Genomic DNA, 53,296 nt, shown 5'->3' with positions numbered 1-53,296 from the left:
AGTTTATTTTACACCGACATGTGGACTATGGTGTCAAGGTAGAGTTAAAATGTATTATGTAGAGGCATATATAGAACTATATTTACAGTCATATTAATAAAGGTGGTTGTAGGCAAAGTGATGCAATAAATGTGTAATGGAAAATTACAATGATCTTTATTTAACCAGAAGAGGGCCTCACTGAGAATAATAATCTGTAATAGGAGTGTCCTGGTCAACATAGACAGCACATGGGACTGTAAGTTACAAAACATATTATGACTGACTTATAACAAATTTGATCAAATATGAAGACAGTAAAATACATTTATAAAATAAAAGCAATAAAGATACAAAAATAAAGAAAAACAGACACAATCTATTAAGATCCTACAAAAAAAAAACATACATTGATTATCACAATATATCCTAATATTATAGCCGATAGTTGAGAGACACTGAAAGCACTTCTACACAACACAAATTATTTAAACTAAATAAGTGGGGTATGTTCTCAGTCAAGACTTTCCTCTAAATTAAAATTTAAGTTTAGGGAAGTGAAAGGTTGTGTATGAACAGGAACAGATCTGTGAATTTGTTTTAAAGAGAGAGAGACAAGTGAAATGATCTGGTATCCCTCTCAACTGTATATTAAAGAACATGCTTGAAAAACAGTAATTAAAATAAAGATAAGCTGGACTTTATGGAAATAGGGGAGCAGGTGAGTGAGGCTTTTTTGAGAACATAAATATATGTATTCAGTATGATCTTGTCTATTTATACCTGCAGCTTATTTGTGTGTCATTTACAAAATGAATACTGTCTTTTAGAAATGTTTTTATTGACATAATTCTGTTCAACTCAGTTCTACAAGAAACCCTTGATGAGACATATTGGATTGTTTTTATTTTTAAGTAGAAATAAGTTATTGTCACAGAAAATAAAGAGGTTAGATCTTACCATACATTACCATTACCATGGACGACAACAGTAGGTTTCACATCTGAACATTTTTAAATCAAAAGTAAAACTAAAAATTAGCAGAAGCTAAATACCACATTAACGGTCCTTGAAAAAAGGCTGAACTAAACTGTTTAGTTCAGCCTTTTTTCAAGGACCGTTAATGATCCAGTGGCGGAAAGGAAGTAAGTACATGGACTGTAGTTAAAGTACAATTTTGAGGTACTTGACTTAATTTGAGTATTTCCATTTGATGCTACTTTATACTTCCACCCCATTACATTTCAGAGGGAAACACTGTACTTTCTACTCCACTACATTTATTTTTAGTTACTTTTCAGATGAAGATTTGACACAATGGATAATATAACAAGCTTTTAAAATACAACACATTGTTAAAGATGAAACCAGTGGTTTCCAACCTTTTTGGCTTTTGACATCTTACAAAAAGCAGTGTGTAGTCGGGGTCACATTTCAGATGTCTATGAGTTGTTAACAGCTCCACCAAATAGTGATTTTTCCCTCTAAACTTCTCACATAGTTTCGTTTCAATAAATGTTCAACTGATTTAATATTTCACCAAAAATCAGAGATTAGAGAAAAAGTCCAAAAACTGAAAACAGATTTGTGTATCAGAACTTCTCCCATCAATCATCTCACGACCCCTCAGATTTATCTGGTGAGCCTTTGGAGGGCCCTGACTCTTAGGTTGGGAACCACTGGCTAAACTAGCTGACTGTATATATAGTAGTTGAAACTAGCTCCACCTCCAGCAGCTACAACAGTAACATGCTGCTCCAACACTGATGCTTCACTATTAATAATCTAATGATGTCATATTTAATAATATATCAGTCAGAGAGATGAAATAAGTACTTTTACTGCAATACTTTTACTACATTTTGCTGCTAATACTTATGTACTTTTACTTAAGTAGGATTTTTCATGCAGGACTTTTACTTGTAATGGAGTATTTTTACATTACTGTATTGGTACTTTTACTTAAAGTCCCCCTCCACTCATAAATATGTTTTTCTTCTTCTTTATTGTTCTGTCAGTCAGATGTTTGAGCTTCACTGTACAGAATGATGTATGTGCAGTTTGTTTTCACACTCATCTGTGCTCATTGATAATCCAATTTTCAGGGCGGGCCTACAACAAGCATGTGACATCACGAATAGTTTGGAGCCAATCCTGGTCCAATATTCAACTTACACAAGTGTGATGAGCACAAAGTGCACAAACACTGAGAACAGACTTTACAGTGAAGCAGGAGACATCTTGTGTCCAACTGTGAAACTTCTGAAATGAAATATATTTAGATATTTATAGATTCTGGCATTTTTAATGAGGAATAAGGAGTAGATGTAACGAGATAATTGAACTTTTTTTGTGGTGAAAAAAAACGTATCAGATACAAATTATTATTCAAAGTAAAGTATTTTTATATACAACTTAAAACATGTCTGGAGGATATCTTTAAGTAAATCTGAGTACTTCTTCCACCACTGGCCTTATTTTCAGTGCAGTGGTTAGTTAGTTAGTTATATTTAGTTAGTTATATTATCAATTAGTTAATTATATGTTAGACATTGATTCGGGTGGTTTTCTCCAACTCCAATGTGACTCAGCGAATGAGGAGAGAAAACCGAAACCGACGGTCCATGTGTTGTTCTTCATTAGCAAGCCGCTTGTTGTTTATTTAGAGCTATCCCCTCTTCAGTCGAAACTACAGTAAATATTTTTATCGGTGTCCAACATAACGTGTTGCGGTAATATCGCTGTAATGTTTACTTTTGACTGACTTTGAGCTCCTGCGCACCGCCGGTCACTGATGAACCGCCTGAACACACAAGAGCCGTGTAGGCAGACGCTCACTTCTGCGCATGTGCGGTCAAATTTTTCGGGGATGGGTCTATCGATTGGAATCAAGATGGCGACTCTGGCAAAAGCGCCAATATATTTACTGAAGTAGATGTCCCAAATTAACCGCGGTAGCGGGTTTTCTCAAGCCCCTCGCGGGGTTCGTGAAACATGAAGACCGGGGGCATGTTTTGGAAGAGGGATTGACCGGGATTAAGACCGTAACAAAGTCAGCGAGATGTGTGAGAGCTATGCCCGCTCGCTGCTGCGTGTGTCGGTGGCGCAGATCTGCCAGGCTTTGGGCTGGGATGCGGTTCAGCTCACTGCGTGCGATCTGCTGTCCGATGTGCTGCATCGGTACATCCAGCAGCTAGCCAGGGTCTGCCATCGGTACTCTGAGCTCTGTAAGTGCTTCGTTTATTTCCCTGATTACTTTTTTAACACCACAAACCAGAAGTAGACGATCACGTTGTTGTTGACTGGGTCTGTAACTGGCGCCCCCTAGCAAAGGTTGATGTGTCAAAAAGTACAGTAGCTAGATAGCAAAACAGCGTCCATGTATTGTCATAAGTGTGGCTGATATTTTCCAGCTCTGGAAAACGCATGTGTTCACGTTGGTTAGCTATATTAGCTGTGACACGCTTCACTCTATCAGTCTGAAACCTGTTGAGCATTACTACTTCTTGTTAGCTTTAATGTCAACATCAGTCAGGAGACCTCCTTGTGTGTAACACATTGTCTGTTATGTTGTCAAACGATTGCCCCACGCTTTCATCAACACTAACAAAGAGTATAGTTAGGTGAGCATGCTGAGTTTTAATGTCTTGTTTTTATTCTACATTTCAGATGGAAGAACAGATCCAGTCCTGGACGATGTCAGCCAGGCCTTCAGGCTGCTGGGGGTGAGTCTGACTGAACTGGAGGACTATGTCCACAACCTGGAGCCTGTGGCCTTCGCCCATCAAACGCCGCTCTTTCCTGTTAGCAAAAACAATGTTCTGCAGTTTCCCCAGCCTGGAGCCCGAGATGCAGAGGAAAGGAAGGATTACATTCCAGATTACATGCCACCTCTGGTCTCCTTACAAGAAGGTCAGTTTTTTATAGTATTTATATGCACATCTGTTTGTCTGGTCTGTAGTTTCCGCAGATGGAGAGTTTATGTGTGGCGGTCAGCTCCTGGGGAGAGGGATCTGTCATGCGCAGGTGGAAAACCTGGACAGGACACTTCAGAGTTGACTGAATATCCAAGAATAAAGAATATATATTTATATATATATATATATATATATATATATATATACATATATATATATACACACACACACACACACACACACACACACTCACCTGCCACTTCATTAAGTACACCTGTGCAATCTAATGCAATCCAATACAACAGCTCTGCCATAAATTCTACATTTACAAAGCTTATACTTTTTCAGTTTTTGTTGACATTGTTAGAAAGGTGATAATTAGTGGGTGGTGGTGGTGTACTGGCGCGCATTATATTGAATGGTGTTCCTAATATTTTGTCCACTCCATTATCATACATGAGGGGGGCAAAATATTAGTATATATATTTAATTCTTATATCTGTATATTTATATTCTTTCTGCTTATATATATATGGTACACCTAGCAAACAAATGCAGTCTAATATAACAGTCCTGCAATAAATCATACCCTTATGAAGGATATAAAGTGCAGTTTTTGTTATTTTGTTGTTTCTAATATTTTGTCCACCTGATTTATGTAAATAAATGAAATATCAGTTATGCTAGTATCAAACAACTATTCAACAGCATCACAAACTACAGCCTCCAAAATATACATATAGTTGACTCAACAGCTCTCTCAAACAGTTTCAACAAAAACTGAACATTAAACTTTTATGAAGGCTGGATTTATTGCAGGGCATTCCTATTAACTAAGTGTACCTAAAAAACTGTGTATAAAACTGAATTTTTGGGTCAAATAATATATTTGGATGACTCACCAAAATAACTTGTGTACATGGTAAAACAGGTCTTGTGGTCGTGAGAATCGTGGGAGACGAACTGAAAACAGTGCTTAACTTATTTCTTTGTCTCCTTTCTTTTTTGTAGAAGAGGAGGAGGAAGAGGTCCCTCCTGACATGGGTACCTCAGCCGAAGCTATGCAGGTGGCACTGGAGGAGGACGAGGAGGAAATGGACGACGACGAGACAGTCAACGATGAGAACCACCCACTGAAGAGGTCCCTGGACAGTCCCGATGCAGCTATGGGCATGATGCCTACTTCGAAGAGACCGCGTTTGTACCCTGGCCTCAGCCCGGAATGGGGGGTTGAGCCCAGGGAGCCCCTTACCTCTCTCAACCCTCAGCGTGTTCCACCAGGGATGCTGCCTTCTCACGATAGCCTTGACCCCCTGTCACCTGAAACACCTTCTGGAACCCTGCCTTCCTTCAGACCTCAGATGGTAGTACCAAAACACTCTGATCAAAAGGCCCTTACCACTCCAGGAAGAAAGCCTAAGGTCTCCTCCCCTGGCAGACAACGGACTAAGTCCCCTAAAGGGGTCATTCCTGTTCCAGTGAGTGGCAGTCCCATCCATTCTCCAAAACCGTCTAAGGAAAGGAAGAAATCCCCTGGCAGGACGAAGAGTCCTAAAAGTCCCAAGAGCCCAAAGATAGGCTCGGTCAAACCATCTCAACCCCAGAGCAAGACAGAAGTTGCCCATGTACCCAAGATACCCATGCTTGCACTGAGTGAGAGGATGGGCAAAGAGAACATCCATATGCGTCAAAATATAGAGGACAGAGAGTCAGCTGAGGGCCCCTTCAAGAAACTCGAGCCTGATAATACAGCTATTGATGACTCCATTGATGCTGTGATCGCCAGAGCGTGTGCTGAGCGGGAGCCAGATCCTTTTGCTTTCTCCTCTGGCTCTGATTCCGACAGCAATGGATTTTCGAGCCCCAGGAGACTGACCATTATGGAGCCATCTACACCCAAAATCCTGATTGGGGCCAGCAACTCTGTAAAGGACACATCAACACCACTTCACCTACAGGCACACCCAGACCTAGGAAATTGGACTATGGATGATTCGATCAATGAGGTGATCCGAAAGGTCAACCGTCCGCCTCCCCCTCCAAGTCATGGAGAATTTGTTTCATCGGGATCGGCCTCACCACCGACTCCTGAACCTCTGCTCAAGGTTTTTGAGGAGAAGAACAAGTTTGTTTCACCAGTGGACGTTAAGAAAAAGCTGAAGAAGGAGCTCAAAACTAAAATGAAGAAGAAGGAAAAAGACAAGCCGAAAGACAAAGATCGGGACAAGGACAAGAGCAAGCTGAAAGAGAAAAATAAGGACAAGAACCGGGATAAGAACAAGGAGTTTTCCAAGGATGGCAAGTTGCCATGGAAGGAGTTTGGAGTGAAGGATGATGAGCACTTCAGTCCACGAGACTTCACTCTGCCGGAGGGCTCCGTTAAGATAAAAAACAGAGATGGAGATGGCCCTAAGAAGGAGAAGGAGAAACACAAAGACAAAAAGAAGGATAAAGAAAAAAGTAAGAAGGACAAAGATAAGCGAGACAAGGGCAAAGACAGGAGCAAGGACGACAGGCAGAAGCAATCTGCGCTAGCGCCCTTTGCTCTGAGTGAAATCCCACCACTGTTCAGCCCGTCTGCCTGCCTGCGTATACCCTCCATGCTTCCTCCTTTGGCCCCAATCCTCCAGGATAAGGAAATAAAGAGCAAAGAGAAGGACAAGAAGAAAGACAAGAAGGAGAAGAAGAAAAAGAAAGATAAGGAGAAGGATAAGGAGCGAGAGAAGGCCAAAGAAAAGGAGAGGGAAAAAGAAGAGAAGAAGAAAGAAAAGGAGAGGGAAAAAGAAAAACGGGAAAAGGAGAAGGAAAAAGAAAAGGAGAGAATTCGATTGGAGAAGGTAACTTTATCTTGTTCAGTATGTCATTATGTCTGTGTGTTAGTGTGAGTGTGTCACTGAAATGTCTTTTTTTTTTTTTTTTTTTCCCCAGGTGAAAGTAGACACTCCCGCACCTCTACCGTCTCCAGTCATCCCCAGACTGACACTCAGAGTCGGAGCTGGCCAGGACAAAATGTAAGCATTGAACGAGTATTTATAGTGACATCTCTTTGGTTATATTTCTTCCATCACCTCTTTGCGTGTTATGCAGGGTCCTCTTTTTCTTGCACAATTAAAAGCTGAAGTTTGTTTGCTTTAGCAGTGTTACTAAGACATTTTTTCTGTGGGCTGGATAACAAATCTCTAAACTGTGTCTGTAATGTCAAAAAAGTAAGAGAGTATCAAAAGCTGGCATCAAGTATATGATCAAATTCATAATGTGGTTTATTTATTATTTGATCAGATATTTCCTGATTTTTAAATACAAAATTTGCCAGTTTTACACTATTTTATTTAGTTCTTATACACCTGCTTGTATTTAGACTTAATTTAAAATGTGAGAACTTTGGCTTCATTTTTAAATGGAAAAATGGTTTTGTATTTAAATTGTATTGTTTTGGTATCAGTAGAGAAACTTGGGTATGATTTGTTCTTTACATTATATACTCTATACAGAGATAGAAAAGTATGTATAATAGTACTTACTATAAGTCATACTAGTTATGCTATTTGTGTCAACTTGTATTTGTCTCTGTCCTCAGTGTTATCAGCAAGGTGGTTCCAAATTCAGAGCCCAAAACGCCAGCACCTAAGACCCCTGCTGCCAAGTCTGGACCTGGGAATCGTTCTCGGACGCCCCCGCCACCCCCGATTCTAGCCCCAGTGGTGCCCATTATGCCCCCTGCTCCCGCCCCACTTCCACCGGCTCCTGCCCCGTCGTCATTGCTTTCCCCGGCTCCTATGCTCTCTCCCGCCGCTCCCCTCAAAATGCCTGTTCGCAGCGTAGTAACAGAGACTGTCAGTACCTACGTGGTGAGTGTTTACTCTAGACTTTTGTTGACTGAGGATTGGTGCGCATGACAACAGTATTTTTAGAGTGTTGTTCATGTTCGAGCAAAGCAAAAATGTATGCAATGCATTTTAACTTGAACAAGTTTTCTTCAGTCTGAGGATAAAATAAATGAACTACACCTAAATTAAAAGGATATTTGATATTCTGCATTTTTTTTATGCACTGGCTATTTCATCATTGAGCAGCATGTTGCTAATCCTTTTCATTATCTGAATCTAACCAAGATCCGAGATGAATGGGGAAACCAGATCTGGATCTGTCCTGGATGCAACAAACCTGATGATGGCAGTCCCATGATAGGATGTGATGACTGTGATGATTGGTATCATTGGTAAGAGATTTTATTTCTGTGTATTTACCTCTTTTCTGGCCTCAATTGTTCCATGTTTTGCATTTATAAGATGCGATACAGTAGTTTAGCATAGACGTGTAAGTAGTGCCAGTTGATCTGAGCTGATCTGTGTTTTTGTGTCTGTTCGTGTCACTTAGTGGTGTAACAATACACAAAATCACAGTTCGGTATGGTTTTGGCACCACAGAGAAAACAAACAAACAAAAAACTCGGATGATGACTTTTTCTAACTTTTTTTTTTTTAATGTAAAAATTACACAGCAATTCATTGGAAATAATTCTTATTCTCACAATTACACCACTGAAACATCGGTATATGCTCACTAACGGTGTCACACCTGCGCTTTTTAGTCTGGTTAAACCGAACTCTGGTTCGTTTTCCCCCTTGGTGCGATTCATTCAGGCAGGTGTGAACACAGTAATCGCAGCTGCAGACCAAAACAACCACACTGAGGCCCTTTAGAGGAGGTGGTCTCGGTTCGGTCTCAAACAAACTCTGGAGCGGTTCGTTTGTGGTGGAAACGTGATCCAACTTCAATCTGATCCAACTATTAGGTGTACTCTGCAAAACGGCTCCTGTAGTTAGGTGAGCTTTGCATAGTGAGATGCGGATGAGCGAATTTAACAGTTGCTAGCAACAAGCTGGAGAATGAATCGATGTCGGACCTGGACTAGTGCAATGTAGTACATCGTATTTGGCCAGTGGACCTTCTTCAGGACCTTCTTTCTGTGTTTACATTCTTGCTCCCGCTCCAGACACATCTGACCAATGAGTGAAATGAATGTTGTCACGTGGATTTTTCTTAGTTTAAGAAGAAACCGAACCAACAGGAAAATACACCAAGTTAACAGCTACTCCACTGATTCGGACCAGAGCAAACACACTACATTATGTGCATATTATATTCACAAAATATAAAGATGGAAAAAAGTTCATTAGGATGAGTTTCTCATATTTATTATGAACTTAAAGATCCCCTACAGACATGTTTTAAGATGTATATAAATATTCTACTTTGAATCATAATTTGTGTTACAGTTTTCCAAAAAAGAATTTCAATCATCTTGTCACAATCCTTAAAATGACATTTACTTCTTCTCCTTCATTAAACATTCAGAATCTCTGAATATGCAAATATTTCTCATTTCTAAAGTTTAACTGCTGGAAACAAGATGTCTCCTAATTCACTGAAAAGTCCATTTTCAGTGTTTGTGAAACTCAAGTTTCCACATCACACTTGTGTAAATTGAATACTGGACTAGGATTGGCTCTTAAGTAGCTGTGATGTCACAAATCATGCTCATAGATACACCTTAAAACTGATTTTCAGTGAGCACAGAAAAACTTTCCACCTTCAGCAGATGAAATGTGAAAACAGACTTCTAGTGTCGAACTCTCCACATGCATCATTCTGCACAGTGAAGCTCAAACATCTAACCGAAGGAGCAAGAAGAAAAACACATTGTTGAGTGAAGCGGGACTTTAAGGCCGTATTCAGACCAAACAGGCAGTATGGTGAAAACGCCAGTCCTCCCATTCATTTCTCATTCCTCGTAGAGGTTTTGGCCACAGCAGCCCTGCAGTGGCCTGTGGCGAGACAGTTAATCCAGAGTCAACTTTTGGAGAAATGCAACCCGACGTCGCACAGCAGTGGCCAATCACAGCCGGCGATCAGACTGATCAGAGCTTTAAAACGATGATGCAGTACAGAGATGTTACTAGGAAGAGGGGAGGACATGTCTCTTCATTTAATAACGTTAAAAGTAAATTTAGACTTTGCTGTCGGCTCCCCGACTCATTATAAAAAAGATGAGAGAAAAAGAGAGAGAGAGCAGCTGTGGTTGAGCTTCTAGAGAGTGAATGAAGAGAGGGAGCGGTGGTGGCGAGAAAGCTGGTGAATCAGATCAATAAAATGTTATTTTCTGATTGTTTCACAGCAGTGACACTCTAGAGCACAAACATGCCCGCACCTCCTCACACCTCCACTCAACTCTGCAGCAGTGCACCACAACGCCTGGTTTGGTCTGAATACATCCCGAATCAAGCATTAGCGTCAGCAGTACAGTTTAAGGTTTTTGACATGTGGTGTAGTATTATTTGCATAACATTATAGTCAGTATATGTAGTCTGTATATACACAAGTACTGCATGGAGCTCTCTGTGGCCAAGGAGGTCCATTCATTAGTTGTGAGAGTCCGTGCCAGAGCAGTGGATGGTTCCTGGACGACTGCAGCTTGGGTTTGTCTAAACAGTACAGAGCAGACACAACAAACTGACTGAAATGCACATGAATGAACATCATAGCAGGGCCCCAAGTGATGCAAATGGATAAACATGTTTTATTGTTCATGTATCCAGAGATATAACATCACCAAACTTAAAAGTTGACAGTTTTCATCAGTTCCACTTTTCTTCCAGCATCTCTTTAACTTACTAGGAAACTGTAATGTTTTCAAACAATACATCTAAGTGACATAGGAGGCTCTTCCCCTTTACGGCCCCTCATTTGCATTCGCCATGAGCCACACATCTAACCCGATTAGCATAGTTTAGCCAACAGATAACAACCGTACCACTTCCAAAGCTGTCCAGGTGAATCTCTCGCACTTTAGATTTTCTGTTTTATGTATTATGCTAATACATAAACTCGGTTCGACGGTATTAAGCTTAGTTGACAGAAATTATATCATTTGACAGGGTGTACTGAACCGAAGAAAGTCTCATACCAAACTGAGCCTCCTGTAGCAGTTTGGGATTAATACACATATTATTACACCCCTAGTGGAAATGTAAAAATAGCTGCATTCTCAGCATCTTTTCGCTAACATGAACTACTGTCTCTTTTCTCTTCTCCGCTCAGGCCTTGTGTTGGGATCCTTACAGCCCCTCCTGAGGACCAGCAGTGGTTTTGTGTTAAATGTTCCAGCAAGAAGAAGGACAAAAAACACAAGAAAAGGAAACACAAACTGCATTGAGACTATGCAAAAAGCACATATTTTGGACTTTTTTTGGACTTGAAGCCATCACTGAACCCTTGTGGCACTGCTGTAAAATTTAAAAAAAAGAAATTGTGGCTGATACCAACTTCTGATGATTTTTTTAATGATGTCAGCCATGATTGCATTGTGAGTTGGTCAGAAAAAAAGGCTTTAACCAGCACATATCCAGCCTTAGTTCTCATGTGGACTCTGTGGTTTCCCCCCCTTCTCACCTGTAAATGGTTTGCTTATTGTATTGGATGTCCAGTCAGAGGAGATCATGACAATTATGTTTGTATAAGAAGATAATGACAGTTTCTATATGATCAGAGCTCAACTTTGTCAGCAAGCAGAACCAGAGAACAACTAACATCCGTCGTCTTTATTTCTGTTCCCTTCATGTTGCCACAAAAGGAATGACCTCTACATCCAACCTTTCCCCAGTTTTCTGCAGTATCATTGAAATGTCATGTATATAATGATGATTGCATCGGGTGTGTATAAACGTGTAAATACCAACTTCCAAGCCAAGTGCATTTTGTTCTTAGGATTCTGACTTGTTAAATCCATTTTCAGATATTGGTTTTTAACTCGAATGATTTTCTGTAATTTCTGTACATTTTTTAAATTTAAAGTTTGTATTTTTATTTTTTCTTCATATGGATTTTGTCCTGGAGTTATACTGTAGCTGTGCTTGTAATGTCATTCATTTCGCTCATATTTCAATATTAAAGATGAACAGTCTGCGTACTCGCAGACTTTACAACGTAAAATCTCATTACCATCAAAATTGTATACAGATTTTCTGTCACCCACCTCTGTTGCATCCTTATTTCCATTATTTTCTCTTCAACCTGGACAGATTTCTCTACATTTACCCCCCCCTCCCCCCATTTTTTTTTCTCTCCAGTAGCTGTTTGTTTGCATTTGCTTTACAAAAATAGAATGAAGATATTTTAACAAACCAAGTTTCACATGTTGAATTTGTTCCTGCTTATTTCAGAGTTGATGACGAAACGATTTGTCGTGAGTTGGATGTTTTCTAAGCCGTGCGCAGCTACGGATCAAGTTCAGGATCCACCCTTGCAGCAGTCTGTTCAGTGCATTAGACTAGATTTGAAGCTATTCTGCTGAATCGTCAGTCGGCGCTTCAACTCCATTAGATACGTACGGGAGTGCTTGATAGTCACATTGCACAGTGAGGCTCATTCAAAAGATTAATTGTGGATTTTGTGGCGCTGATTTGTAACGTCTTATGTGTCTAAAAATGTCTCCTGTGCCATTGGCAGCAGAGTTGTTTTTGCCTTTCCCTGAATGACCACATGGTGTCATTATTCTTGCACAGACGCTGTGGCATGCTGCTTGGGACATGTGTAGACACCCCAGCAGGCTCACACACCATGAAAAAAAAAAAAAAAACGTGTTCGGCCACATTATGAATGTAAGAAATGAAACAGGTGTCTCTTGGTTGATGCATGTGGAATCCTTATCTTTGCAAGCATGCCTTGTAAAACCAGCTCCAGCTCTAAAATTGCTGTCCTCCATAAAAGGAACATATAGGTGACTGCGACTGTAAATAAGATTTACAGCCTGTCAGAAGCTAGTGAGACTTACAGTAGATTTCTGTGGGGAAGAATGTATTGTGAGATAGTAAAACGTGTTTCCTCAAGTTATCAACAAATTCTCCTGTTTATGATGCAGATATTGCATGTCTGATATAACTTTTTTTTTCCTATTCTTTGAAGTAAAATGCACCAGTGAAAAGTTTGTCATCAACTGTGTTCAAAGGTTTTATTACTAGTCATCCGTGACTTAACACGCTGAACTCTAAAAGGTCTAGATGTTTATCGGCTTTACTGTGTCACTATTTATTTCTAGGAACAATCAGCCATCCAGTGCTGGCAGTCTTTGTAACTGTAGTTGGCTGAGATTATAGCAGAAAGACAGATGTATTTTGATGCTTAACTAATTAATTAAAGACCCCCTTCAGACATGTTTAAAAACATAAACACTATAATAATTTGTGTCTGATGTGGTTTCTACACAAATTATCTGAAAAAAAATACTGCAAATATTGTTTATTTTAAAAGTTTAACTGCTGTTAATTGATTAATCCATCGACAGAAAATTAATCACTAATTATATTGATAGTCCATCAACTGTTTTTAGTCATTTTTTAAGAAAAAAATACAAAATTTCTCTGGTTCCAGCTTCTCCAATATGAGTATTTCCTGGTTTCTTTAGTCTTATGTGATGGTAAACTGAATATCTTTGGGTTGTTGACAGCTGGTCGGGACAAAACAAGACATTTGAGGATGTCACATGGGGCTTCAGGAAACAGTGATTGACATTTTTCACCAAATAAAATGACATTTTATTGACCCAACTAGTTCATGCTTGTAGGTACATGCTTTAAACTCTTTTTTTTTTTTTTTTTTTTTTGATGAGCACACAGAGAAACTTCCCCTTTTCAGCAGATGTTTCTATGATTCTAGTGTCACAACACTGCACATATGTCACTCTGCACCACAAAGGTCAAACGTACAAGTGAAGCAACAACAAGCAAAACACACTGACTGGAGGGGGAGTAGAAATACTTTAAAATAAATTCTTGGACAGACTGGTATGGTCCCTTCAAAATTGTTCAACCTTAAGGGTAAAAGCATGGATTTGTTTTTATAAATCTTCATTGGACAGTATTCATATTGTTGCTATATTGCTAAGGTAGTAATGGGTTTGCTTGTATTAACTGATGTTAAAATTTGAGCACACCAAGTTTTCTGATGTGGCGCCAAAGTCATTTATTTTAGTTTTATCCTGACTTAACTGAAGGAAAGTATGGCACACCCGATCACTGATTGGCTCCACAACCTTATTTGGTGAATACAGTCCAATAGACAACAATCATAGATGCCTAATAAATCAGATCATTGCTCAGGCTCTCCGATACTTTATGTTGTCTAAAGATAGAAAGCACACCTGACTCATTCACTTTTTAAAACTTGTGACATACTGTACTGTATGGGGCCACCTCTTCTCTCTCACCTCTCTCGCTTTGAGTTTGTCCTTCCTTTCGACAGCCCTAATGGAAATCTACTCAGCGTCTTCCGATAAAAACTGAATCAAGGAGGAAGTGGAAAAAATGATGTGTGACCAATGAAGAGGGGAAGTAAAATGACTTCTGCCCATGCAAAATAAGCTGACATTTCAATGTGGTGTAGCTTTTTATCATATGAAATGCATTCACTCATGCGAGCCCACATGAACAGGCAGCTCAAACAGAATTAAAGGAGAAATACTTTATCTTAAATAACAAATTAAGCATGTCAGCGATAAATTAGCAAAGCAAAAGGTTGTTGAGTAAAAGACTTTCTATTAAAGTAAAAGCGTTAGCAGTGACCTCTATTAAACAGTGTCTAATACTAAAAGGCTGACTCCACTCATGGTTGCGGGCCTCTCTCTCTCTTTCTCTCTCTCTCTCTCTCTCTCCCTCTTCAATCACACATGCTGGTGTCAGGTCTCGTACAGTCAAAGCTTGCTGGTAGCATCTGTTGGATCATAAATTTCACTGCTCAGTACTGGTAAAGATAGGACTGTGGCACGTATGTCATAAAAAGGATTACATTTTTATTTCCTATTAGTTAAAAATGTTTTCACCTTGACCAGATGCACCTACACTGCCTCACAATGCCTCTGTAATATAGAATACACTGCTTATTTATACATAAACAGGTGATATGTTTCAAATTCAAGTGCAAATTTCTGCTTGACATCAGGTTAGCTTCCTCACTGTTAAAATTCATGAAAACTGTATTTGGCATTAGTGCACACCTCAAAGCACAGTGTGCACCGAGCTGTAACAGTTTCAGTTTTAAGCCATGAAAACACAGACAGTATTTGTTTGAGCGATCAGTCCCACAGGTGCCCACAAGAAGTAAAAAGGGAGAGTTGATATTTGTTTTCACTCATCACGAGGACACCTGCAGTGCCTGTAAACATGTGCTCTTATTTGACTTATTACATGACAAGCATGAATGCATTTTTTCAGGCCGCAGCATGCACTAAGACCTACTGACAGCCACTTTCACATTGCAGTGGATGTGTGCACAGGATGTGGCTGCTTCGTACAGCGAGAGACATCTTTGCTGCATGTATTTATAGCTTTCAGAGGATGTATTATAGATGTATTTCTTATATCGTTCACATGCTTTTTTATATCATATTATTCTACTTACTTGCTCTACTGGAATCTTTTTTTCGACATGGTTTCAACCGGAAAGCGCAGAACATTATCATAAAGTGCATTTGTAGTGCTCTTACATGTTGGTAGATCAGAGCAGGAAGAAGGGCTCTACACGGCGCCTGTGGCACTAACAGTCATACTAAGCAGCAACACATCATAACGAACTGGATTTCAACATCAGTGTTTAAAATATTCATGCCGGCAGAAGGCGCGGGGCTGAAATGAAGAAGATTTTGTGCCGTGATCAGAGGAAGTGGGAGCCCCTTCATGCTGGTCTTCTCGCTCATGATACCAGCACACACTAACATGACCCTGTTTCAGATGACTTTCCCTCTTAATGTCATGTTACTCTAATGGGACAGAACACTTATGGGAGAATGAGACCTAGATTTAATTTCTCCTGGGTTTTGTGTGAAGAATATTGTTGCAGAATACTCTAAAAATTTTCAATCTGATGGAATAATGGCAGCAAAATATAAGCATGATAGTTATGAGAGAAACAATATAGTCCTGACCATAGGCAAATGGGCTTTGTCCAATTCAAATTAGATGCATTGGACAAAGCTAGATGTCTTTTGATGAAAGAGGTTGGTGAGCCTTCTCCACTATGCTCTGAATCCTGCTGCCAGCTAATGATTGGGGGTATATTTAACTGAAATGTGGAGCGACCATTTCCTATCCTCAATATTGCTGCAGAATTACATTCAGGCAGATGCTATTTGAGTACATGTACATTATGTTCTGAAATACTTTGGGTAGGCACACAGGTGGGCTGATAACAGGCTCACAGCCAGTTAAATTAACTTTCAAGCACTGCTGGTATTTCAGTCCCAGTGTAGATAGGCTGCAGTCTGGAATGGTGAACAATGTGCCCTGTAGAGGACGATACTGTCATCTGTTCTTATTTAACAAGTATTCATGCCTATACTGTTTGCTTATATTTGAGCAGGTTTTCTTTAAATCTGTTCCAAAGCAATAATAACATGATGGTGTCAAGGAAAGCTCTCTATCTGTCATCCACTAGTTCATATCAGCCAACTAATGGAGCAACTGTGACATGTACAGTACATCCACATGTCAGGCAGAAGACTGCAAAGGAACTACGTGGAGGATGGTTAAAATGTTTATCTATGGTATATACAGGTGTTAAGAGATGGGTAAAATGTTTAATGATAAAATCAGTTATAATGGGCACAGTTATGATGCTACTAGGCTTCATAATCCCATTTGCCAGAGTGCACCTTGCTTTGGCCTGTATTTAGAGCAGTTCAATGATTCAAATACATGATAACATGCCACAAAACCAGGGCTTGTGGATGAGATCTTGTGGCAACTGTGTTGATGTTTCCTCTAATTTTCCCCAATCTGACAGTAGGAATAAATCATCCATGTCCAATTTCCTGAAGTTTTCCTAATATGGGTGTCAATTAGTGCAAGAGTGCCACTGTGGCCACAGCTTTACAGCCTGCAAACTGGGCTGCCGCAGGCAGCACAATGCATTAGCGCACGATGAGCTGTCAGAGAGGATTATTTCAGCCACGCCAGTCAGCGAAGGGGGTGGGCGACGCTCTGCTGCACAAAACCGAGGAGAAAGAGTGGGCGGGAGACAGAGAACGGGAGAGAAACACATAGAGGAAAGAGGGAAAGAGAAGAAAGTGTCCATTACACCGGGTGGATTTTTCCAGAGCACCGATGTTGGAACACTCTTCTGAGCTGGCCCTGGTGCAGAGTTTGTATGCCAACAGCATGCGCTGTCCCCCCTCTGCGGCCGGGATCTCTGTCAGGAATGAGGACCTGCCTATGAGGTACGTTGGGTTTGGCCCCTCATTCAAATCTGGGCTAGCTTTTGTGGAGCAGCCCGTATTTGGACTGCCTCTTTGTCTAGGCTGGATATTGTCATAAGCTGTATTGTTTCCAGTTGAGGCGTTCTCCCATGCTGTGACTGTGAGCAGGATACTGTTCTCCTGGTGTCCCTATATGTTTTTTGTTTTTTTTTAAGCCCAGAAGCATGTATTTGAATCGAATGAATTTGACAGTTCATATCAATCCCATCTTCACAAGACAAAAATGATTCAATCAGGAGGTGGTGGTTTAGTTTTAAATTGTATCGGGATAGAAAAATCAATACCTTGTAGTATTTCAAGTCATTTAATTCACCTTCCCCTGTGTTTCAAAGTTCCACAAGGGCTCAGATACTTGTGTGGACTGTAAAAAAAAAAAAAAAAAAAAAAGAGATGAATGTGTCAGTGATGCAGGTGTCTCTGAATTGCATAGATCACTGAAAAAAACAAACCTGTGATTAGATATTTACTGAAACCAACCCAGGCCTTGCTATACTCCCTCAGTCAAAACAACAAAAGACATCAATTATATCTAAAAGAACAAGAAGGAACATTTACATCCATGATGGAATTTACATAAATTGAGCGGAACTGGACCCTGATAAGGAGGTGTTATCATGTGTGCTCAGTACATCTTGACACAGATTAGAACAGATTTCCTCCAGAAAGGATGATAAGATGAAGTTCCCTCTCTCCATTTTGAGAGCCCTTTAGTTGGTCGCCATTCTGCAAAATGATTTCATAAAAGGCAGAGCTAAGAAAAAAAAAGTGTGCCTTAAAGTTCAAAGCGATGCGTCCAATATGACGTGATGTGGCCCGTTTGGGTTTGAAGCTGGCCTATTTTTACACTGTACAGTTTGTCGTGAATGGGTGTAAATTCAAATGCCGGATGATGTGGGAGACTCCAGTTCCACCGCATGAGGGGGAAAACATTTGATGTAAACAACAAAGCATGGTACGTGTGGAGGATTATGATAGGATTACAGTAGTAATAATCTCAGATTAAGAATAGGAGGCTAGTATTAGAAGGTGCCAGCAACCAGGCTTCGGCCTCTGGAATCCACTCCAACAAACATCTCGTAGAATATTCAAGATATAAATTTGTGCGATGGCATTATGTACCTTACAGAAAACTGTACTGTATGTATTGTATATACCCATGAGGGAAACAGGAGCGGCTCTTTACAACAATCCCGCTCCTTTTATAACAAATCTATTCAATAAGATCCCCTGAGATCTAATTGAGTCAAAGGAAATATGTGGATGCTGCAGATGGGATAACATTATTGTATTTTTCCTCCATCTTAATGAAACCTGATTCTCCAGAGAGGTTTAGACTATCTTTTTATAGCATCCCCTCAAGCTTAATGGTAATGCATGTTGCAAAGTGGGCTTGTCTGCATGTATGGGAAAAATAGGTCGCATATCACATTATGCATACAAACCTGTTTTAGGCTCTGTTTAACAGAGCGCACTCGGCACTGGTGCCAGGGTGCCTTGAAATTGCTATGGATACAAGGATTAAGTCGGATTTCATAAATGGGATGTTTCTTAACACTCGCTATGAATAATATTTTTGGATTGTGCAGCTGCTGAGGCAATACTGAATGGTTTGATAATTAGGCTAGGTCTCCCCCCCGTCCCTCTGCTATGGCAAACAGTACTTGACAACAGCCCCCCTACCTTTCCCTCCAAGTGTAGAGGCCTCGCCCTGCAAGTCCAGCTCAACAAAAGAAGATAGGCTCCCCCTCCCCCCGGGGAAACAACAGCCAGGCACAAAGGGGAACACGACCTATGACCCTGGGGAAAAGCAGGACTGACGACAGCAAAAAATAAAAAGATTGTAAGAGATTGTAAGATTTGATTAGAAGACATTTATGGAGTTATCTATAATGTAAGACATGTAACCAACTGGAAATACTCATATTTATAGGCTTAATTTAATTAAAAATAAAAAAAGAGGTGCCTATTTAGAGTCCAGTGAAAAATATAGAAACAGGAACAGCCTTATTACTCTTGATGGTAATGACATGGGTACTATATTTGAGCATTTTAAATGGCTCTCTAATCAGGATCATTAAATCCTTTTTTTGTTTGGCAATGCTGCAGAATATCAGTCATTATGTGCATGTAAGGATGCCACAGCAGATAAAATATCATAATAGGCCTCTAAACTCTATATAGAGCACCACGTGTTTGTTCCTATAGAGACATTACAGTCATTTTACATCAGTGAGAGCAGCGCTGTGAGCCCGGCTGAGCAGCAGGCAGCATGGTTTCAGACTTTTGTTGAAGAGGCCACGCCTCTGCTCTGCTGCAGCTCGGTGTGCAGTGTGACAGCGGCTCGGCTCAGTTTATTTCAGTCGCGGACGAGAGAGAAATTAGGAAGAAGGAATAAGGCGGATACCGGTGCGCCCCCTCCCCTCCTCTCTCTCTCTTTCTCTCTCTCTCTCATGCAGTTTTGAAGAAGACGCCCCCTCCCTTTGCACCTGCTCTGCTTCGTCTTCTCGCCGTCTCGCAGGAGTTGAGCTTCTTGCGAGTGAGCGGACGTCCTCTCATTGTTAAGATTTTTTAGACGTTTTGTTTTGAGCATGACTTCGGCGTACAACCTGGATTTCCACCCTCTCACCGAAAGTCGGTTATTGACTTCAAGCGACACAATGTAAGTGACACAACTATCGATCCGATATTGGCTTACTACACCTCTTGTTCGCCAGCAACAGCTAAAACCTTTAGTGTGTGTGTGTTTGTAGAGATGAAGCAAACGGCACAGTTGAGGGCGAGTTGGGAGTTAGCTAACGTTAGCTTAACTGGGAAGTGGGATGCTAACGCTGCTAATCACACAAACAGCTCACCTGGAGTTGTGAGTAGTTTGTCTAACTTGGATAATAAATTATTTAACCACAACATAAGCTAGTTAAATACGTGTAACACCACTCATAACTACGACGGAGCCCGCAAGCTTTAAGCTAACTCGTATTACTCACAAGTGAGTGGAAGTAAACGCGTTTTGCTAGCGACGGTTTATCGGCGCGCTGCAACAGTCAAGTGACATGTGCTTCCGGAGATCACACGTTTCGGTATCAGTCCAGAAAAACAGCATCGATTAGCTATTTTTAAAACAGCAACACAGGCTGCATTTTAGTGTTACTCGTACAAAAACAGCACCACTTGCTTGTGTGGCGCTTTATTTAGCTTTATTTACTTTATTTAGGTACAATTGATCAAGTTTACGTGTGCTCGGTGGACACGGTAGGTGTTAAAACTGTCTTATCAACTGTTTAAAGGGAAGTGCGTCGAATAGAGAAATGGTGTCAAGTTGGCGTAAAGTTTGCTAATAATATAGTTTGTTGTCGAGCAAATAGTGATTTGTTTGTCAGTTTTTTTACTGGCAAGACCTCAGCAGTATAAGCGAAGCTTGTTTGTAGGCAGCGCACAGTCCCTCCCTGTCTTTTTCTGCTAGCAGTTGAGCGAGCTAGCACCGTTAGCTCACAGGCGTCGGTGCCTCCGTCCATGTTGAATGCAGAGTGCTTACTTAACGGCACAAAAACACGTGGTTTGCTACATTATTGAGCCATTAATGGAAATCTTGTGACAGTGCATGTAAACAAGGGAGGAAAAGACACTCAGCGAGCCCAGAGGTCCATATTAAAACTCTGTCCTTTCGATGCAACGCTAGCTAATTCTGTTTGACAACAACATTACCAAAACCCACAGCGTGCTTTTTCACTTCAGGACTGTTTAAAATTTAAATGTTTGCACTTTCAGGAGTGCTGTGTTTATCTTGCAGCAAAATGGGCCTTGTCATTTGATTTCATGGTCTTGCACTCAAGGAAAAGAAGCAAACTAGTTTTTATTTTTCTTCAAGGGTGTTTCTTTAAACTATATCTGTATGGCTGATATGAATGATAGCAGAGTCCTGTGATCAGAACTGAGGCAGTAGTTAAGTAATATGATGAAAATTATCTATTTTGACGAGTGAATAATCATTTAAAGTAATTTGCTTTCAGCAGAAATACCAAACATTCCAACAATTCCAGCTTTTCACTTCTGCTGTCCTTGTTTTATGTGACAATAAATTGAATATCCTAATGGTCTTAAGTGTAGAGGACATCACTTTGGGCTTGAGGAAATTATGATTGGGACTTTTTACTATTTACTAACATTTTGCAGACAAAAAATTTGATTAATTGATTGAGAAAATAATCGGCAAATTAAGTGAAATGAAAATAATTGTTAGTTACCAGTGATTATTATCCCAAATTGTGGAAAGTTTCTGAAAATGAATGGGGTTTAAATACAATTACTGATTTGATTTTCTTTTTTTTATACATATATTTCACACTTCTGAGGGACATTTTTAAAGGATATCTCATCTGTTGGACTTGAAGACAGTGAGGTGATGGATTAGATCTTGCCCCAGCTGTATTTGATTGATTTATCCGTCCGATTGTTGACAGTGAGAGTGACTATCAGGGCTTAAGCGTGATCCTTTGGCAGCCAGCACAGCCATAGTGCTATGTCAGTAAGCTAAGCGCCCTGGTGATCCCTTTTGTTGCAGCCGGGGAGCTGTTGATCTGTGCGAAGTGTAGGATCTTGGCACTGGGTCCGAGGCTGCTCAGGCCAGCTGTTCTGTTCTCTCCCCACGCTGAGAGGGTGGTCCTGGTGGGAGAGTGCCATGCAGCCAGATGTGAAAGACCAAAAGTAGGAGGGCTCTGATCTGGCCTGTCACCTGTCTCTCTCCTGCTGCTAGCTTGGCACAGCAATAATTACAAGAGTGACTGTCCCGGACCTTCATGCACAGCCTTGGAACGCTCATAATCATGGCCTCTATCTCCAATGAGAGGTGGTGTGATCGAAGGTTGAACAAATTCTACTGCAGGCTTCGCAAACAAAAGATATTGTGGGACAGGGTTACATAAGACCAGATGCACCCACCATGTACATAATTGTCAGTACTGTGTGGCTGCTCAGTTATGAACAAAATCTACACTGAAATCATGGTGAAGCAGCAAAATAAACTGATCTTATGAAAATGGATAGCAATCAGCATGTTTTCAGTATAACAGATCATTCTGGTCACACTACTTGTGACCTAGAAGTCAGTGTCTGCAGTCCACGTGAAATGGAATCAGCTGTTGGGTTGAAAAAGCACTTCTTGAGTGGGCAAGTCAAGAGTAGTGATAATGGATTAGATTGAGGGGATGTGACAACAAGAGAATCTCTCTTTTGGATTGATGCCTTTTGTAGAGCTAAAAGCCTCTGTCCTCAAGTTATAGGCTGTTATATTTACTGTTACCCATTTATTTGAGTGTTCAAGCTGATTGAAGATGTCTTTTATGCAGTATTTGGTCCTTAAAAATTCCAGCAGTGGAAAAAATTTGCGTCCATGGCATGTGTACTACTATCTGCTAACAGTCACACAATGCAATCCGTCAATTATTGTTGTAAAAAGTGTGAAATCCCACTTTACACCTCACTATAGTGTTAACTACTGAGTGTCTATAATGTAGGGGGTAGGGAATGAGGAAGTAGAACTATGTGTGGTATTTGTAAGCATAAACTGAAATGAAAAATTGCATGTTTTGTTAGGGGAGTTTTGTATTAATTAAAATGTTCTGTCTCCTATCACAGGTGAGTATAATGGATGACTGATTAAGTCAGAGCAGTAAGCACACTCTGTCAAAGTAATCAAGTGTAATTGCAGCTTTTAGTGAGCTGTTTGTCTCTTCATTTGAGATGCATTGGTAAGGCTGCTGCCTGTTCCAGTGAGCTCCACCTGAAGATTTAAATTCATGCTCCATCTGTGACTGACAGGGGTGTGAACAGAGGTTATTTGGTTTGATATTTAACTGTTGGTTCACACTAGCTTTACTTTTAGCAACGTCATCTATAGCCGCCAGGGACACTTGGTGTGATTATGGAGCTAATGGGGCGGACCTTGTCATCAGATGCTGGCCGTCTGTTAACATGCGGCCCGTTCAGAGGCTGATTGAACATGTCTGTCTTCATCAGGGGAAATGCAACAATGAAATCAGGCCATATTGAGCTGAATTGGCGCTAATGCCAGGAGGAAAATATCCTAATAACTCCCCATCAGAACCACAATGTGCTGATTACGGTAGACCACTTGGTATGGAAATCAAATAACAGAGTCCTCCTGTTTTCTGCTTTCTAGCCTGAAGCGACTTTCATCCTTGGTCATAATTTGTGTTTTCAAACCCGGGCCACAGGTCTTTCTTGCTTAAGTGTCCTACAGCAAACATTGTGTAAATCCTGCTCCTGTTTTCTGTGGCTAGTTTCAAAGTTACAACTTTGAGCCTGTCAGGAGGACAGTTTTATCCAAAACTTGAGACCAGCCTGTCAAAGAATATTCCGCCTCCTTTTTTTTTTTTTGTGGTAGCAGAAAATATAGATGGAGCTGGAAGAGAGAGCCTTCATGTTCTTCTTGACAGCTGTCAAAGATATGACCGAAGCATTAGAGGCATTCTGTGTCTTGTTCAATCAGCTTATGAGGCCATTGGTTTCCTGAAAGAAAAGAGAACTCATGATTTTTTGGGGGGGGGAACCACTAGCAGCTGTTTCACTTAACCGATTTTCCTCTTTTCTTAGAAGCATTACGTGTGTCCATGTGAACTTTGACTCTTTTTTTTTTTTTATCCCCAATTAAGCATGACAGCAGTGTGCTGTTGGTTGCCAAAACAGCCCAAGGCAAGTGAGCAACTTTTAGTCTGTTACTCAAAACAGGAAGAGACTCAGTCAGCATTATGTGTGACATTGCCCTAACAGGACTTGCTTGATTAACATTTTAATTAAAGCAACATTGTGATAGTTTAATTGACATTACAAGTACCAAATGACACCAATAAATAAATACTATTTAAAAGAACATACTGATATCAGGCATTTTTAACAATGTAGCAGGATTATTAGCAGCAGGATTGCTTTCCATCAGCAGTGGTGACAAAACTCTACAACATCATGCGACATGTGTTGTTGCTGTGACCCCTGTTGGCTAAAGGATGAGTAACGTCCAATCGCACAACGCTGAGCTTTCAAAATCATGTGCATTACTAGGCAAATTGGCTGACTTTCTATTATGGGCACAGCAAAGGTGTTGCTGGCATACTTGCGCGGTCAGAGCTCACCAACAGGACAGACACATGGTCCAGATAAATCACCTGTTTTTATGGGTGGTGCAGCATGCAACTGTCGCGGCTCTGAATGACTTGTCAGCTGCTGCAGGGCGTCTTGGAGCGTGATGAGCTGCCACATCGTGGGGCTGTTTGTTGGAGGCTCAGCAAAAGACTTCATCACTACTGTCTACTACTGTCACTACTGTGGTGTAAGGAGCAAAGCTTAGCAGTATTAACAGAATTGGTTTTAGCATTTCTGACTTGGTGACTTTATCAATCATGTGCCATAATTGTGTGTCTGTCTGTGCTTTTATACAATATTTCATTCTAAGTAAGGACAAATCATCTGGTCTGAAGATATGACAGCTGCTAGTGTGGCTAACAATGCGGTAACTTACCTGTAATACAGGCTATAAAAGCAGGACAAAGACAACATTTAAAGGTTCAGTTCACCCTATTAAAAGAGGCAGTTTCACAGACACCTAGTGATGTCTAGTCAAATAGATAGTTTGGTTTTTATTTTGCCAGGTTTTGGGATATCCACCTCTACATTTTTGTGCTGTCTCCTGCAATACAGTGGATGTGAAAGGAGTTTTATTTTATGCTCAAATCATTGAAGGATTTCAAAAATCCAGCAGCAACATGTTTTACCAAAACAACATCCTGGTTACTCTGAACTCACTGAACTGGCTTTTTGGTTGTTTGAGGCTTACGCCTGTAGCTTTGTATATAATATAATGCATAAAGCCACTGCTGTTATAATGATAAAACTTAATGCTGCTTAAACAGCTTGACACCTGACTTTCACTGATATACTACTTTATCAGCAGCTGAAATTCAAAACGGACATGTTACTGACAGATATTGATCTTCTAGTCCACAATGGCTAACCAAAGTAGCTATAGCTAAATACTGTCTCTTTAAGACTAGTTCAGCAGTGTGTCCACGTTCAACTTGAAATGCTACCAAACATTTAAATAATGTCTGACATTTATTTTTACTACCTGTCTCTTTCTTCCTGTCTTTTTTCGCTCTTTTTCCTCCAGTTTCAGCTTGAGCGGTCAATTCAGCATTTGATGTGATATTACGTTACTCTCTATGCACTCGGCCATTGTACAATACAATAACGTCACTTTTAGGCAGACAAGTTGAATCAATAATTTTTATTGTCTTACTGAAGTTCCTTGGGTAGTATAAATTGCATATAGGCATTTTTGCAGTAATTAAAATTGTCATTTTTATGGAGGTGTATTGGAAGGCCAGAGACTGTATTATTGTAGTTATTTATCTTTTTTAAGCAGAAGAGACAATTCGCAGCTGTAGAAGCTTAATGAATCTCAAGGAGACACTGTGGAAAGGCACATGGTTTTTGAGCCTTGATGTTTTTTTGAATGCTGTGACACAAATACAGTTTGTCAGGTGAGGTTTGCTGTTTCTAAAGCCGAGATTTCATCAAAGGGCCCTCAGCAAAATGGCGGCGGAGTGCCACTGGTAAAACTGGATAAATGGTGTCACACACCAGCGCCGTGGCCTTAGCAGACGTAACCTTCGATGTGTTCCAAAGCATCTCTCTGACTTGGCCCATTGTGCTGTGGAGGAACGGTGAATAGTGTTCTCCAGCATGGGGGAACAATATGTGATTGTTCCCCCGCTGTGGTGAAGAAGCTGTAGGTTACTCTCTGTACCATCGCCAAAGCGCCTGAGAAGGAGATGTACCGCAAAATCTCTGTCTGCTAACCAGCAATTCTTGAAGGTTTAGAGCTCTGCAGTGCTGTTTTCGTGTAGCTGTCGGAGCTGGTGGGAGGGGGGCACTCACCCTTTTTTTTTTTTTTTTTGTGAGCGTGTGTGTGTGTGCGTGTGTGTGTGTGTGGAGAGAAGCTTTTGTTTCAGTGGAGCATTTTTCTGTTTTTTTTTTTTATATGTCATCATTCAAATGTATTGACAGCCCCCAGGAAAAAAAAAACAAAAAACAGTTCATACCGAGGTGTGGAGTTGGATTTCAGAAGAAAAAGACCTGAAGTGTGATTTGTTAGTATGTCATTTAAGTCCCTCAAGGAGTTTGGTGTTTCTGCTGAACGGCTGGGCTCAATTTGTAAGAGATGGATGACTCGCGTCCAAAGGTCTGTGTGCAAAAATTGTTCTTAAGTTAGTGTATCTCTTTGTCAGTTTTGCTTTTACAATGTTGTTTTTAAGAATTGTGGGGCTGTGTGGGTGCCAGACTCTTTAGCTTTTCGGTGTTGCACTTGGCCTTTCTTGATCATCTGTGGTAGTATAGTGTGTATTGGGAGTGATGCTTTATGCTTAACATGATTTCCACGCCTTAACAACTAGTGGATGGCTATAGCCCCGGCATCATTCCTAGTTTCCAGCCGCTCTGCTGCAACATCTGTCAGGAAATGTTTCTGAGCTTGACTTTGTGTGTGTGTGTGTGAGTGAGTGAGACAAAGGTGCTTGAAGTCGCAGGTACACTGGTGAGTATTGATTCTCTGTCCTTAAGGCTTGCCTCAAAGTAAAATGGCACGATTTAGTATTTCACTCATCTCCATCATTGCTCTGCTACTCCCGACCACCCGGATTGATACTCGATATGTTGTTGACTATACAATTCAGAGTTGTTAGACCATCCATTATGGCAAACAATATATTGTTTCAGCATCTCTACACATGTTAAATAGTCTCACTGCAAAGGCTTTAATGACATTTTTAAACCATTTGACTCCTTGATAGTTTGATATATTTTCAATTTCCTATCAAAGCACGTTGCTTTTTCATAATGGATCTTACAGACACAAAGTCTAGCCTATTTGATGAATAACAATTTAGCCTTGTTTTCGATTTATTAGTTTCACACATACACTCTGTGTCTACGGTGACAATGACCAATCAGTCATTCTCCCAATGCACTGATTAGTTTAGCAAACAAGCCAACAAGAGTCACAAGTGGAAACTGTCAAAAATAACAGAAGTTTTATCAACTATGTGAAAGTATTCAGGCATTAAAAAGGATCATATGCTGCTTTATTTATTTATCTCTATTTTCTCTGCTTAAAATCATGTCATTCTTTTAATTGCTAAAATCCAAAACCTTGCTGTTTTAATTATTTTTACCGTCTGTTGCCTGAAGGATCATATTTTGTTTAAAACAGCTCTTCAGAATATATTTTGCAGTCTTGATGTAGCCGTTTTAAGTATTTGACTGTGGCAGGAACAATACAGTTTAGTTTAGTTATTAATTATTAAAGCAAAACTACACATTTGACAAAAGTAATAGCTAAACTAGAGCAGATAAAATGAAAAGACAGAACCATAAATGTTTGCAAGTTTATTGTTTTTAATAACCTGGAAAATAATGTTTTTTTCTGCCTTCAGACAAAGTACTCTGGAGTAAAACTAGTTTAGCATGTTTTTGTAACCACTGGGCTTTTCTTTGGTGTTTTTACCCTCTGACAGACCTGTGTCACTTACGCAGCGTTTCCCCTGTATTCTTTTGCCGCTGCAGAATTATGGATGCTGCTGCTAAAATTTCACTCAATCATTAATGTCAACGGGCTGCTATTGATTTTCACTCGCTCACTGTGCGAGCACGATAACACCCTACGTTATCGTGGAATTGTATGAGTCATCCTCCCTCTCCTCATTTTCAAAGGACATCTACGAGAAAGGTGCTATTATCTTATGTTCCATTAAGGAATAGGGCAGTGCGTAATGTCTGTGGTTGAGTGAGAGAGAGCGGCAAAAAAGTGACAGTGAATGCAAGCGGAGCAGAGGAAAAGGTCAACAGTAAGTTGTCAATCTGGCAGTAAATGTATAGGCTACAGTGTAAATGGACTGTACTTGTATAGCGCCTTTCTACTCTTCCGACCACTCAAAGCGCTTTTACACTACGAATCACATTCACCCATTCACACACATTCATACGCTGGGTACAGGGGCTACCATGCAAGGTCCCAACTTGCCCATCAGAGGAAATGTAATCATTCACAGCAATTCGGGGTTAAGTATCTTGCCCAAGGACACATTGACATGCGGACCGGAGGAGCCGGGAATCAAACCGCCGATCTTCCGATTAGTGGACAACCCGCTCTACCTCCTGCGCCACAGCCGCGTGTCATTTAATAAATGCTGCAGCTTCTCAACTGCTGGAAAAATTAAGGGGATTAGCCCCGACTGTAGCGACAATGGGTTAGCCTAGCCTGACTAGGCTCACTTCAAGTGGACTGACCTTTTAAGGTGGACCAGCTATTCTCATTTTAGTGTCAATGTCAGCCGCTCCTACTGTAAACAGAACAGAGAAAAGTCTGGCTGTTTAGTCTCTCCTAAGTTTGGCTAAACACCCCCCAAATTCATTTTTCAGATGCACTGGAACTCGCTGCAGCGTTACTGTGACCGATATCATCTAAAATAGGAGAAATTGAAGAATATCTTTTGTTGTAGCTGACCATTTTCCCTTAAAAAGGAGTGCCCAAGGCAGCCTGTGTGACTTTAAGGATTGCATTAGATTTTAACATCAGCATGGAGGAAATGGATGCACACGAGGAGATGCAGCGCCTGTCTGTAAGATGTCAAAAACACTGCATTCCTACAGTTTAATGGCATTCATTCTAACCCAACAAATACTATATTCAAGCGTATTAGTTGTGCTCCCTGAATGTTACCACACATCCTTTTTCATTCCTCCACGGCTGAAGCCCGACATGAAACCAAACCTTTGTTTGGTCAAGCACATGATTTTGGTTACTGTAAATTGTGTGTGTCATTACAACTTTTTCTCATTTCAGAGGCTGCCTTTTAGTCATGTGATAGACATTTTAATAACTCAACTGTTCTAAGAGTCTGAAATGAATAATCGGACCTATACCAATCATTTGTTTCTCAGAAACCATGTAGCTGACCTTTTTTTGATATCAAAGTGTTGAATCATCTGTCACCTTGTAGTCCCACTCTCAGTGAACTCCAGTGAACTTAATGTAAAGGTGACCACCGATTCGAACTTAAAGCAGCCACAATCAATATTTTTTTAATACCAATGCATCAAGTTACACTGTGTAATGTGAGAGGTGTCACAAGTAGTGATGAACCCACAGAGAATTATCACCCGACTCTGCAGCTCCCCCTGGCTTTACAAAGTTTTGTGACAAGCTTCAGTTCATTGATTTAGCTGCCCAGTCCACATCTTCACTGTTCTGGTTCACTCTCACCGCTCTCGTAGCGTCGTTTTTGGCCACAGCAGCCAGCTGTTGTCAGCAAAAAAAGCTCTAAAAACCCACTGAACTACCTGCTCAGCACAAAACGGCAAATGGACACAGTAAGCAACTAGTCTGTGGACATAATCGAGGATTTAGCAGCTAAAGAGACAAATATTTCCCTCAGAATTTGTTAGAGACCAAAAACGGCGTTAAAAGACAGTGAATATTGGACTTGCATTCACCAGGGGGGGGCAGAAACAAGACTCTAAATAATGTTACATCACTGCTGGATGTGTAAATAAGGAACCATTTGCTAACAAGTTTGCTTAAAATATTTACACTCAAATGTTTCTGCTGTTCCCAAACGGCCAAACGGTTATTTCAGCTTTAAGGAATGAGTTTTGTTTACTCTCTAGTATACTAACTACGGGTCTTTTTGTTTTAGCAACGGCAACGGCAGCAAGATGAACGGGTCGCTGGAGCACTTGGACCAGCCAGACCCAGACTCCATCAAGATGTTTGTGGGACAGATCCCGCGCTCCTGGTCAGAAACAGAACTTAAAGAGCTTTTTGAGCCTTTCGGAGCTGTGCACCAGATCAACATCCTCCGCGATCGCACCCAGAATCCCCCTCAGAGCAAAGGTATGATCATGGCCCGAAATTATGATTGTTTGATTTATGATGCCACCGAGACTGTTGAATGCTAGACTCTTTGAAAATTTTTCTAGCTATTTAAATATTAAAAAAAAATAAAAATAGTTGATTCAGTTAAATGACGCAGAATGCAATAATTTATCATAAGATTTACTGGATACACTAACAAATCTCTACAGTTAGTTGCTTTTTATTTTTTCCCATTATAAAATGAATACTTAAGGTTTTTTGCCTCATGATATGTGAGCAATTTAGATTTTTTTTAATGAGTAACCATATACCAATATTACCAATTAAATAATAAAAACAGATTTTTAGTTCTAGTGGTAATAAAGTAGGACATCTAAATATTGGTTGGTTTGTGTCATACGGCCACTGTTGTCTTCTGCCTGTATTTGATTGGCTTTTGGTGGTCAATCAGAATACATAAAACCCTCTTATTGCCACGTCATCCACTGTTGCATTTCAGGACAATCCCTTTAGGCGGTGCATGTATTGCTTGTTTGCACATGCCATGCAGCTGTGTTTGTGCTTCCACATGAGATGATTCAATAGTCTTTTGTTTCAGGGTGAAAAAATAACACCTTTTCATAACCCTGCATTATAGATTTTTTTTTTCCTTTTTTTTTTTTTTTTTTTTTTTTTTGCTATGCTGGTTTTAAAAGCAGCATATATGGAGGAAGTGTCACTCAACTGCAATTTTCCATTAAGACACATCCATCGATGCACTCACCTTAAAAAGAAATGATGCTCGAGTTGAGCGTTTCAGTTTAGGTTGCAATTAGAGGAGACGGTGAAGTGGAAGCCTGCCCTCTGCAGAGAGCTGCAAAGTGCCGCTAGAAGTGCTCAGTCTCCCGTAACTAACTACAGGTGAATAAAGTAAACAACAGTTTCCCTGATGTAACTGTCCTGCGTTTACGACATCACCCAAATTTCAATTCCCTTGATGCTTGGGTGACTCACTATGGTCAAAGGCACTAATCCACTCTTGGGTTTTTATTGTGGTGAGACCATATTTGGAGTTTAAATGGAGAGGGGTTTTTTTTTTTTTGTTACCAGCAATTTAACAGCCCCAACACATTCAGCCGGATTAAGCCGTCTGGAGCCGCTTGGCTGTCATTAGAGGTCTCCGGACAACCATAGCCCGTAGATTTTGTGGTGTGTCCCAAATCATTGGCACTGTTCGGCCCTTATCAGCCACTCTTCCACTGATTGAGTCCGTGGAATCAGTGGTGGAGGCAGTCTGTGAGTGTTTGCCCGACTGGCTGTTCAGCTTAGTGAATCAGTGATGTCACACATTTAGCACAGTTTATCCTTATTTTTTTTTTGCCTTTCAAACAAAACAAAAAAAAAGACAATGCCACTACTTTGGAGATGGACAATCTTTCTGTCTTTCTGGTATTTTCCGTCTTCCTTTCCATCGCTTTTCTAGCATCTATTCAAATATCAGTTATGTAACAGTAATTTACAACAACAGGATGACGTGTTGTCTTGAAGCATTCAGAGATTTTTGTCTCAATCATAGCTGTTGCCTTTTTAACCTGATACTGGTATAATTTAACATTTAGTCAAAAAGAACCACTAGTGTGTTGAGGCCCTACCAGCAACACAAGGGTGCTGCTGATGGTGTGTGTGTCTGTGTGTGTGTGTGTGTGTGTGTTTATATATAAATATACAGCCAACACTGTGCGGTTCATTGGGAGGCTGGAGAGTTCAAAGCCCCCTTTTTTAGCAGAGCCCTTCCCTGTTCTATGCAGAGTGTCAGCTGTGATGGCCTATTGACATGTTAATGCAATGTTAATGTATTCTAATAGATAATCTGGCCTGATCACAGCGGTCTTTGGCTCACCCAGTCTGTGTGAGGTGAATTTGTTTCAGCAGCACCTCCACGCCCATCAATTTCATCACCGTCCTCCTTTCCCAGTAGTCATACCCTTACTGGGAGAAGTGTGGGCAGTTTTATCAAAGCTCAGCCCGCCTGATGTTATTAGGCTTATGTTTATTAGCCTAGCAGATAATAAACCCTTCACTCCCTTCTTATGTCATCAATCTTCCTTTTGTTTGATTTGTCCGTCGAAATTGCTGTAATCCAACTTTCATTTTGGTTGTTTACTTTGCCACAGCGCTATTGAAGAGCCATCAGATTTGCAGTGTTTTTTAGGTCACGTCGACTGCAGGTCATGAAAAAATCATCTGATAACTATCACGCCTCTCTGGATGGTTTATTTAGCTCCAGTAAATCGGAGGCAGGGCTCAGCAGCAGAGTAAGAGAGAGCTCAGCTGGTTGTGAGAGAGAGAGAGAAGAGAGAGAAGAGAGCAGCTCGATGCATATTAGAGTTCAACAGCCCTCCCCGCGGCCTGGGAGCTCCAGTAACAGCATAATACACACTATGTAGGTCAGAGACGCTGCAGTGCTCCACTTCCCTAGCCCAGTGAAACTGACAGGCTGGAACGCCACTGGCGGTCTGCTGGGACGAGAGGATGAGAGGCTTTTTTTTTTTCCTCCCCCGCTCTTCTTTTCTTCATACCCCTCCCCCACCACCTCCCTCCCCATGATTCCTCTTCCTTGCTCTCACTTCTGCTCCCTCTTGTCTTTGTGCCATTTTTAATGCCTCCTGTCCGTACATTTGTTTGTGATTGGATTCTTATGTAATACAACACCACTCACTCGGATGTGTTGATGTGTTAGTACTGTGCCTTGGCATGCCCGTACTGTGTTGACCTGTGGGCTGTGCATCAGTGCTTCCTGACAGCTATCTAACCCTGTGGTCATCTCTATGGCCATGTCACACAACAGCCTTCAACTATCTCATTGCTCCAGTGTCCTCCCTGCAAGCTCCGACATGAGCTGTGTGGCGCTAAGAATATCCTGTCACATGTTTCTAACATGTGATATGCAGAGAAAATGCTTTCATCCATTTAGCCTCTCATCTGTTCTGCAGCAGTTCTGGTGTTAAATTTACTGTCTGTATGCTGTGTTGTTGTTTTTTTTGTTTTTTTTTTTAATGCTGTTTTGTCTTCTCCCCCACCCCCCCCCCCACCCATTGTTTGTCCCTGTTTTTCTCTCTCTGCAGGATGCTGTTTTGTAACTTTTTATACAAGAAAAGCTGCACTGGAGGCCCAGAATGCACTGCACAACATAAAGACCTTAAGTGGGGTGAGTAAGCACAGTATGGGCTGCTTTTAGCTGCTTGAGCCCCTCTACATCCCTGTGAGCTGTGCACTGGCCGATAATGAGCTCTCGGCTCACTGAACGCCTGTCTTGCCTGAGAAGTATCTTGGCCGCCCCCATGTATAGGATGAATATCATGTCATATTTCGAAACTGGGAAAAAAAAAAAGCTTTGAAATCTAATAAAAAAGGTTTTGCAAGATTGAAACTAAGTTTTGAAGGATTGTATAATGTTTTGATAGGCTGAAAAAAAACATTCAAATCTCTGCGAACATAATCTTTGTATTTGAGTTTTCCTTCTTCACAACTGCAACACTCTTTACAGTGTTTCACCAACACAGAGTTTCAGATTTGTCACTGTTGTCCTCGTGTATTCATTTGTTTTCCAGGTTTGAAACCTCATAAATGATGATCTGAAGACTGGTGCACATATGTTGTTGGAAAGGGGGGGGGGTTGAAATATTGAAACTTACTTGAAAGGGTGAATCTTTATTTTGAAACTTTTGCAGATGTTCATTTACAGTTTCATTGCAGACTGTTCTTTCAGAGCTGAGTGTACAACACCAACTTTTCAGAGATCTGCCCACACAGTTACAAGCTTGCGAGTCATGTGATTTCTGGCAGCGTTGTCTCACAGCTCTGGTTTGAAACAGTTTGGGGGAAAAAAAATAAAAAACGGGATCCTGGAGGCAGTGGCATTTGCTCTTAACCTGTTGTTTGCTCTCTGTTGAAGTACAGTTCAATCACATGTCGTATTTACAAGGTTAGGTGGGATTGACAGACTACTCCGCCAATGACTGACGTGCACGGGATACGTGAACAGGTTGCACGGTTTTCTGTGCTGTCTGGCTGTCCCCAAGCAGTACCTGTGGCAGGCAGGGGGTACATCCCAAGTCCCTTATTTGATCTTTCCTCAATCCTTGCTTGAACTGGAAGTCATTCTGGTCCGCAATTTTGCAGGCCGTCCCAAAGCTCTTATTTCTGCTCTAAAGAACAAGAGAGCGGCTGACACACCCCCTTATTGGAAAGCAGTTATTGATTGGACGGTGCAGCTGATCGGACTGATCTAATACACCGCAACATCACTGAGTGGAGACAGATTACAGAGTAAACTCAAGTGTATCACTCACTATATCTATATTTTATCAGTTAGGCGAACATACCATTACACTATTCTATGTATCTTAAAGAAAACTGAGACTATACTGTACATGCCCGTAGACACACCTGGCAGAGATGTGCATTCTACTGAGTGCACTCTTCCAGTTAGTATTAGGACAGTGCACATGCATGCAGACACAAACTCCATCAAGTCGCTGCAGCTGTTAAAGCCAACTGACAGCTGATCCAGCTGTGATCAGTTGCCGCCATCATCAAAAATGGATGTCGCTTCACATGACGCTTCAGCCAGACAGCACAGAGAACTGTGCATCCTGTTTGCGTATCCTATGCACATCAGTCTTTGGCGGAGCAGTCTGTCAATGCCACCTAACCCAGTAAATACTACATGCGATTAGACCAGGCGGCAACCTCTGGGGCTGAAAAAGCCAAAGTGCCAAGAACTGCAGTTCCTCGAATAGCCGGTTGAGGCTAACTCCAAGAGCAAGTCAATCCCCATAGACCTCCCATGTTAAAATGCCCAGCTTTACAGCAGAAATAAACATGTTCACAACCTGTTGCAGCTAGGTGACAACTGTACAGAGGGTGTATTTTTATATAACTCACCCATTTTTAAATTTTAATAAGGCTCAAAGTTATGCATAATTAAGGGCGTGGCCGCTTTGAGTGACAGGTGGGTACTGTCACAGGCAAGTCCCTACCGTGGCGACAACATTGGTTAGGTAACGTAACCCCAGATTCACAGAGTATAGGAGTAGCCGTTGCTGTTTCAGTGTGTTTTCAGTTCATGAAAGTTAATTGTAACATTTTATTCGCCTAATAAAGTCAATTTGTTCAAATGGTTTTAAGCCTGTTTTTGCTAGCAAAAATTAGCATTAGCATGATCACAGTTAACCATAGACTGTAAATGGACCATGCTAACCAAGCTAGCAGCTAGCATTAGAGTCACTTCTGGCTCCAAAAATCCAAACTCCAGGCTTCAAAACAGGAGTCCACAAACCAATGAGTGATGTCAAGGTAGTTACGTCTATTTTTTACAGTCTGTTGATTGGACTGAACGTCAGCAGAGAGCAAACAATAAAATAAGAGCAAATGCCTCTGCCTCCAAGATCCCAGCTTTTTGTTTTTTTGGTTGTTTTTTTTTCCTCAGACCGTCTGTTTCAGAGTTTCAGAGTTTCAAACCAGAACTGCGAGACAACGCTGCCAGAAATCACGTGACACACAAGCTTGCAACTGTGTGGGCAGATCTGTGAAAAATGGGTGTTGTAAACTCAGCTCTTTAAAAACGGTTTCAAAATGAAGATGAAACTCAAGTTTCAAAACTTTTTTCCCCAACATTTGCACACCAGTTTTCAGATCACCATTTACAAGGTTTCAAGCCTGGAAAACAAACTGATACACCAGGGGAACAATGACAAATCTGAAACTCTGTTTTGGTGAAACACTGGAGTACTGCAGCTGCGAAGAAGGAAAAGTCAAATACAAAATAATGTTAGCAGAGATTTGAATGTTTTTTTTCCAGCCTATCAAAACATTATACAAGCCTTCAAAACTTAGTTTCAATCTTGCAAAACCTTTTTTATTAGATTTCAAGCTTTCAAACACTGAGTTTCAACCTTTCAAAGCTTTTTTTTTTTTCAGTTTTGAAATAAATGATATTCATCCCATACCTACGCACTAACACTGCACTGAGGACTGCCCTGAATCTCAACACATTGAATTGATAAACCTGCTGACCCAACACACACATGTAGGTATCAGGTAGAGTGTGCTTGACCAGGCAGCAGGTTATTCACTGATGCAAAGGACCCGATCGCCACAAAGTGGAACAAATTATTAATGCTTGTCTTCATGAATCATTGATGCACATCTACATTTTTTTTCCCCAAAGTTAAAGGTATAAAAGTAGGTGAGTTGAAGTCTTTTTTTAACAATGAAGCCTGTTAAGATGGAGTTTGGTGTCTTAATTCCTCACCTGTTTAACCTAGACACATTAAAAATAAGTGCAATTGCTTGTTAAACCTCTACAAATCTGCCTATACACCATTCTGAATTACTCCCTCTCCAATCAATAAAATCTATACCAAACAACTCCAGTCGTCGATTGAATCAATAGCCCAGTCTATTGGAAAAGGAGTCGCTGTCAGTGAGATTACAGGTAAATATTGAACTGTGATGATAAATGAGTGTAGCAGGCTGCATGTACGGGTCTAGCTCTCTTCACCGGACGACTCGCTCAGCTCGACATTTCAAATAAAGTGTTCTCTCGAGTCCCAGTCCTCGATCATACTGTTACCGGCTCTGACTGCAGGTGACTGAGTTTGCTTTTCGTGACAGTGGAAAAGCTTGTTTCCCTGTTCCTGTTTTCTCTGCCTTCTGTGCCTCGCTCTCCTTGGTCAGTGACGCTAGCCAGTACCCATACTGAGCAGGCCATCTGTCTGCTTCTCTTTAGTGCTTGTCAAAAACAAACCCACCACTTTTCATAAGAACAAGCTGCTCAGGCATCTCGTGGATAGATTTATTTCTTCTCTTTCGCGTCACATGGTAGGTAAATGTGCTAAAAATGATTCACTTGAAGTTCTGTGAGTCGCCATGGACAAAAGTATCTATTACCTGGCATGAAATCACAGATTTCAAAGCAGTTGTTCTGCATCCACTTGCTCACATAATGAGCACAGCTTGAGAGAGAGTGTAGTGTTCAGAGATGTTATTCGCAGCTCAGATTTGCCACACCTTGTTCTCATTGTATGTTATATAATACACAGGCGTTATGGGAAAGTATTTTCTCAAAATGTCTTATTAAAACTCGCTATACATTTCAAAGCAATACAGAATTGACTTGCTTGTCCAACCATCTCTGCAAAATTGTTCCAAGGATGATGAGGGATGTTGACAGGAGGAATCAATAAGTTCAATCACAAGTCTACAGCAAGAAGTGAAATTGGATACTGGAGAATTTGATCCTCTCTTTCAGCTCATAGACACTTCCTCTTGAATCTGGCAGTGGTGAGGGATGATGGTTTTAGAGTGAGAGAGCAAAACAAGAGTTGCAGAGAAATGCTTGAAGGTGGGGGGACGAGTGTAAAGATATGAGAGATAACGAGGCCAAGTCCCTACATAGTTTATAACTGTGACAGGTGCGATGTTAACAGATACTCTTTTCTTTTTTTCTTTTTTTTTCTTTTTCTCAGATGCATCATCCTATCCAGATGAAACCCGCTGACAGTGAGAAAACAAGTGGTAAGTGGCTTCATCTGGGAGGCAGGGTGACATTAACCAAAGGATGGGAGGGTACAATGTTGACGTCTGTTGAGGAGAATTCTTGAAAGTGCAAGATTTTGCCAAATGACAAATGGGGTGTGAGGTTTTTTGAAGAAGGTGGGGTTTTGTTTCCATTTAATGCCAAAGTGAAAGCCTATGAAGGACTTAGTTCAGGGAATGTGCAGCAATATACAATTTCTATATAGTGTCAGGAGTTAGGAGGATTAAGGGCTTTAAAAAGCGACAAGGGGGAAGAGCAGAGCAGGTACAGGATCTGGAGGATAGCAGAAAAGAGTGATTTAGTCATCCATCTAGAAAACTAGACACTGAGGAAAACAAGCTGCAAGTTGCACAGAAATGTACAAGAGGCTGGCACCTTGAGTGAGGAGGCAGAAAATGTGGCAGTGTGACAAGGAGAGAGCTTGAACAAGAAGAAGAGAGATGCAAGATTTAGTGCCTGATGTAACTGGTGCTTTCATAGCTCAATAATTGTTTAGGTTTAACTGAATAGCCGTTCTCTTTTCATCCTTCTGCAGCGGTAGAAGACAGAAAACTCTTCATTGGAATGGTTTCAAAGAAATACGGCGAGAACGAGGTCAGAATGATGTTCTCGTCTTTCGGACAGATCGAAGAATGCCGAATTCTCCGGGGACCAGATGGTCAGAGCAGAGGTAGGTGTGCTTTCAGCGTAGGCACAGTGTTCTTGTCCGCAGAGCCGCCACCTCCAGTGTAGCCGAGTACATATTCTCATCAAGTATTTATACAAGCCCCTCCCCGCTTCTTCATTTCAACCCCCAAATCAAGTGCTATTCACCTCCAGTGGCACCCATTCCATCCCCATAGTCTATCCTCCCGTCACTGTGACACTCAGCCTCCACATCGCACATTGAAGGGCCACTGCACTCGCTGTCCGGCACAATGGCCCGTTGCCTTGGCAACCGCTGGCTGCTGGTGTTCGTGGGCTCAGCTGGCAGGCGGCTCAGCTCGGCTCAGCTCCTCCTTTACCGCCTCCTTCATCACACTCTACAAAGGCTGGAATTAGCCTGTCGTCGCATCTCCTACATAGATGTCTGCTGCATAAAACCTCAGATATCAAGCAGCACGGGGCTCGTGTGTTGATGTATACAAAAAGACCTTATAGCAGAGAGCTTGGCAATGAATTTCAGCTGTTTTTCTACTAAATGTATGTAATAAAACTGCAATTTGAAATGGACCTTAATATACCCTTCAATGGTTGCAGCTCTTATATATATTTTAGTAAATCAAAGCCTTTCAGTGTATATTTATGTGTGCATTATATGTGTATATAATCACGTTGACTGTTTCACCATGACACCACATAGTCAAGCCTCTCTGGGTGGCAATTTAATCCGTCGATCACTGTGCTCATGTGACACGTGTTACTGTTCTCCTTGTTGTGTTCTTTCTCTGTGTGCTAACCAGTGAGGGTGGTTCTGTGTGCTTGGGAGTTGCCATTCTTTGTACTGTAATGTGTTTTTTTGGGGTTCATAACGAGTTGTCCAAACCTTTTGTCTTGTTTTGTTTCTTCTTGTCCCTCCCTCCCTCCTCCCCCCCCCTCCTATTGTTCCCCCCCTACAGGCTGTGCGTTTGTCACATTTGCTACCAGGGCAATGGCACAGAATGCAATCAAAACCATGCATCACTCTCAGACTATGGAGGTACTGTACCCCTTAGCACCTATTTCTCATCCCCCTCCTTTTCCCCCCCTCATACATTTTGCTGCCCCCTTGTGTTGGAAAAATGAAGAACCTGTCCAAGCAGATGGCGTCCATTCATCACAGAACACACAGTCATTTCCAAAACCACTCTTGCTAATTACAAAATTACATTGTCGTCTGCAAAATAATTGAATAAAACTTGAAACATTGCCTCTCACGTAGCTGCTGAATCCAGAGCTAACAGGGCATGAGCAGAATAGCTGTCATCTCCAATTTTGAGTTGAGCTAAATGACTCTCATTTATTGATTCTGATAATATTTTAGAGGCTAGCTTTCACAGTCTGCCATTATCAATCCATATTTTGGAACACAGGGAAAAGAGCCCACACCATTAAATATAGGTTAACAAAGAATTAACCTAGACTAGAGCAAATACCCTATTAGATTTCTTCAAAAACTGGGTCCATGTCCTCATGTAGCCAAAGGAATCTTTGTGGAAGTGGAGCAGCAATAATTTGACAGCTAGCAGGTCAGAGGCTCCCCAGTGAAGCATCAGACCAAGTCTAATTAGGAGCCCAACCAAACATAACACCAGATTAAAAGCAGGCCCCAGTGGTGGTGCCACCTATTTCCCCCCATATCATGACCTCCCATTTCCCAGCTGCCATGGGAGGTGCTGCTGGTGCAGAAGCCATTTTCCCTGTCCAGCCTGGTCCCTGTCTGGCTCTCAACTCTCAAAATACTTTGCACCGCATGCCTTGTGTCCATGCGTCTGTCTGAACAGTATGTGACTGTCTGTTTGCGAGATTGTGTGTATTGTAATGCATTTTTATCGTTAATGTCTGCTGACATATCCTCGTTTGGATGTCTCTTTTTTTAAGTGTTGTCTCCATCTGTTGTCTGCTTGTCTGTGGACTCGATTCAGATCCTCAGAGTGCTAAAAAGATTCACTGTCTGCAGCATTGTCCTGTGCCCCTTTTGGAATGTGGCCTGGCTCAGCTATGCATGGCAGATGTCCTCTGTGTGTTAGCTTTGATATGAATGCAACAGGCATAAAACTGTCTTGAGGCATAGAGGATAACCCCCTCCCCTCCTTTTTTTTGAAAAATTCCTCAAAACAAGTGTGTCCTTGCATTGGTAAATAAACTGTGGATTCTTCTGTGTGCTTCTGAACCAGTTTAACGTCCTTTACCTCTCCATTGCTTCAGGGCTGCTCCTCACCTTTAGTGGTGAAGTTTGCCGACACACAGAGAGATAAGGAGCAGCGGCGCCTGCAGCAGCAGCTGGTACAGCAGATTCAGCAGCTCAACAGCGCCTCCACCTGGGGAAACCTCGCCGGCCTGGGGACCCTCACACCGCAGTACCTGGCTGTAAGTGTTAACCAAACACGCAACCCTGTTGAGCTGCACAATTACTCGTGTATTGTGAAATGGCACCGCTCCAGTTTCGGGAAAAAAAATATGGCGAAGTAAATCAAATAGTGCTCTCTGAACTGTTCATAATGGGTTATGTCAGAGTTTAGATTGGCACACAAAACTGCAGGTTGGCATTTAGACCTCACACCTGTCTGTGCACCGAAGCTTATTTAAGGCGCCTCACGAGCAGCTACACATGAAGAGGATTTTTTTTTTTTTTAAAAGCATGCTATTTGAGATATTTCTGGGAGGCATACTACCTTTTGTAAATTGTAACTTTTAAATAAATCTTTTGAGTCTGAGAGCAGAGAGATTTTGATAAAACTTAATTTTTTGATAAAACTTAATTTTTTAGGATGTAGTTCGTTGTGGTGTTAAGTTGGTGGTTTTAGTGTAAGGTGTTTAGGTTGGTTTATACGCTGACCGCACAGTTTCAACACAAACTGATCAGAAGCATCACAAAGGAAGTGTTTCTCTCGGTGATTATTATATTGCATTTGGTCATATTTGTTGGTTGTTGTCTCTTTTTGTTCACCTGCTGTTATTTTTAAACTGATTTCTCTGGATGGAAATCCAGCAGCCATTTTGTCTACAGTATACACAACCTCAAAGGCCTCAACCATTTCAAAACAGTAGCAACTGTAAATAAGCAAAATATAAGCTAATTACAGGAATAATAACACCTCATACACAGGGTGCAAAATTAACTTTTTTGTCCACTGGCCAAATGGCTAGTGAATGTTCAAATTTTACCAGCCACTCAATAGATTACCATTGGTTTTTTTTGTTTTTTTTTTGTTTTTTTGGCTGGTGAATGAAGCAAATCTATCAGCCACTTGCATATTTTACCAGCATGTGGCTGGTGCTAATTTTGTGCCCTGGTCATACAGTTTGATGGCGCATAATGCCGATAAATGAAAGGTTACTGTATAATTTGAGATCTGGCACAGTATTCGGACCTGATTTGTAAATTATTCTCTTAAACTCAGAATAGGAGCATCTTGTCTCTCTGTTTATGCTCTGGCTGAAGGACACTGGCGCGTGACTAGCATGTGACAACTGTGATAATCTGAACCAATGAGCATGTGACTTCAACATGGACGTAACATGAACAGCTGAGCTGTTTGTGTTTCTGGCAAGAAAACAAGAGATCTTTAGGCTATCGCTGACAGTTTAATTGGTGACAGGCAAAAACTGATTTTATAAGTTAAAATATCTCATAAATTTTGTCATTTAATATTTATAAAGAAATCATGATAATAAAATGCCAGGGGTTTTTGTATAAACTTTCAACCTGAAGTTGTCGCTGTCAACAATAAAGGCAGTTTTCTCATTAATCAGATAAACAAATAAAAATAATTAAGAATCAAATATGAGAAGATGACTGTATGAAAGCCAAGATTACAGCATCCAATAATTGTCCTTTGCCTGCCGGACACTTGGAGTAAAATAGCAATTGTAGAAATTGTTCTCAAATTTACTGAGACAAGTGTGATTATACTAAGCAAGAAAACATTTACGATCATAAAGGACTTAATTGTGCATTCGCTGTTTGCTCCTTGAATACAGTTTTTCTTTCTTTGTCCTCAACAGTTGCTCCAGCAGGCGACATCCACCAGTAACCAGAGCAGTTTCAATGGTATTCAGAGGCTAGGAGGTAAGCTCATCCTTTCACAAGTCAGGATCACTATCCTGATGTCATCCTCTGCAAATAAACAAGCTGACACTTCTCATGTCACAGATCTTGTGACTCACTTCTCTACGCCCACATGGTTTTATTACAGTAAATCACATAACTCATTCGGATTAGTAGCACATTAATAATCAGACCTGCTATCCTCGGCCTGTGCAGGCTACTCGAAGATAAAAACAAAACACATTACCATGACTTGGATCTGGAAAACGATGTTTTATCACTTAGAGAAACAGCACACATGTGCAGCTTTATAACTACAGTGTAGCTGTCATATTTTTTTATGTTGGAAAAATAATTTCAGGTCTAATACTTGGATTTCTTTTAATATTATCAGGCCAAAGAGACTTTCCTCTGCTCAGTTGTTTACTCCACAATATGTCAGAAAGATGTTTCTCTGCAAGTACATGAGCATGAATTTGTAATTCTTGAATCTGATAATAACCTCTGATGTGTCTTTCTTCTCTCTGGAGGTGTGAATCCTCTCCAGCTGCAGAACCTGGCCACGTTAGCCGCTGCTGCTGCTGCAGCCCAGAGTTCTGGCAGCCCGACCTCCACCACCCTGTCTACAAACAGCGGAGCCCTGGGAACTCTGGGCAGTCCAGGTAATTTTAGCACCAACATGAGCTCTGCAGCGTGATGCAAATTCATAGTATGAGCATACACGTACACTTTTAAGCACCCAAATCCCATGGCAGCGTTGACGATCATTACTAGCTATGAATGTGTGTTTTTGTTTTTGATGTCCTCGCTGAGGGTTGACCTTATTTGGTCTTAACTGCCAATTTCACCTGCCTGTCATCTTTATTTAAATGTTACATGCGAATATAAACCAAGTCTAAATAAAAACTCCTCACCCGTTGAGATATAAATGTCCACAGCTAGCCCTCCTGCTGCTATGATAGTACCTACCAACTGCTCTGCAAACCTCCCTGATCCGCTATTTGCCTAACGACCCTCAGCTATTCCTCATTTATTTTATGGGAGTTAATCATCCACATATAAAATTTTATGAGAGCCTCCATTTCCCTTTTAATCTGTGTAAATATACATTGGCTCCATCTGTCTGAGTTTAGTATATTGCTGCTGCGATAATGACCCCTCCTCGTTAAGATTTTTAACTGCCCCCTCAATGCTATGTCATCCTCTCATAACCATAACGGTGTGTGGCAAAGATGGCAGACGTTTAGAGCAATAGAGGTGTTTCAAACATTAGCAAATCACCCCTGTGGTAACCCATATGTCCTTTTTTTTTTTTTTTTTTTTTATTTAATGTTCGTCTCAACAGCCGGTTCAACAGCAGGGTCTAGTGCTGCCATGAGCACCTTGGCATCTCTGGGCACCCTGCAGGGTCTCACTGGGAACTCTATGGGTCTCAACAACCTCAACGCTCTCACCAGCAGCGTCAGTGGTAAGAAAGTCCCTCCAAATAACTAAAAGTAAACACACTTCACCTGCACACTGTTGTTAACAGTGTACAGTTTCTCTCTGGGGCTGTGTAAGGTATGTAATGATAGGCTAGGGATGTATTCGGACAGATGACAGCACTGTGTAGAAAAATGCAGGTCATCTGGCAAAAGTGAAATCTCGCTCAGTTTTTGGAGGCAAGGTGCTGTGTTGGCCAAATATGCTTATATGCATATGCAAGAGTGCGTTACTGGTAGATTACTTTGTAACATAAATGTTGTCACCAAAAAAAACTGAGTTGTAAAATCCTTTCATGGGACTATAAACTACTGTGCAGTGTTTTTATGTGTGATAAATCTTTATACTCATGCATCTACAGCTCAGACCTGCTGTCCTTGATCATATTTCACTATCTGACCAGTACATGAGACAACATGCCCCCCCACAGCACAGCTTCTTGCGTTGTTTCAACGGCAGGCTGAACGCCCAGTAATGCGTTAACAACTTGTCAAGCAGAGGGCTGTGTTACTGTGAATTTTTGAGTTTGTTTTTCTGCCCCCTGCTGGTCAACTTTACCTAATGCAGCTGTAAACGCTTGACACATCTTTCTCAAAGTGTTTGAGTGTAAAACACATGAATTTGATTGTGTTAAAGGTATGGGGGCCATGAATGGAGGCCTCGGAGCCTCCATGGCCAACGGGTCAGCAGCCAGTTCCATGGACGCTCTGACTCAGGCCTACTCAGGGATGCAGCAGTACACAGCCTCAGCCCTGCCCTCCCTCTATGGCCAATCTCTCCTGCAGCAGAGCATCGCAGGCAGCCAGAAGGAAGGTGAGCACCAACGCATGCTGACATCACACCTCCACATTTCTGTCCTCACTTGGTTTCTTGTCTCATTTCATGAAAATATTTTCAGGTGTTTTTCTAAATGAGTACGTATCTAACTTAAGTTTCCGCTGTATTTACCAAATGGAGTAGGGCCAGAGGGTGCCAACTTGTTCATCTACCACCTGCCCCAGGAGTTTGGGGACCAGGATCTTCTGCAGATGTTCATGCCTTTTGGAAACGTGGTCTCTGCCAAAGTCTTCATTGACAAACAGACCAATCTGAGCAAGTGCTTTGGTAAGTGTTGTCTGCTCTGGAACCTAAATGCCTCTTAATGGTAACGGATATACCTTGCCAGTCTGGTACTTTGTGTTCAGGATATTAGGTTGTCATGGTGCCATCTGTGTTTCTCTTCTGTCTGTGTGTTGATAAATGAACACAGTGGAGTTAAAGGAATAGTCCTCTAGAATAGTAATGACACCTCAGAAAAAGCTCATTAATTAATATGTTGTATATTGTATGTTAAATCCATACAAAAACCAAAATGTAAAAACAACCATGTATAATAATGTGCTTTTGTCACCGTAAGGTTGCCAGGCAACCAGTGAATATTCCAGGAAGTTGTTGTGCTCATCCAACACAAACACCCCTACATAAAACTACAAATGTGACGTTTTTACACTCAGGTTTTTGTTCAGTTTATATCCTCTGCACCATGTCTTAGTTGTAGGTGAAGTATCAGCCTTTATAAAGTGTAATAACCTCATATAGAAACATGTGAAGGGAGTCATTTTTATGGTTATATAACATTGATTGGTTTAATATTTTCAATGTAGCTTTAATGACAGAAAATGTAATTTAATACTGCTCAAGTGTTAAATAATGGCATGTATAATGACACAAATACTCTCACTTTAAGTGGATTATTATTTTGGTGTCTCTTGATTGACATTGTTTTCATCACTGTTCAGTTATCAATTTTTTTTAAATTAATATTTGGCTTAGTATTTTTACTTGAACGTCATTAACCAGGTTTTCAAAATATTCCTGGATTTAATGTTCACTATAAAAATCAATAATTAGGAAGACACAGTTCCTCTTGTCTTGAGATTAGCACTATGTAACACAGAAATGACAGAATGATCTTATCAATAGATACAATTTCTGAAATAGTGCAATCTGCATACTTAAATGTAACTTAAATTATATTCAACAAATGTCAGTCTGTAGGGTTAATTGCGACATCAGCTCTGTGCATTTATGAGAGAAAATTGAATAATTCTCTCGTCTAGACCAAAAAAATCAATAACCTTTTTTTACTCTGAGGACATAAAGTATTCTGTCCGGACAATGCCTCCCTGTAAAGACAGATATAAAAACGGAAATCAGCTCTGAGCAATGTAGAGAGAGAGGGAGAGAGAGAGAGAGAGAGCTCCATTTCATTCTTTCTGGCCTCAACAGATGGTCAAAGATCAGGTATTGCATATTGAATTCATAGAACCATAGTTACATATATTACTGTTATTGGGAGCTGTAATTTGAATAGATAAAGAGATTAAGAGCATGTGATTGACATTAGTTGGGCTGAATAGGAGTTGTTTTCAGGCCAAAATAGGGTCTTTAAATGTATCCTCTACCTTTTTTTCCTCTCAGGGTTCGTCAGCTATGACAATCCTGTGTCTGCACAAGCTGCCATCCAGGCCATGAACGGTTTCCAGATTGGAATGAAGAGGCTGAAGGTTCAGCTGAAGCGCTCCAAGAACGACAGCAAACCCTACTGATCCTAGCCCCGGGGCCTTCCCCCCTCCCCAGCTCTAATGCTAGCACTGCTAGGGTAAGTTCACCCTCCAGCCAAGGTCACCACAGCAGAGACTCAGTGGGGCAGGGGGAAAGGAGCCCACAACAGGAGGGAGACTCACCCTATTCCTAAAAAAAAAAAAAAAAAAAAAAAAAAAAATGGTTGCAATGATCTTTCCACATTCTACTGTATTTCATTCCTGCGGTTTTATCATGTAATTTGAGTCGAATTAAATATTTTAATGTATGATTATTTATGACTATCACTGGAGTCAGTGTTCGCTGGAGGTATTTTGTGTCACTGTAATTAGTGGAGAGCATCAGGTGTGTTTCCATGCCATCTCATTGCCTTCAGGTCAAGCTAGACAGGTTGACTAAGGATCAGTTGTGTTGAAAGGGCTGAAGCCAGGCCACGTGCAGCAGTCCCCGAGCTTCAACCCACGTTCTGCTTTTCACATGTAGTCTGTCTCGTTCGTTTTGTCGTTCTTAATGTGAAAATCTTTTTTGCACTCTTCAGTCTTTTGCTCTCCCTATCTCTCTCTGTCTCTCTCTCCCACTCTCTCACTCTCTCTCTCTCTCTCTCTTCCTCTGTCTCCCACTCTCTCTCTCTCCCCCTCCTCCTCTCTGTCGTCTCTCGTTATGTAAGCCATGTTGAGCTAGGCTACCTCTCTCTTTCTCTATTAACAACCTCTTCCAGTCATTCCATCCATCCTCCAAGTCTCCCATAAAGGGACTGGCTCTAGATGGATCTCTTTGGGTGCCAAGTATACAGTTTGTGCATGTCGGATTCTCTGTCATATGTCCTGGTGGTGTCACTTCCTTAAATCTGTGTATTGTTTTGTGTGTCAGGAGGAGTGAGGGGGGGGGAAATGTTTACCGCACTGTCCTTACTGTATGTGGTGATTGGCATTGTTTTTGTTGGTTTTGTGCCTCATGGCTAAACGATTCTTGTGCTGTGCCCCTAACTTTCTCTTCTCTCCTCTTTGTCTTCTCTCTCTCTGTCTCTCTCTCTCTTCCTTTTGTGTTTTTGTTCCTTTTTTAGAACAAATCTCCATGCCTGTTTGCTCATCATTAGCCTAGCATGTCTTCATGATGTTGAAAGCCAAGCCAAACTCCTGGCCTCATCATCCCACCATTGTCTGTGATGTCTCTCTAAGCTCGCCTGACCAATACCTGGCCACCCACTGACCCTTGACCTTAGCTCAACCTGATTTTTCTGCATGTATGTTCATTTTTTTTTTGTTTTTGTTTTTTCTGTATAGAAATGTGACAGGTGGGAGAGAGGTCAAGCAAATTAATGTGAAAACGTACCTACGTTCAATTCATTTAAGAGACCTTTTTTTTTTTGTTTGTTTTTTTGCGATTGTTTTTCTCCTTGCGAATGTTTTAAAAAAAAAAAAAAAACCTGTGGGATTTCTTATTTTAAATTTTTGCTTTTTTTTCATGTTGCTTTCTTTTTACCTCTCTCAGTAAAGTTCACTTGAAAGTTGAATACAGGGATCGGCACACAGCTGTGCTATTTGGTGCCATTAGCAATATGTTGGCTTCTTAAAAAAAAAAAAAAACATGCTTACAGACCACTTTCCAACACTTTTGAAAGTCTGACCAGTAAAACCCCTCTCAGTGCTCTGTAACGATCTCTACATTTTGCGGGCAGTGTGAAAATTTTCACCTAGGCTATTTAAAACTATATTTTGTGTTCATTTACAAAAATATCCAGTGTATTTACCTTTTTTTGAACTATTGATGGCACAATAAAAGGTACATTTGCTCTGTTTAGAGAAATGACTACCTACATGAGTCAACTTTTTTAGAACTGATTCACAAATAGACAATCTGTGGTTTAAATGCACACTTAGATTACCTATATTTTATACCATTGAATCTATAGAAGTTTAACTAACAGAACCCAGGCAAAAACTTTGGGTTTTTTGTAGATTATGTTGTAATGTCATCTGTGTCGGGGGGGTCTTCAGTGTATTGCATTTTTAAAGAGGACTAAAAATCAGTTTGATCAGCGTGACCTTTTGAGGGTCATTTCTAGTAAATTAAAAACTCACTTTAAGTCAAAAATTTCTCTGCATTAATTGTGATTTCAAGTTCTGGGGGGAAAAAAAGTACTATCTTTTTTTTTTTCCTTTTTTTTTTTTTAAGGTTCACATTTTGAGTATGTAGGCAAATTTTTTTTTTCCTACGTTTATAGAAAAAAGTTAAATTTAATGTTTAACTTCCATGGTACGTCTTGTTGACTTTCTGTGAATTGCTCATTAATAATTTAATTAATGGATGTTTCACTTTTGTTTAGTTTGGATGCCTCATGTTGAAAGATAATTATTTACAATGTCTGTTAATCATACAGATGCCAGACAATGTCTTTTTTTTTTTTTTTTTTTTTTATTGTTAAAGTGCCCATGTGTCAAACTCAGTGTTTTGAATTTACACAGCATTCTTTCCTGTAATATTACCTACTTTTCTTTACACACACTCACACACATACACACACCACGACACACAAAACACTTTTCTGTGGTTGCAAATGTGGGAGCCCCTGAAGAAGAGATCACTTGGACACACCACACGATCCGTGGGTCTCTGCACATTTTATAGACGCTCACACACGCGCTTCTTTTATTTTTTTGCTGATTATTCTTTTTAAGTGACTTCCTGTCGCACACGATGCACAGCACATTACTACTATTAAACCCACCACAATAGTGTTGGTTTACAAATACATTCCATTTTTTCAGCACAAAGTTTACACTTTTTTATCAGGGTGGTATTTTGTCTATTGTACTACAAGTTGTTGAGACAACCCTGGTAAAATAACCACTTCACCCCCCCAAAGAAGGGTTCCCTAAAACTGCGTACCTGATGGCGCTATTAAGTTGTCAACTCAGGGTTTTCTTTTTTTGTGTGTGTGAATCTACATCACACAAGATTACGACACAAAAAAAATGCACAATTTTTCACCATTTGACCTTTCAGTTTGGATTATATTTTTTCTTTTCTTCAAAATGCATTAATATATCCCAAAAAAAGAGAGAGAGAAAGCTACCAAATTTGAAACAGTGCTGGAAGAAGTGTTGTAGTTTTGTAAGGAAACGTTAAGCACAATTGTGGGAGCTAATCACTTTTGCAGAATGTTGTGTGTGTGATTATATTCCAGGATTTTCAAGGTTCCACCAGTTTCACTTTTTAATATGGGCATGTGCTTTTTACAGTGTGTTTTTTCTATCCAAATGCAATACAATATTCAAAGTGCCATATACGTCTAGAAACTGCCTACACATCCTTATTAGGCCTTGGTTAGAGATTGCTGCAGTTCGCCTTTTTTGTCTATTTACGCCAGTGTCATGAAAAGCTATTGTCACCTGCTCATGTCCCCTCCCTTCTCCTCCTCCTCCTCCTCCCCCCTCCCCCACTCTGTGTGTTGAGTTATTGGTAAATGTGTATTGTGATGTACTCAATTTGAACAGTTGGTTAAAAAAATGTAGATAAACAATAAACTTCCCTATACATTTGAAGGTTAAACCTCTTTCTTAGTGTGAACACATGTTCTGTAACACTTTGTGTGTGCAGGACAAACGATCGATCCGATGTGTTAGGGAATTTTTATTGAGTTTAATAAAGTCAAGAACAAGCTAAAACTTCAGTTTAAAAAAAAAAAAGAAAAAAAAAAGGCGACTTGGGTGCCATTTAAGTGATACGATTGTGTGTCAAACACTGAAATGATTGCAGGTCTTTGGCGACATGCAGTGTATGGTGAAGTGTTACTGTGAATGAATAAAATAAAAAGCACAATGTACAGCCCACAGCGGTCCCAACAGAAACTTGACTCACTTCAGGGGCTTCCATCACAAATCCCATTCAGCTCTAACAATCACTTTCTTTCTTTCTGTTGTTTTCATATTCTGAAGTGCTTTTTTTTTTTGTTTTTGTTTTTGACAGTGTGGTAGCTTTGCATCTCTAGATATTGTCTTGATCCAAAAGAAAAGAAGAAAAAAATAATCTTTTCCTGTGTTATTTTCTTGTCTGATAATCGGTAGGACTTTGTTCATGTTCCACCAATAATTTAATAGATGTTTTGTCTTGTCTTGATGAAAGCCAAAGTGGGTGCATCTTGATGTGATCTGTATACATACAGTAGTTTTTCTGTTCAGTCAGTATCAATTTTTTGAAACTGGGTGGGATTTGAAAAAGTTAAAAAAAAAAAAAAAAAAAAAAAAAAATGACATACACAGGCTTTCCAATTTCTACAACTGGTTGTTCATATGTATTTTGTACCAGTGAAGCTTTTTATATTGGAAATTAAAGAAAAAAAATCTATATTGGAAAAAAATTGTCTGGCCTCTCAATGTGGCCTCCCCTTGACCAGGTCTTGAGTTTGGCCTCTTGGTGGTGTCAAGCAATTTTTTTTTTTTTTTTTTTTTTTTTTAAGTTTTTGTCTCTAAAAGATGCCAGATTTTGACTTTACGTGGATCTCTGCGTGTTCCTCACTTCCTTAATCAGTTTCAGTTTTGGGGGGGTTGGGATCCTCTAAATCGTGGTAAGTTTCATGTTAGTATTTGTGCTGTCCACATAGTTTAATGGTCATCAGGATTTCGACAACTTGTGTGGAAAATTGTCTTAGTTGAAGAGTTAACTATCTGTTTAGTTTGAGCCTTGCTTTTACCTGTGTAGAGTTTTCTGTTTTTTCCCATGGCGGAGTGTGTAGCCGAAAGACTCTGTGTTCTTTTTTGGTCAATGTTTGTTCATGTGTGGTGTGTTTCTTTGCCTCTGTCTCCAAATTAAACCATTTCCCCTAATATGAACTGTGTCTTTGTGTGTTGTGCTTGTCCAGTGTTGTAAAGACATTTACAAACCACCCCTCCCTCCCCCAGTGTGTCATGTCTCGCTAACTTGTTTCTCTTCGTTGTGCTTCTCTTTGCTTAATTCTTAGTGTAAGCATCCAGATGTGTGATGGGCTGGGGGTTATTGTGAGTGAATATTGTGGGTTTCAATGATCAAAAGCTATAATACACCTAAACTGGGTGTCTTATATGTTTGCAAGGCTGCATACTAGGTCTGTAGTTTTCACAGCTTCAGTTTAGACTCTAGTAATGGTGAAATGACTAATCGATTAGTTGATCGCCTGAAAATTGGTCAACAATTTTGATCGCTTGTTGGTGTTATAAGAGCAAAAATGATAAGTTGATTATCAGAAAATTAATATGCAACTATTTTGTTAATTATTTTAAATCATTTTTAAAGCAAAAATGTCAAAAAATTCAACTGTTCCAGCTTCTCAAATGTGAGAATTTGATGTTACTTTCGGTCTTCCATTATATGAAACCAAATATCTTTGGGTTTTGGAAGATTTTAATTTGGTCTCTGGGAAACTATGAAGGGGGAGCATATTACTATTCTCTGACATTTTATAAACCAAGTGATTAATCTATAGTAACTGTTGTAGGCCTAAAGGCTATGAGTCACTTATTAGACAAAAATGCCAAACACTTGTTGGTTCCAGCTTCTCAAGTGTGAGGATTTGCTTTTCCCCTTGGTTTTATATCATTGTGTATTAAGGACGTTTCTGTTATGGAGTGTTTAACTAACAAAACAAGCAATTTGAAGATGTCCCCTGCAGCTCCTGGAAAATGTCAGGAGCTTTTTTTCACTATTTTAAGAAAAAAAGAATATAAATGTCAGATTACCAACAACATAAATATGTGTTTGTTGCAGCCATACTCCATAGAAAGCAGAAAATCTACGTTATTCAAATGTTCAGTCATTTACTTCAATACATCAGCTGTTGCTGCATGCTAGTGATACACAAATTTGGTGGCCCATGTGATTCTGTGACCTGCAGTGTTGGTCAGGTTTAGGCATGTGGATTGAGATGGTTAGGGTAAGAATATCAGAGCAGGTTGCAGAATCTGATGGGTCACCAATTACCGTGTAACACCAGCAGCACAGTTTCAGGAGAGACTGGTTTATGTAAACACCATTTAAAATAAGATAATTTATGTGACCTTTAGACCTCTGAGGAAGATTTTCACCTAATTTCCCCATTTATCTATTTGACACTCAAACTAATTTGGTTTGGTTTTTCACACCACCTTGACTTATACTGGGGTCAATAATGATGAAAACAGTTGTTAAAGCAGCAGAATCACTAAATCAGGAGAGGATTAAACCCAAACCCAGATTCTTTTACACTTTTTACATCATCAATCTTCAATGTTATATGTGATCTTGAAGTTATTATGAAATGAAAGTGTTTATATTTTATTATTCACTTGCCTCAGCTACTTCAGACCTTCATTTCCCAGAGTGTCCTTCTACAACCTGTAGTGAATGGGTTTTTATCAGTTGTAGGTAGAGACAATGACAGCTCTAGCAGAACTGTAATAACATTGTAAAACAACATAGTAACAGCAGGAGAGTGAATTATCTTTTTATTAGGACACAGAGAGCCTCTCCAAGGCGAAACATGTTCTGCAGCTGCCTCGCATCATGGTCCAGTGACATGTGATGTGGTGTAGGTGGAGAAACTGGCATCGCTGCCTCTTTAACTACAGTTTCCCTTCAATTGTTGTATCGGAGAAAAATAGTAACTTTAGATGAAGAAATCCAAGCTTTTTAATTCTAAAGAAGTCTCATAAAAACCAACGTCTGCTGATGAGTGTCCTGCTTTCATACATGATGGGCAAAGCAGAAAAAGTACCAACAAAACGGATCCAGAGGTGGCAGCCAGCCAGCACATGAAAAACAT

The 53,296-nt window shown here is 40.5% G+C and overlaps 2 protein-coding genes and 1 long non-coding RNA gene across 7 annotated transcripts; 2 read left to right on the top strand and 1 right to left on the bottom strand.

The window, feature by feature from the left end:
- The first annotated feature begins 2,832 nt into the window (after positions 1-2,832).
- On the top strand, positions 2,833-11,893 carry taf3 (TAF3 RNA polymerase II, TATA box binding protein (TBP)-associated facto). The gene is made up of 7 exons (XM_067590190.1): positions 2,833-3,206; positions 3,649-3,891; positions 4,908-6,733; positions 6,825-6,907; positions 7,474-7,744; positions 8,009-8,115; positions 10,998-11,893. The coding sequence occupies exons 1-7, from the start codon at positions 3,041-3,043 to the stop codon at positions 11,110-11,112; spliced, it is 2,811 nt and encodes a 936-aa protein (XP_067446291.1). The 5' UTR covers positions 2,833-3,040; the 3' UTR covers positions 11,113-11,893.
- Positions 11,894-14,326: 2,433 nt separating this feature from the next.
- Positions 14,327-19,450, bottom strand: LOC137183273 (uncharacterized). Its single transcript, XR_010928436.1, has 3 exons — positions 18,883-19,450; positions 14,773-14,808; positions 14,327-14,663 (listed from the first exon to the last, which is right to left on the bottom strand). It is a non-coding gene; the product is annotated as an uncharacterized lncRNA (long non-coding RNA).
- On the top strand, positions 16,971-51,353 carry LOC137183272 (CUGBP Elav-like family member 2). 5 transcript variants are annotated; one of them, XM_067590194.1, is made up of 14 exons: positions 16,973-17,163; positions 29,967-30,163; positions 33,250-33,332; positions 37,657-37,705; positions 38,263-38,397; positions 39,326-39,405; positions 40,614-40,775; positions 42,414-42,477; positions 42,987-43,118; positions 43,802-43,924; positions 44,575-44,751; positions 44,899-45,042; positions 46,399-46,579; positions 47,585-51,353. In XM_067590194.1, the coding sequence occupies exons 1-13, from the start codon at positions 17,051-17,053 to the stop codon at positions 46,524-46,526; spliced, it is 1,587 nt and encodes a 528-aa protein (XP_067446295.1). In that variant the 5' UTR covers positions 16,973-17,050; the 3' UTR covers positions 46,527-46,579; positions 47,585-51,353. The 5 variants fall into 5 exon arrangements, with proteins under 5 accessions (XP_067446293.1, XP_067446295.1, XP_067446292.1 ...); XM_067590191.1 differs by having other exon boundaries at positions 44,896-45,042; XM_067590195.1 differs by lacking the exon at positions 16,973-17,163 and adding an exon at positions 19,593-19,861 and having other exon boundaries at positions 44,896-45,042.
- Positions 51,354-53,296: the final 1,943 nt, after the last annotated feature.

This window comes from Thunnus thynnus, chromosome 5 (assembly GCF_963924715.1).
Source record: "Thunnus thynnus chromosome 5, fThuThy2.1, whole genome shotgun sequence".
Taxonomy (NCBI): Eukaryota; Metazoa; Chordata; class Actinopteri; order Scombriformes; family Scombridae; genus Thunnus; species Thunnus thynnus.
This window is presented reverse-complemented; position numbering and strand designations above follow the sequence as displayed.

What these genes read in the sequence shown, in the direction of transcription:
- taf3 (XM_067590190.1), top strand. Translation starts at nt 3,041, where the DNA reads ATGTGTGAGAGCTATGCCCGCTCGCTGCTGCGTGTGTCGGTGGCGCAG. An exon ending in TCTGGTCTCCTTACAAGAAG is followed by an intron (nt 3,892 to 4,907) that starts GTCAGTTTTTTA and finishes TCTTTTTTGTAG; the next exon opens with AAGAGGAGGAGGAAGAGGTC. An exon ending in AGAGAATTCGATTGGAGAAG is followed by an intron (nt 6,734 to 6,824) that starts GTAACTTTATCT and finishes TTTTTTCCCCAG; the next exon opens with GTGAAAGTAGACACTCCCGC.
- LOC137183272 (XM_067590192.1), top strand. Translation starts at nt 17,051, where the DNA reads ATGTTGGAACACTCTTCTGAGCTGGCCCTGGTGCAGAGTTTGTATGCC. An exon ending in AATGAGGACCTGCCTATGAG is followed by an intron (nt 17,164 to 29,966) that starts GTACGTTGGGTT and finishes TTTTTGTTTTAG; the next exon opens with CAACGGCAACGGCAGCAAGA. An exon ending in GGGAACTCTGGGCAGTCCAG is followed by an intron (nt 43,119 to 43,801) that starts GTAATTTTAGCA and finishes TCGTCTCAACAG; the next exon opens with CCGGTTCAACAGCAGGGTCT.